A 72089-nucleotide genomic window follows, 5' to 3' on the forward strand; every position below is an offset into this window, starting at 1 on the left:
AAATTCACATCTGAACACGCTAGCGGCAGAGGTCACAGTTCGTTGCCCAACCAAGGCGTACATGCGAGAAAGACGCAACTCCAATCCAGCAGAGGCATAGGAACACTATCAACGTTCTGGGACTGTTTTCTCAGACCCTCCCTTCGGACAGACCCTGAGGCGCGGGGTACTCTCACAAGGAGTGGAAAGTTTCAAAAGATGGTGAGGGAGTACCTTGCCGACCGTACCAGCGTCCTCCGTGATTCCTCTATGCCTTTTAATTATTGGGTATCCAAGCTGGACACTTGGAATGAACTCGCTCTGTACGCCTTGGAGGTCCTGGCCTGCCCTGCCGCTAGCATGTTATCGGAGCGTGTTTTTAGTGCCGCTGGGGGAATTAAAACTGATAAGCGCACTCGCCTGTCAACTGACAATGCTGACAAGCTGACCCTTATCAAAATGAACAAGGGCTGGATTGGGCCAGACTTCTCATCACCACCAAATGACAGCAGAGTAACATAAAGTCAAATCCACTGTGTTATTTCGGGAAGTGTATTCACATGCACCGCTTCACACCCACACATGGGTATACGCTTCTTCATTTCGGCTGTTTTATGTTCTTCTCCTTATCCTCAGCCTCCACCACCACTATACCACCAGGGTGACCGTGGTCCGTGTTGCCATTATTGAAAGTTCCTCCGTCCTTATTTTTGTCAGCTTTTGCTTGGAAGGCATAAGCAAAGACTGTGGGAGACCCACTCCCCAATAATGGGAATAATATCTTTAAGATGCTGTACTGTATGGCTCATGTAAGGGGCATTAATACCGTCTTGTTAAGCTACCGCGACCTCCACCACTTTTCCAAGGGGCATTAAAACCATCTTGTTAAGCTACTGCGACCTCCACCTCTTTTCCAAGGGGCATTAAAACCGTCTTGTTAAGCTACTGGGACCTCCACGTCTCTTCCGAGGGGCATTAAAAGCGTCTTGTTAAACCACTCTGAACTCCATAGCTCTTCCAAGGGGCATTGAAATGTTGTTTTTAATTAACTCTAACCTCCACGACTCTTCGAATGGGCATTGCATTTCCTCCTAATTTTTGGCAGCTTTTGCTTGGAAGGCATAAGCAAAGACTATGGGAGACCCACTCCCCAATAATGGGAATGTTTGTAATATGCTGTACTGCATGGCTCTTGTAAGGGGCATTGCAAGTTCCTCCGTCCTAATTTTTGTCAGCTTTTGCTTGGAAGGCATAAGCAAAGACTGTGGGAGACCCACTCCCCAATAATGGGAATAATATTTTAAAGATGCTGTACTGTATGGCTCTTGTAAGGGGCATTAAAACCGTCTTGTTAAGCTACTGTGACCTCCACGTCTCTTCAAAGGGGCATTAAAAGCATCTTCTTAAACCACTCTGAACTCCACAGCTCCTCCAAGGGGCATTGAAATGTTGTTTTAATTACCTCTAAGCTCCACGACTCTTCCAACGGGCATTGCATTTCCTCCTAATTTTAGTCAGCTTTTGCTTTTCAATGCAAAGGCAAAAACTAAGGGAGACCCACTCCCCAATAATGGGTAGAAGGTTTTTAGTACGCTGTAATCCACATCTGTTTCAAGGGGCATTGCAGTTCCTCATAATTTTTGGAAAGCCTTCCATTCACTGCTTAGGCCAACAGTGTACAGGAGACCCAGTTACTATAAATGGAAAAAATGGTTTAGTTAAGGCCATCTGACCTCCATGTCATTTCCAAGGGGCATTGGAGTGCCTCGAAATTTTTGGTAGGCATTGCACTCACTGTATGCCCTATAACTGTGTAGCCGAACCGCTCCTTTTGTTACAGAAACATATCCTACAAGACATATGTGGTTGACTGGCCTGATATTGATGTGAATTGTCCCTGTTCTTTCTCCTTTGCCACCACCTCATCCATCATTTATCACCTGAAGCTTTGTTTTAATGGGAGTCATAGAACTGGGATAGTAGCAGGAAAACATCCAGCAATCCTCGGAGGAGTTAGGATATGCGCCAAAATGCTGAACACCTTAGGCCTAGCCGCTACTACAATACTACATACATGCGCTTGCATTCCAAGAAAATAAAGCAGATGCTAACTTCTATCATCATCATCATGCTCCTCACCTTGGCACTCTCAACTCCCCTGATGGAGAAGCCAGGGCCCACCGGAGGAGTCTGGTTCTCTGGTGGGCTCGTCCAATGCTGCCCTAAAGCAGGCCAGGCTAAGAAAAGTGTGTGGGAAGGTGACAGGAGAAATAGGGGCAGCTGGGGACCGTGTGTGGACACCCGGCCGCCGGGCGGCTGGGGACTGAGTATGGATACCAGGCCGCCAACGCAGCCATGACGTGGTGGCCAGATTCCGCCTACACATGTCTAAAAGGCCCAATTTAAAGTGCAAGCAAGCAGTATGGTATTGCAGCCTGGGGGTGGGTGGGTGGCAGGCTGCATACTTGCGCTTGCATTGCAAGGAATGGGAGTGGTACAATTGAACACTGCCCTGGGACAAAGACTTGAACGGGGATAGTAGCAAGTCTGCAACGACAGGTGCAGGGTGCGAGGCATCTTCGCATGTACCATGAACAGGGGTTTGGCATGCACACACTACAGCAGATAGGCTGTCCTTCCCACTAAATGCACTGGGGAGAGCACAGGTAATGTTTTGGTATGCGCGCTTAATCTTATGTATAAGGCACACCGGGACAAATAGGGGCGGCTGGGGACTGAGTATGGATACCTTGCTGCCAAAGCAGCCATGAGGTAGTGGCCAGCTTCGGCCTCCTCCAAACTAAAAGGCCCCATTTCAAGTGCAAGCTAGCAGTATGGCATTGCAGCCAGGGGGTCGGTGGATGGCAGGCTGCACACATACGCTTGCATTAAAAGAAAACAAAGCAGATGCTAACTTCTATCATCATCATCATCATGCTCCTCACCTTGGCACTCTGAACTCCCCTGATGGAGAAGCCAGGGCCCACCGGAGAAGTCTGGTTCTCTGGTGGGCTTGTCCAATGCTGCCCTAAAGCAGGCCAGGCTAAGAAAAGTGTGTGGGAAGGTGTTAGGAGAAATAGGGGCGGCTGGGGACCGTGTGTGGACACCCGGCCACGGGGCAGCTGGGGTCAAGTATGGACACCCGGCCGCCCCCTGGCGGCTGGGGACCGAGCGTGGACACCCGGCCACCGGGCGGCTGGGGACTGAGTATGGATACCTCGCTGCCGAAGCAGCCATGAGGTAGTGGCCAGCTTTGACCTCCTCCTAACTAAAAGGCCCCATTTCAAGTGCAAGCTAGCAGTATGGCATTGCAGCCTGGGGGTGGGTGGGTGGCAGGCTGCACACTTACGCTTGCATTAAAAGAAAACAATGAAGATGCTAACTTCTATCATCATCATCATGCTCCTCACCTTGGCACTCTGAACTCCCCTGATGGAGAAGCCAGGGCCCACCGGAGGAGTCTGGTTCTCTGGTGGGCTCGTCCAATGCTGCCCTAAAGCAGGCCAGGCTAAGAAAAGTTTGTGGGAAGGTGACAGGAGAAATAGGGGCGGCTGGGGACCGTTTATGGACACCCGGCCGCCCCCAGGCGGCTGGGGACCGTGTGTGGACACCCGGCCGCGGGGCGGCTGGGGACCGAGTATGGACACCCGGCCGCCTCCTGGCGGCTGGGGACCGAGCGTGGACACCCGGCCGCCGGGCGGCTGGGGACTGAGTATGGATACCTTTCTGCTGAAGCAGCCATGAGGTAGTGGCCAGCTTCGGCCTCCTCCAAACTAAAAGGCCCCATTTCAAGTGCAAGCTAGCAGTATAGTATTGCAGCCTGCTGGTGGGTGGGTGGGTGGTTGGCTGCATATTTGCGCTTGCATTGCTAGGAATGGGGGAGGTACAATTGAACACTGCCCTGGGACAAGGACTTGCACGGGGATAGTTGCAAGTCTGCATCTTCCGATGCGGCAAGGATCACTTCTGATGGGCACACTTTTAGGCAGTGACCTGGGTGTCAGAGATGCTTCCAGGGGTCTTCCCCATGCTGTTCCCATGTCTTTTCAGCACTGTATGCATGTGTCACACAGCACATGGCCAGACGAGGTTGTAAAATGTTAAAATGACATTTCCCAGTGAATGCATTTGTCACGGTTGAAAGCAATACAAAAGTGCAAAAACGCATAAAAAATGCTACTTGTGAACATAGCCCAAGGTGTGGAGGAGTATTTTTGGGGGGTTATTTATTTTACCTTATACACAAGTCTTTACCCTGGAAAGGAACTTCCTTAACATATTTCACAGGAAAGCAGTTTCAGTTTAGTTTTTGAACGCTTTATTGTGAGCCCTTAAAAGTGGCTTAATACCTCTGACCACGTTGCTAACAGCAGTGACCTGGGGGTCAGAAATGCTTCCTGGGGTGATCCCCATGCTGTCCCCATGTCATTTGAGCACTGTCACTATCGTTTTGGGCACTTGTTAGGCTTTTAAAAGACTGCTGGGGGTGTCGCCGCAAAAATGCTTGGGTCTCCCATAGGCTGGCTGCCCACGTTGCAGATTACAAGCGTTTTTGATGCGGATTTTCCGCAGCGTAAACGCTTGTAAAACGCTTGTTAATCCGCACCCCATGGTCCCCAATGAGAATCCGCAAGTTCTATGCCCATGCTGCGGATTTTTCCGCAGCGTTTATGCTGCGTTCAAAAATCTGCAGCATGTTCATTAATTTTGCGTTTCCGCATGCGGAATTGCCTTATTCAATGCATGAAAAAACGCAAGGCAATTCCGCATGTCGAAAACGCGTGAAAAACGCGCGATAAACGCGTGCGGAATTCCGCATGCGTTTTTCCGGGAGAGGACATGCGGAAATGAAGCAGAAATTTTCTGCTTCATTTCCGCAACGTGGGCACATAGCGATAGACTAACATTGGACTCGTTGCTCGGGTCGAGAACCCGAGTATCACGGCGAGCTCGGCCCGAGCTTCGAGCATCCGAGCATTTTAGTGCTCGCTCAACACTAGTAGAAGCAACAAAACATAAAAAATTATATGAATGTGACATTACTGTAATCGTACTGATCCGAAGAATAAAGCTGCCTTATCACTTTTACCACACGGTGATGGGCATAAAAAAATAAATAAAATATCTGAGTTGCTGGTTTTTATTCATTCTGCCTCCCAAAAAATAGGTTTTGTAAATTTTGTTGGAAAAATGAATAATTTCAGATACATTTTTAACCTAACTTCCTATAAAAAAATACATTTAAAAAAAATTGCTAATGTAAAGTAAATATATGGGAAGTTATTATTAACTATTTTGTGTAGTATAACTATCTGATTTAAGGGCATAAAAATTTTAAGTTTGAAAATTGTAACATTTTTCTAATTTTTGTCAATATTTTTATATTTTCATAAATAAATGCAAATCATATCGACCAAAATTTTCCACTAACATGAGTTACAACATGTCATGAAAAAACAGTCTTGGAATCACTAGGATTTTGTTTAAGTGTTCCAGAATTTATAAAGTGACGCATGTCAGATTTTAAAAATGAGGCTCAGTAATTAATGTACAAAGTGGCTCAGTCCTTAAGGGGTTAAGTAAATGTTCCATTAAAGGGGTTGTCCTATATAATGTTGTTTATGTACATTAAGTTGAAGATGATGACGATAACAATCTTAGTTGTACTCACATTCCCACTCTACCGCACTGCCTCTCCACCATTGCTCCAGGCTTCTGTGATGTCATGACTACAGTGTACATGAACATTGCATCCAATCACTGGACTAAGCAGCATGTTTTATTTATTTTGGCAGGGGCACTGAGCCAATTGGTTGGATGCAGGGATCACATGAACTTTAGTTGTCATGTCACCACTTGTTACTCTACTATGTTGGCTCCATGTCCAGGCCCTGGTTCTTTCCTGTTTTGCTGTGTTCAATACCGAGTTTGTCAAGTTGACTGGTGAACTTTATCATCCTGGCTCAGACCTGCCAGTTAACCATACATCTACTGTAAGCATAATAAACTCTTTAACACAACTTTCTGGCCAGTGGCATAAGTTGAAGTTTTTGGGCCCCAATGCAAATGCTCCAACGGGGTCTGAAATTATTACAAGTCTTTATTTGTAATGGTCTTTTCATATGGGCCAAAGGGACCTTTTTGACCCCTCAGGCTTGAGGGCCAGGTGCGATTGCAACCCCCGCACTTATTTTAGTTACACCCCTGTTTCTGGCTCTGTGTCTTCGGGTGAATCTGCTCTGCTTATGTGCCTGCCATCCTGCATATCCAGTTTTCTTGTCCTAGACTAGAGTGAAGGAAGATGTGCATAGCTGAGTTTGTTACTTTCATCACCTACAACCTTATAAGTAAAAATAAAAATTATGCCAGACAATATACCGAATGAATACTAGATACATGGAGTCCCAGTCCACTAAAAATTCAAAAGCTTTATTAAAAAAATACAATACAACAAGGCATATGCATATATATATACACAACTCAGTGCTCGTGTATCAGTACAAAGTCAATTAGACGAAAGACACAAGTACTAAATTATGTGTATCACACATACATACCTAAGGCAGGGGGAGTGTATACTTCATCCATAATTACATAAAGTACAGGTGCATATACACTACCGTTCAAAAGTTTGGGGTCACCCAGACAATTTTGTGTTTTCCATGAAAACTCATACTTTTATTTATCAAATGAGTTGCAAAATGATTAGAAAATATAGTCCAGACATTGACAAGGTTAGAAATAATGATTTTTATTAGAAATAATGATTTTCTCCTTCAAACTTTGCTTTCGTCAAAAAATGCTCCCTTTGCAGCAATTACAGCATTGCATACCTTTGGCATTCTAGCTGTTAATTTGCTGAGGTAATCTTGAGAAATTTCACCCCATGCTTCCTGAAGCCCCTCCCACAAGTTGGATTGGCTTGATGGGCACTTTTTGCGTACCATATGGTCAAGCTGCTCCCACAACAACTCAATGGGGTTGAGATCTGGTGACTGCGCTGGTCACTCCATTACAGATAGAATACCAGCTGCCTGCTTCTTCCCTAAATAGTTCATGCATAATTTGGAGGTGTGCTTTGGGTCATTGTCCTGTTGTAGGATGAAATAGGCTCCATTCAAGCGCTGTCCACAGGGTATGGCATGGCATTGCAAAATGGAGTGATAGCCTTCCTTATTCAAAATCCCATTTACCTTGTACAAATCTCCCACTTTACCAGCACCAAAGCAACCCCAGACCATCACATTACCTCCACCATGCTTGAAAGATGGCGGCAGGCACTCTTCCCGCATCTTTTTCAGTTGTTCTGCGTCTCACAAATGTTCTTCTGTGTGATCCAAACACCTCAAACTTTGATTCGTCTGTCCATAAAACTTTTTTCCAATCTTCCTCTGTTCAATGTCTGTGTTCTTTTGCCCATATTCATCTTTTCCTTTTATTAGCCAGTCTCAGATATGGCTTTTTCTTTGCCACTTTGCCCTGAAGGTCAGCTTCCCGGAGTCGCCTCTTCACTGTCGACGTTGACACTGGCGTTTTGCGTGTACTATTTAATTAAGCTACCAGTTGAGGAGCTGTGAGGCGTCGATTTCTCAAACTAGAGACTCTAATGTACTTGTCTTGTTGCTCAGTTGTACAGCGGGGCCTCCCACTTCTCTTTCTACTCTGGTTAGAGCCTGTTTGTGATCTCCTCTGAAGGGAGTAGTACACACCATTGTAGGAAATCTTAAGTTTCTTGGCAAATTCTCGCATGGAATAGCCTTCATTTCTAAGAACAAGAATAGACTGTCGAGTTTTACATGAAAGTTCTCTTTGTCTGGCTATTTTGAGAGTTTCATAGAACAAACAAATGTAATGCTCCAGATTCTCAACTAGCTCAAAGGAAGGTCAATTTTATAGCTTCTCAAATCAGGCAAACGGTTTTCAGCTGGACTAACATACTTGTGCAAGGGTTTTCTAAACATCCATTAGCCTTCTTACACAGTTAGCAAACACAATGTACCATTAAAACACTGGAGTGGTGTTTGTTGGAAATGATCCTCTATACACGTATGTAGATATTGCAATAAAAACAAGATGTTTGCAGCTAGAATAGTCATTTACCACATTAACAATGTATAGAGTGTATTTCTGATTCATTTAATGTTAGCTTCATTGAAAAAAATGTGCTTTTCTTTAAAAAATAATGACATTTCTAAATTACCCCAAACTTTTGAACGGTAGTGTATAATCCAGAATTACGAGATACTATTGACACTTATAATTTGGTCACAAGTGGAGTAGTGCAAAAATCTAATATATACTCACCTTGTAATGTCTTCACATCCTGTTCCATCCAGATGTGTCCGGATTCCAGAATTCCAAGCGGCGGAAGTTCGCCGACCGCCATATTGGGACACCCAAGTGATGGGTGTCTCAATATGGAAACCGCTGGTGGTACCAGCCTCTAGCGCGGTACCACCAACGGAAGACCTTCGCAAAACACACACACACCCACACACTGTATACGCCGTACGCACCACACACATACACACACACTGTATACGCCATATGAATCACACACACTGTATACGCCGTACAAACCAAACACACACTGTATAAGCAGTACGAACCACACACACACACACACTATACGCCGTACGCACCACACACACACACTGTATACACCGTACGCACGACACACACACTGTATACGCCGTACGCACCACACACTGTATACGCCGTACGCACCACACACACACACACACTGTATACGCCATATGCACCACACACACACACACACACACTGTATACGCCATACGCACCACACACACAGACACACTGTATACGCCATATGCACCACACACACTGCTTACGTCATACGCACCACACACACACTGTATACGCCGTACACACCACACACTGTATACGCATAGGCGGATTATAATGAGGGCAATCTGGGCTACCGCCCGGGGCCCCGAGACTCCAGGGGGCCCGGGGCTCCGGGGAGTCCATAGCCAGATTGCTCTCATTATAATATGTGCGGCTCCGAGGCACATACCGGTTGTCAGAGGCGGGGGGCCCCCGGACCGCTCCCCCAGCAGCTGCGCATGGCCACTGCTTCTTCTTCAGTCGGGCCATCACTGCAGCTGTTAATTTTCCTGTGTGCTTGCCCGGCCGCGTCACAGCTAGGAGACACGGCCCTGTGCGTGGCCACGTCTGCTAGTGTGACGTCACACAGTGCGCGCCCGGCCTGCACTGCTGCATCGGTAAGCAGCTGGACGACGGGAGCCGGGGGATGGTGAGTGTGTGTGTGAATGTGTGTGAGTGTGTGTGAGTGAGTGAGTGTGAGAGTGTGTGTGTGTGTATGTATGTGAGTGTGTGTGTGTGCGCAGATATCATTGTGTGATGTCTGTTTATATGTATTTTTGTGTTTCAAATGTGTTTATTCGTGTATGTATAAGTCTGTATATGTTTGTGTGTGTGTGTGACTGCGTGCAGCCTCCCGTTGCATATAGATGGTGCCGTGCGGCCTCCTGCTGTGTATAGATGGCTACGTGCAGCCTCCTGCTGTGTATAGATGGCGCTGTGCGGCCTCCTGCTGTGTATACAGTAGATGGCGCCGTGCGGCCTCCTGCTGTGTATAGATGGCGCTGTGCGGCCTCCTGCTGTGTATAGATGGCGCCGTGCGGCCTCCTGCTGTGTATAGATGGCGCCGTGCGGCCTCCTGCTGTGTATAGATGGCTACGTGCGACCTCCTGCTGTGTATAGATGGCGCCGTGAGGTCTCCTGCTGTGTATAGATGGCTACGTGCGGCCTCCTGCTGTGTATAGATGGCTACGTGTGGCCTCCTGCTGTGTATAGATGGCGCCGTGCGGCCTCCTGCTGTGTATAGATGGCGCCGTGCGGCCTCATGCTGTGTATAGATGGCGCCGCGCGGCCTCCTGCTGTGTATAGATGGCGCCGTGCGGCCTCCTGCTGTGTATAGATGGCGCCATGCGGCCTCCTGCTGTGTATAGATGGCGCTGTGCGGCCTCCTGCTGTGAATAGATGGCGACGTGCGGCCTCCTGCTGTGTATAGATGTCGCCGTGTGGCCCCCTGCTGTATATAGATGGCGCCATGCGGCCTCCTGCTGTGTATAGATGGCACTGTGCGGCCTCCTGCTGTGTATAGAAAACTTGTACATGCTTTTTTCCTGCCAGGGACAAGCGGTTGTGAAGCGTTCTTCACATGCATTTCCGCATGCGGGTTGTAAAGCGCTTTCCAAGCGATTTTAGCATCACTTGGAAAAGTACTTGACAACTTGGCCACACTATATTAATCCATGCATACAAATACGCCGTACACACCACACACACACACACACTCTGTATACGCCGTACGCACCACACACACACACACTCTGTATACGCCGTACGCACCACACATACACTCTGTATATGCCGTACGCACCACACACACACTGTTAGAACTCTCCTGTTAGGTTTTTTCTATCTTGCTGGTCACATGACCTTGTTTGCCTATTTAATCCTGCTCCGCCCTCCTGGCCTTGCTGGACTTCATTGTAATTTATACTCTTAAGTTAGCCTGGTGCTTAGTTACCTTTCTCAGTCAGTTTAGCTTGGTCTTTGGACCTTTATGTTCTATGTTGTGTGTTTGTCTTTTACTGCTACAATTTCTGCTAGGAGGTGCCCAACTTTATCCCAGTCCCTAGTTCTTGTAGGGATCCCTCCCTTGCATCTATAGGTTTTCATACAGACTAGCCGAGGACTTTAGCGGGTCTGATCGCAGGATCAGGTTCCCCGTTACATCATAGGGATCTAGCTTAGTTCTATTGTAGGGACAGATCTCCTTTTTTTCCTTAGTGCTTGTAGCAGATCATAACAGTAAGTCCAGCCCAAAAATATCTCTAAGGAAAGACTTCCAGTTTCCATCATGGTGTCGGTTCAGGATTTGGCTCAACGCCTGCAGGGACTCTCTCTGGAGGTGGCCGAGCTCCAACAACACGTGAGTAGCTGTTCTGGAGCACATTTTGTGGAGCCTAAGGTACGTTTGCCTGATTTATTCTTTGGTGATCAACAGGAATTTTTTTCCTTTAAAAATGCTTGTTTATTGTATTTTCGTTTGAGACCCAGATCCTCTGGTGATGAATCACAGCGCATAGGGTTCATAATGTCACTTTTGCGCAAAGAACCTCAGGGATGGGCCTTTTCTCTCCAACCTAGTGATCCATGCTTTAGATCAGTGGATAGTTTTTTTTCTGCTTTGGGTTTGTTGTATGATGATCCTGATCGTGTCTCATCAGCTGAGACTGAATTAAGACATTTGAGGCAGGGATCAGGTATTGTGGAAAAATATTGTTCTCACTTCCGTCGGTGGTCTGCCCAGGTGGGGTGGAACGATTCAGCTTTGAAAAGTTTGTTTCTTGCGGGGCTAGGTGAAAGGGTTAAGGATTTGCTGATTGCTTATCCCATACCTGGAAACTCGCAGGAGGCTATGCAATTAGCTATACGGGTGGACAGGAGACTGCGTGCAAGGGTTAATGAAAGTAAATCCTCTGCCATGTCAGCTCCGAGTCTTGAGAGGGTCTGTACTGACTTTGGAGAGCCGATGGAGATTGGGGCGATGGCACCCCGCTCTCAGGAAAAAGACCGCAGATCTTCTGAAGGTTTGTGCTTTTATTGTAGGAAATCTGACCATTTTATTAAGAACTGTGTGCTTCGTATGAACAAAGAAAAGAAAAAGGTCAGTTACGCCCGTATCGCCTGTTTAAATTCTAAGGGGGTATTTCTTTTTGCTACTACTGCTGCTCAGGAAGAATTAATTGAATTTCGGATATTTGTGGATTGTGGTTCTACTCTGAATGTGATTGATGGGGGATTCTTGGAAAAACTTAAATTAAAACCCAAACCTTTGTCATCCCCTATTGCTGTGGTTTCTGTCGATGGCTCCCCCTTGAAGAGTGTTACTCACAAGGTCTGTGAATTTCCCCTCACTATTAATGGTATTCACCAAGAAAATTTGGATTTGGTGGTATTAAATAATTTGCCTTCTCCAGTAATTTTGGGGTTACCCTGGTTAAAATTGCACAATCCTGTACTGGATTGGTCTACCAATGAAATTAAGTCCTGGAGTCCTAAGTGTTATGACAAGTGTTGTAACGGACGTATTGCTGCGGTGAAAAAAGGGGAATTACCTGTACCTATTCAGGATTTTTGGAGAGTTTTTTCTGAGGAGGAGTCACAAATATTGCCTCCCCATAGAGACTATGATTGTACCATTGAATTTGTCCCTGGAGCGACTCTTCCTAAAAGTCGTTTATTTAATCTTACTATTCCTGAAAGAAAGGCTTTGGAGGAATACATACAGACAAGCTTGGCTGCCGGTCACATTAGGCCTTCCAAGTCTCCTGCGGCTGTTGGATTTTTTTTTGTTAAAAAAAAGGACGGCGGTTTACGTCCTTGTCTGGATTTTCGTGAGATTAATAAAATTACTGTACGCAATCCTTACCCACTGCCATTGATTCCTGATTTGTTTAACCAATTAGTGGGGGCTAAGTGGTTCTCTAAAATTGATCTCCGGGGGGCATACAATTTGTTGCGCATGAAGGAGGGTGATGAATGGAAGACTGCTTTTAACACTCCTGTGGGTCATTTTGAGAACCTGGTTATGCCTTTTGGTCTTACCAATGCTCCAGCATTTTTTCAGAATCTTATTAATGACATCCTTAGACCTTTGATCGGCAAAAATGTGGTTGTGTATTTGGATGACATTTTGATTTATTCGCCTGATCTGGAGTCTCATTGGCGGAGCGTACGTGAGGTATTACAGTTATTAATTGACAATTCGCTTTTTGCTAAGCTGGAGAAATGTGAGTTTGCTGTACAGAGAATTAGTTTTTTGGGCTACATTATCTCCAGCGAGGGCTTTGAGATGAACCCTGTGAAGGTTCAGGCGGTTCAGGAATGGCCTAGGCCTATTGGTTTGAAATCAATACAGAGGTTTTTGGGTTTCGCCAATTATTACAGAAAATTCATTAAAAAAATTTCTATTATTGTCAAACCACTGACCGATCTCACCAGGAAAGGTGCTAATGCGGTTCAGTGGACTACTGAGGCCATTGAAGCTTTTGTGTTTCTAAAGGAGAGGTTCAGCTCTGCTCCCATCCTTATGCAGCCTGATGTGACTAAGCCGTTTTTGGTTGAGGTTGATGCTTCTTCGGTGGGGGTCGGTGCGGTGTTGTCTCAGAAAAACAAGGATGGAGTACATCCCTGTGCTTTTTTTTCAAAAAAAATTTCTGAGACTGAACTTAATTACGATATTGGTAATCGGGAATTGCTGGCTATTAAACTTGCATTTGAACACTGGCGTCATTTCTTGGAAGGTGCTGAATTTTCCATTCAGGTTTTCACTGATCATAAAAATCTGATCTATCTTGATGCTGCCAAGCGCTTGAATGCCCGTCAGGCTAGGTGGGCACTTTTTTTCTCGCGGTTTAATTTTTCCGTTACTTACATCCCGGGTACCAAGAATGTTAAAGCTGATGCTTTGTCTCGCAGCTTTTCTCCCATGGTCGGTGCTGAGGAGGAGGGGAGCATTTTACAAGAAGGTGTTGTGATTGCTGCATTGGACTCCATTTTGGAAGATGAGATTCTTAAAGCACAGGAGAATGCCCCATCTAACACTCCCCATGGGAGGTTGTTTGTGCCTAGGACCTTTAGGAGAGATTTGTTTGTTGAGTGTCATGAGTCTCGGTTGGCAGGTCATCCAGGAATTTCTGAGACCAAGAGACTTGTGGGTCGCAGTTTTTGGTGGCCTGGATGGCAGAAGGAAGTCATTAAGTGGGTGCGTCAATGCATGGTGTGTGCTAGATCTAAGTCTTCACATACTCCTGCAGCGGGGTTGCTTTGCCCTCTGGAGGTTCCTAGTGCACCTTGGACACATCTGGCTATGGACATTATTACTGACCTTCCCTCCTCTGAGGGTTTCACAGTCATCTGGGTGGTCGTGGACCGTTTTAGCAAGTTGTGTCACTTGGTTCCTTTCATCAAACTGCCCTGCGCTAAGACACTCGCTAAGGCCTTTGTCAAGGAAATTGTCAGACTACATGGCGTTCCTACTGACATTGTTTCGGATAGGGGACCTCAGTTCGTGGCTCGTTTTTGGCGTGCTTTTTGTGACAGGTTGGGAGTTCATTTGTCGTTTTCATCCGGATATCATCCTGAGTCTAATGGCTAGACAGAAAGGAAGAATCAGGATGTTGAGCAGTTCTTGCGTTGTTTTGTGGCAGAAAATCAGGAGGGGTGGTCTGAGTTTCTGCCACTTGCTGAGTTTGCTCTTAACAACCATACATCCTCTTCTGCTGGTTGTTCGCCTTTTTTTTGTTGTTCTGGGAGACATCCGTCTTTTGGGTCCTTCTCCAAATTGGTATCGGCTGTGCCTGAGGAGGAGAGTTTTTCCGGTGACTTGGAGAGAGTTTGGACGGATGTGCGTGGTAATCTTCAGGAGGCTAACAAAAAATCTAAGAGGTACTTTGATAGGAAACGGCAAGAGGTTTTGTTTGCTATTGGTGACATGGTTTGGTTGTCCTCTAAGAATCTGCGGTTGAGGATTCCTTCTAAAAAATTGGGTCCCAAGTTTGTAGGGCCCTTTAAGGTGCTTCAGGTAGTTAACCAATCTGCTGTTAGGTTGGAGGCTCCTACCTCCTGGAAGATTAATCCGGTGTTTCATGTTTCTCTGTTGAAAAGAGCTTATGTGTCGGATGGAGATGTCTCTGCCACTGTTCCTCCGGTGGTGGAGGACAGGGAATATGAAATTTCCCGCATCCTAAATTCTAGACGGTATAGAGGGAGTTTGCAGTATCTCGTCGCTTGGAAAGGTTTCGGACCTGAGGATAACTCATGGATGAGGGCGGATGATGTTTCTGCTTCCAGACTTGTCAGAGCGTTTCACAAGAGGTTTACTGATAAGCCTGGGCCTAGGGGATCCGGAGGATCCTCATAGATGAGGGGGTACTGTTAGAACTCTCCTGTTAGGTTTTTTCTATCTTGCTGGTCACATGACCTTGTTAGCCTATTTAATCCTGCTCCGCCCTCCTGGCCTTGCTGGACTTCATTGTAATTTCTACTCTTAAATTAGCCTGGTGCTTAGTTACCTTTCTCAGTCAGTTTAGCTTGGTCTTCGGACCTTTATGTTCTATGTTGTGTGTTTGTCTTTTACTGCTACAATTTCTGCTAGGAAGTGCCCAACTTTATCCCAGTCCCTAGTTCTTGTAGGGATCCCTCCCTTGCATCTAACATAGTTTGTAAAGCCGAATAAAGACTTGCGTCCATCAAGTTCGACCTGTAAGTTATGGGGTTGCTAAAGTTGATCCAGAGGAGGGCAAAAACCCCAAATGATTTAGCCAATCTTCACCTGAGGAAAAATTCCCTCTCGACTCTGAAACCAGCAGTCAGAATAAATCCCTGTATCAACCTACTATTTTATTTTATTTTTAAGTATACGCTGAAATCTGCCTGGTATCTAGAAATGCATCCAGTCCCCGCTTGAACTGGTGTAGTGAATCCGACATTACCGTCTCCTCACTCAGTGAATTCCATATTCTCACTGCTCTTACCGTAAAGAACCCCTTCCTATGCTGGTGCTGAAACCTTTTCTCTTCCAGTCTTAGTGAATGCCCTCTTGTTACCGTAATATCCCTCCTTTTGAACAAATCCCGGGCAAGATCTCTATACGGTCCCCTAACATATTTGTACACATTTATTATGTCCCCTCTCAACCTTCTCTTTTCCAGGCTGAATAGTCCTAGTTTTGCCAACCTCTCTGGGTATTGCAGTCCCTCCATTCCCTTTATTAATTTTGTTGCCCTCCTTAGTAGCTTTTCAAACTCATTTATATCCTTTCTATATATTGGGGCCCATAACTGAGCACAGTATTCCAAGTGTGGTCTGACCAGTGCTTTGTACAGTGGAAGAACAATGTTCTCATCCTTTGCAGCTATACCTCTTCTGATACATCCCATTACCCTGTTTGCCCTTACAGCAGCGGCCTGACTTTGGGCACTCCAATTTAGTTTGCTATCAATCAAGATGCCCAAGTCCTTCTCCATCTCTGAATTCCCCAATGATTTCCCATTCAGTGAGTACTGGTGACTTCCATTTTTCCTTCCCATATGTATGACCTTACATTTCTCCTCGTTAAACCTCATTTGCCATTTAATGCTCCACCTACCCAGCTTATCCAAATCCCTCTGTAGGTCTGCACTGTCCTCTTTTGTATTAATTGTTTTACATAACTTTGTGTCATCTGCAAATATTGATATTTTACTATTTATCCCGTTGACTATGTCGTTAATAAAGATATTAAATAACATTGGGCCTAGTACAGACCCCTGTGGTACCCCACTAGTGACGCTTACCCAATCTGAGTATATTCCATTTATAACCACCCTCTGCCTTCTATCCTTTAGCCAGTTAGCTACCCACTTGCAGACATTTTCCCCCAGCCCCATCATTCTCATTTTGTATACCAACCTATTATGTGGCACGCTATCGAACGCTTTTGAGAAGTCGAGATACACGACATCCACTGGTTCCCCCTGATCTACTCGAGAGCTAACCTCCTCGTAGAAGCCAATCAGGTTTGTTTGGCAGGAGCGATTCCTCATGAATCCATTTGGTTCGGGATTAAAAGATTATTAGCATCAAAATGCTCCGTAATTGCCTCTTTAATGAAGCTTTCAAAAATTTTGCCCACAACGGACGTCAGACTCACCGGCCGATAGTTTCCGGCGTCACTTTTCGCTCCCTTTTTGAATATTGGCACTACATTCGCCTGTCGCCAATCAAGTGGTACAGACCCAGTCTCAACAGAGTCCTTAAATATAAGATATAACGGTCTGTCTATCACATTACGTAGTTCCCTTAGTACCCGTTGGTGTATGCCATCAGGTCCTGGTGATTTGTTTATTTTAATGTTACTGAGGCGTTTCTGTACCCCAACTTGGGTTAGATTAGTCATACTTAGTGGAGGATTAAGCTTGTCACTTCTCATTTCTCCTGTTAGTTCTATTTCCTTTGTGAAAGTTGTCGAAAAAAAATTATGTAATAGATTAGCTTTATCCTCATCTTTCTCTATGATTTTGCCTTCCTCACTTTTTATCGGTCCAATATTATCCGATTTAATCCTTTTACTATTTATATACGTAAAGAACAGTTTGGGATTTGATCTACTTTCCCTAGCAATACGTTTCTCTGCTTCCTCCTTCGCTATTTTTATTTGTTTTTTACAGGTTCTCGTTTTTTCCTTGTAACACATTAGTGCCTCCTTACTGTTTTCCAGTTTTAATCTCTTGAATGCCTCTTTTTTGCTATTTAACGCCCCTTTTACGTTCTTGTTCAACCATATTGGTTTCCTCTTATTTCTGGCCCTTTTATTCCCATACGGTATATACCTCTCGCACTGAGTATTCAGAATTCTTTTGAAGGTTTCCCATTTACTATTCGTATTCCATTGATTAAGTACTTTGTCCCAGTCAATAAGTTGAAGGTTTTCTATCAGCTGATCAAACTTCGCCCTCCTAAAGTTTAATGTTTTTGTTGTTCCCTTATTGATAACCCTACTGAAGGGCATTTTGAAGTCGATAATATTATGATCGCTATTACCTAGGTGCCCCCCTATCTGTACCTCTATAGGTCTTCGTACAGACTAGCCGAGGACTTTAGCGGGTCTGATCGCAGGATCAGGTTCCCCGTTACATCGTAGGGATCTAGCTTAGTTCTATTGTAGGGACAGATCTCCTTTCTCTCCTTAGTGCTTGTAGCAGATCATAACACACACTCTGTATACGCCGTACGCACCACACACACACACTGTATACGCCGTACGCACCACACACACACTGTATACGCCGTATGCACCTCCACACACTCCTGTATAGACCGTACGCAGAACACACTGTATACGCCGTACGCACCACACACACTGTGTATGCCAAACGCACCACACACACACTGTGTACGCCGTACGCACCACACACACACTGTATACGCTATACGCACCACACACACACTGTATACGCCGTACGCACCACCACACACACTGTATACGCCGTACGCACCACCACACACACACACTGTATATGCTGTATGCACCACCACACACACACTGTATACACCGTATGCACCACACACACACACTGCAGCTGTTAATTTTCCTGTGTGCTGGCCCGGCCGAGTCACAGCTAGGAGACACGGCCCTGTGCGCGGCCGCGTCTGCTAGTGTGACGTCACGCAGTGCGCGCCCGGCCTGCACTGCTGCACCGGTAAGGAGCTGGACGACGGGAGCCGTGGAATGGTGAGTGTGTGTGTGAATGTGTGTGAGTGAGTGTGAGAGTGTGTGTGTGTGTATGTATGTGAGTGAGTGTGTGTGTGCGCAGATATCATTGTGTGATGTCTGTTTATATGTATTTTTGTGTTTCAAATGTGTTTATGCGTGTATGTATAAGTCTGTATATGTTTGCGTGTGTGCGTGACTGCGTGCGGCCTCCCGTTGTATATAGATGGTGCCGTGCGGCCTCCTGCTGTGTATAGATGGCACCGTGTGGCCTCATGCTGTGTATAGATGGCGCCGTGCGGCCTCATGCTGTGTATAGATGGCGCCGTGGGGCCTCCTGCTGTGTATAGATGGCGCCATGCGGCCTCCTGCTGTGTATAGATGGCGCCGTGCGGCCTCCTGCTGTGTATAGATGGCTACGTGCGGCCTCCTGCTGTGTATAGATGGCTACGTGCGGCCTCCTGCTGTGTATAGATGGCTACGTGCGGCCTCCTGCTGTATATAGATGGCTATGTGCGGCCTCCTGCTGTATATAAATGGCTACGTGCGGCCTCCTGCTGTATATAGATGGCTATGTGCGGCCTCCTGCTGTGTATAGATGGCGCCGTGCGGCCTCCTGCTGTGTATAGATGGCTACATGCGGCCTCCTGCTGTGTATAGATGGCTACGTGCGGCCTCCTGCTGTGTATAGATGGCTACGTGCGGCCTCCTGCTGTGTATAGATGGCTACGTGCGGCCTCCTGCTGTGTATAGATGGCTACGTGCGGCCTCCTGCTGTATATAGATGGCTACGTGCGGCCTCCTGCTGTATATAAATGGCTACGTGCGGCCTCCTGCTGTATATAAATGGCTACGTGCGGCCTCCTGCTGTATATAGATGGCTACGTGCGGCCTCCTGCTGTGTATAGATGGCGCCGTGCGGCCTCCTGCTGTGTATAGATGGCTACGTGCGGCCTCCTGTTGTGTATAGATGGCTACGTGCGGCCTCCTGCTGTGTATAGATGGCTACATGCGGCCTCCTGCTGTGTATAGATGGCTACGTGCGGCCTCCTGCTGTGTATAGATGGCTACGTGCGGCCTCCTGCTGTGTATAGATGGCTACATGCGGCCTCCTGCTGTGTATAGATGGCTAAGTGCGGCCTCCTGCTGTATATAGATGGCTACGTGCGGCCTCCTGCTGTATATAGATGGCTACGTGCGGCCTCCTGCTGTGTATAGATGGCGCCGTGCGGCCTCCTGCTGTGTATAGATGGCTACATGCGGCCTCCTGCTGTGTATAGATGGCTACGTGCGGCCTCCTGCTGTATATAGATGGCTACGTGCGGCCTCCTGCTGTATATAGATGGCTACGTGCGGCCTCCTGCTGTGTATAGATGGCGCCGTGCGGCCTCCTGCTGTGTATAGATGGCACTGTGCAGCCTCCTGCTGTGTATAGATGGCTACGTGCGGCCTCCTGCTGTGTATAGATGGCACTGTGTGGCCTCCTGCTGTATATAGAAGACTACGTGCGGCCTCCCGCTGTGTATAGATGGCTACGTGCGGCCTCCCGCTGTGTATAGATGGCTACGTGTGCTCAATATTAAGCCATACAATTAATGTAAGGCTATGTGCCCACGATGCAGAAATGCTCCAGATTTTTTTTTAACGTTTCTGCATCTCCCTGGCAGAAAAAACGCATGCGGATTGTACATGCGTTTTTCCTGCCAGGGACAAGCGGATGTGAAGCGTTCTTCACATGCATTTCCGCATGCGGGTTGTAAAGCGCTTTCTAAGCGATTTTAGCATCACTTGGAAAAGTACTTGACAACTTGGCCACACTATATTAATCCATGCAACCGGCATGGATTTATATAGTGTGACCGTAAGAGAATGGTAAAAATTAAAAAATGAATATATACTTACCTTCTGATGGCCTGCCGACGTCAGTGGTCGCGTGACCCGTTACATGACTAAATGACGTCACCACAGGTCCTTTAGTCTACCGCGAGCTGCCGGCAAGCCAGGACGCATTGGATAAAGACACCGGGGGCCACCAGAAGGTAAGTATAATGTATATTTTTTATTTTATTCTATTTTTTACAGGTTCTATGGTACCCGGGTCCGGAGGAGAGTCTCCTCTTCTCCACACCCGGGTACCATCCGCACATTGAAACGCATGGAATCCGCATGTACAGATGCAGTGAGGCGGATTCCATGCGTTCCAATGCAAGTCAATGGCGACAAAATCGCAGCGCTTCCGCAGAATAATTGGTTGTGCTGTGGATTTTTCCACAATGATAATCTGGAGCGGAAATTTCTGCAGCATGTGCACAGCACATGCGGATTATCATTGAAGAACATGGCAGACCTTCTACCAAGCGTTTAAGCGTTTCTGCAGCAGAATTGCCGCTGCGGAAACGCTTAAAAAACACATCGTGGGCACACAGCCTAAAAAAATTTATTATAATTAATATATTAATATTGTGCCAAATTTATTTCACGTGAACTATCACATGATCTATCACAGGGGATCATGTGACATGTGATACATCAGGTGTGTGTGTGGGGTCGGGGCCCTTGCTACTCTTAATCCACCCCTGTGTATACGCCATATGCACCACACACACTGTATACGCCGTACGCACCACACATACACACTGTATACGCCGAACGCACCAACACACACACACTGTATACGCTGTACGCACCACACACACACACTGTATATGCCGTAAAAACCACGTACACACACACACTGTATAAGCCGAACGAACCACACACACACTGTATACGCCGTACGCACCACCACACATTGTATACGCTATACGCACCACACACACACCGTATACGCCGTACGCACCACCACCCACACACACTCTGTATACGCCGTACGCACCACACACACTGCATACGCCATATGCACCACACACACAGTGTATACGCCATACGCACCACACACACACTGTATACGCACCACACACACACACACACTGTATACGCCGTACACACCACACACATTGTATACGCCGCGCACACACACACACACACACACACTGTATACGCCATATGCACCACACACACACATACACACACACACTGTATACGCCGAAAGCACAACACACACACACTGTATACGCCGTACGCACCACCACACACACACTCTGTATACGCTGCACGCACCACCACACACACAGTATACGTCGTACACACACACACTGTATACGCCGTATGCACCTGTGGCACCCCTGCGGGTTCAGTCGCCACAGAGGTACTGCATCTCACCCAGAGGTGTGGTACCCCTGTAATGACCGGTGGTCCGAGAGAGATCCAGTGAGTCACAAACTGAGACAGAGACAGAAATAAACAACACTTTCTTTACTAAAACAGAGATTAGACTAAAATTCAGTATTGGATGAATCAGTCTCAGGTTCTGCCTGGGACACTACCTCTACTAGATACACACAATCAGCAAGAGCTGAAATCAATGTGCCAATCTCAAGGTTTCCAGCTCATGTAAATTATTCTAAAGATCTGGAACAATTTTACCTAAAAACAGTGTCAGACTAGTGAGGGCGGTATATGGGGACCCCCTGAGATGGCACACTGCATACAATCCTACCACTATAAACAATAATAATGCATGAAACTATATCAATTGCTCTTATTATTAGGATATCCGGATATCTTAAAGTTATGGTACCGTTAACCTCGGATGCAGTCTATCACAGGCCTGTGAATCGCGGTGGCTGCAGCTAGTCCCAGAAAACTTTGGCGCCATAACAAAAACAGAGTTCACAAAACAGCAAAAATTCCTTGTCTTGTCGGCCGATGCCGAGCCCACATGCCGGGGACTTAAGTCCTGTAGCCTCAGATTAAGGTCTGGGAAGATCTCTTCACAAAGTCTTGCCAATATCCTCTCAGTGGAAATAGCACCAGAAATCGTCTTTCCTCCCGAAGTCTCTCACTGTTATCCAGTACACCATACACGTGTTCAGTCACAGAGATGGATTGCTCAGCCTCTTCATCACCCGACAGTGACTCCCCAAGCACAAAGTCTATAATCCACTCAGCATGGACTTTCACAAAACTCCACAGAGCCACACAGCTTCCCCAGCTCAGCACTTGTCCTTAAACAGGGATAGGGGTCAACAAACTCCACACAGAAGAGAGTAAAGACAGCGTCTTCTTGCAGCTCCTTCTCTCAGACTTCCTGTCTAGACTTACACATCAGACCTCTCAAAATACACACAGTTTCTAGCCCTGCCCTTCCTCTGAGCCCAGCCATGCAAAAGTCACAGGGTCCTAGAGCTCTCCAGCTGTTATCACATTTCACACTCTCACATGCCACCCCACTAGAGGTTGGCGTCCTCGACACACCTCCGCACTCAAAGTCGTCTTGTGCATAGCGTCGTGGTGGTATACCCGCCGTAGCTCGAGTAGTTCTCCTGAGACCCACCCCAACAGGCTCGGCTCCCGAGGGAGCAGATGTCTCTTCAACGGGAGCCAATGAGGCTGCTCCCTCCAGAGGTGTGGCGCCCTGTGCCACACCAGATGGATCAGGTAACTGACCTGAGTCCCCGTTCTCTGTAGGACATACCACATTCTCAATACTCTCTCCACACGGGGACAGATCGGTTGCAGGGGGCGAGTAAGCAGGGGCGGAGACAGACTTACCATCAAATTCAAGAGTATTAGGGATGCCCACCCCTCGGGACACAGCCGGTGGTTCCGGGGAAACGGGGACAGCATCTTTAAACCAGCACCGTTGTAGCATGTTACGATGAAGATTACAAGATGGTCCCCCTGTCCCCACTGGTTCAACCTCGTAGACTGGAGTCTCAGGGCTCAGTCGTTTTTTTACCAGGTATGGAGTCGCCTCCCACCGTTCACTCAGCTTTCCGAACCGTCGTTTGATTCTCACCAACACTCTATCCCCCGGGGAGAAAGGCTCGGCTTGAACAGGGCGCGTGTCCTTATGGGTCACCTGACTGAGTCGATCACCCACCACCTGATACACCACCCTCAATCGGCGCCGGTGTTCCCGAACCCATTCTGACGCGGTCCGAGGGGGATTGGAGGAGGGATCTGGCATGCTCAAATCCTCAATGTCCTGCCCTGGCCTCCCGAACATCAACATGTGTGGTGAGTAGCCAGTAGTGCTGTGCACTCTATTACTGTAGGCCCACATCAATTCGGGAAGATACTCAGGCCAGCGTACCTGTTGTTTACCCTCCAACGTCCTCAACATCTGCAACAGAGTCCGATTAAAGCGCTCACAAGCTCCGTTACCTTGGGGGTGGTAAGGTGTCGTTCTCGACTGTGCGACACCATACAGCTGGTACAGCTCCTTCATCAATGCCTCCTGAAAACATGCCCCTTGATCTGAGTGTATTCTTTGCGGACACCCAAACACCTGAATGAAATATCGACACACGGCTTCAGCCGCCGACTCCGCCGTCTGATCTCTTGTCGGCACTGCTACAGCATACTTGGTGAAGTGGTCTGTCATTACCAAGCAATAGGAATACCCAGACGTTGAGTATCCTATCAGGACATAGTCAATCATGAGCAGCTCTAAAGGAGCGGAAGTCTTAATAGATTGCGTGGGCGCCCGCTGCTCAGGGCTCTTACTGAGACCACAGACCCGACACTGCCGACACGCCTCTGTCACCATCTCCCCCAATTCAGGACAATAGAGGACTCGCTGCAGCCACTGGAGTGTCTTTTCACTCCCAAAGTGGGCCCCCTTCTCATGCGCCTCGCGAGAGACTACCGGACCCATCACCATAGGAATTACTAGCTGGTACCGGTGCTGCAGCTCAGATGGCAGGTACACCTTACGGTACAAGAGGCCCTGTTCCACGCACAACTTATCCCACTGTCGCAGTAGTTTCACTCCTTCCACGGACAGCTGGGCCTTTTCCTCTGCACGCGGCCAGACTCCTTTTTGTACCCAACTGCGCACTAGTGCAATGTCAGAGCAATCGTTCTGGTCCTTTCCCCAATCCGAGGGTGTTTTCCCCAGAACACACGGCATCCCTGACGCCACCCCACTTGAATGTACCACACTTCGGAAGATAGGTACCTGCCCCAAGTCAGGGGTTTCAGTGTCCTCCAGCTGATCATCAACATTTTCCCCCGAGGACCCAAGGGGCACCCTTGAGAGTGCATCCGCATTTCCGTTTTCCCGCCCAGATCGAAACTTAATTTGATAGTTAAACTTAGCAAGGCGAGCAACCCACCGCTGCTCCAACGCTCCCACCTTTGCGTTTTCTAGGTGAGCCAGAGGGTTATTATCAGTCATGACCAGCACCTCAGCTCCCGTTAAATACTCGGCAAAGCGTTCCGTCATCGCCCACACCATGGCCAGTAGCTCTAGGCGAAACGAACTGTAGTTAGCTGGGTTGCGTTCAGTGTCTCTCAAAGACCTGCTGCCATAGGCGATTGCTCGCTCCTGACCATCCTGCACTTGTGCTAGTACCGCCCCCAGCCCATGCAGACTGCCATCGGTATATAGCAGGAAAGGGGAATCGAACCGGGCATACGCTAACAACGGAGCACTTGTTAGGGCGGCCTTCACCTCCTCAAATGCCTTTCGCTGCTGGGGTCCCCATGGGATGGGGCGATTTTGGGGGCCTTGTGCAGTCCCTCTTAAGAGCTCATTCAGGGGACTCACTACTTGTGAAAACTTAGGTACAAATCGCCGATAGTACCCCGCTAAACCTAAGAAGGCCCGAACCTCTTGCAGGGTACGGGGGGGTGGCCACTCCTGCACAACCATGACCTTACTGGTCGCGGGCAGAACCCCGTCCGGAGTCACCACGTGACCTAGATACTCAATCTGACTCTGTAACAGTTGGCACTTCTTTGGTTTTATTTTTAGGCCATAACAACTGAGCCGTCGGAGAACTTGACGTAACTTCTCAAGATGGTCTTCAAATGAGGCCCCGAACACCACAATGTCATCTAGGTATATCAGGACTGATTCAAAATTCAGGTCACCTAAGCAATGTTCCATCAGGCGCTGAAAAGTTCCCGGGGCGTTAGTGAGCCCGAAGGGCATCCGGTTGAATTCAAAGAGCTCCATTGGTAGGACAAACGCCGTCTTGGCTCGGTCTTTTTCGGCCATTGGTACCTGCCAATAGCCACTTGCTAAATCCAACGTCGAGAAATATTTGGCCCGACCCAATGCCGACAGAGACTCTTCTATGCGAGGTAATGGATATGCGTCCCTCACCGTGTGAGCATTCAATTTGCGATAGTCCACACAAAACCGAAGGGTCCCATCCTTCTTCCGCACCAAGACCACAGGGGCCGCCCAGGGGCTCTGGCTTTCTTGGATCACTTGGTTGTCAAGCATACTGGCCACCATGCGCTTCACCTCTTGATAGAGTGTTGGGGCGATTTGACGATAACGTTCCCTAATAGGAGGAGTATCCCGTGTGGGAATCTCATGCTCAATCGTCCGGGAACAAGCGAAATCCTCCGCATGTCGCGAAAAGGTCTCTTGATGTTCCCACAAGACCCTCTCCAGCTGCTCCAATTGCACGGGGGTCAGTTTCTCCCGATCCACTCCCATCTGGTCCATGATCACACGACCATTCCATTCTTCGGTAGGAGATTCGGTCTGGCCTACTTCAACCGCAAATGTCCAGGAAGACTGTTCATCTGAGCGAAGTTCAAACACTGTCTTATCAGGCACCTTCCCTGCTGGCACGAACAATTCAGCCAGAATGGTCCCAGCAGGAATTGTAACAGCCTCATCTAAAACGTTGATACATCTGACTTGCACCCGTCCATTCTTCACAATCGCCAGAGACCGGGCCACATGCGCCTTCGCGAACGAGGACTTCTCTGGGGCTGGCTCGATGAGTACTTCAAGCCCATTTAGTCTCTGCGCAGCCCCCACCGGTAACATTAAGAGTTCTTCATGCCGGGGCGCTAGCGAGATCGTGGTCCACGATGGCTTTCGGACCAGGCCCACCCGACCCCCAGGGACCGCACTCTTCAGGAGATCGCAACTCAGCACTAGACGGTGTAACATTCTCTGGGTTGATCGATGGTGGGTAGCACTTGCCCAGTATCTGGGTCCCTCTCTGGCATACATCTGATGATTTAAATCTCGCAAAACGTTCATTCCGAGCGTCACCTCCATCGCTCTTCTGGGAGGGTGGTCCACCAGCACTATCCCTTTCTGACCCAGCTCTTGACCAAACATTTTCAGTTGCATCCACACGATCCCCTTCACCGACAGTTGGCCATTATTAGCGGCTGTAAGCCTTATCACTCGGCCGTCCTCGGAAACCACGAGTTGACTGAAATGCCTTTCGTACACCTCTAAGGGCATTATGGTACATTTGGATCCTGTGTCGACCAAGCATCTCATCTTCCGCCCTTCAAACTCTGCTTCCAGCACTAGACTGCATGCGAACAAATCTTGTTCTTCCCGTCGAGGGCTTTGTGTGGGGTGGGCCGCTGCTGCTCGCCCTCTCATGGCAGCGGCTGGGAGTTTAACGCTGGTGAAGGAGGCTCCGGGGCTGCAGACATCCGGCAGTACCGGGAGATGTGTCCCCGACGTCCACACCTCCAGCAGGTGACTGCTCCTCGTGGACGAGAACTTGGATCATTCGAAGGGGGCGAACTGGCAGACTGTGGAACCACCATTCCAGAGGACGGGGCGGGTGGCCCTTCCGTAGGAGTAGGGACCGGCCCAGCTATGAGTTTAGACACCTCCAGCTTTAACTCCTTCAGTTCGGCACGCAGAGCCTGTACAAAGTTTACCAGTCCACCCCCTCCTGAAACTGGCGCCAAACCTCCCTCCAGCTGTGCACTGTCCACTGCCCCCACGGCCACCAGAGTAGACTCCTCCCTTTCCACCGCGGCCCGATAAATCTGCCAGAAGGATAATTTCGGGGTAGCTCGGGACATCTCCATCAGTTTGTCTCAAAGGAGTCTATTGGCTAACCCCATTATGAATTGATCCCGGAGTAAGCGGTCTACCTCTCGGAATGCCCCCATGGCCCCTGGGTCTAGTCGCTGCACCTCATTCAACGTTTCCTGTAAAGTGTTCGAGTACTGCATCAAAGTCTCACATTCCCTTTGGGGACGATTGAAAAGCAAGGAACGAAGCTGGGCCACACGTGCCCAGCCTCCTGAACTCCCCTCTAACAGCTCCAAGATTTTCTCTAAAGTGCTCCTCTCTGACTCTGGACGTACCATCACCATCCGCCTAGTGTCGCCCTCTAGTGCATTTAATGCCAACTCTGCCCGTAATGCGGGGGCCAGATTACACATCCGCAGCACACTCCGAACCCTCTCAGCCCAATCCTGCAACGGCATGTTACGCCTGTCGTATTTTGGCATGTGCTGGAGTAAAGCTCCTACCGGCACATATCCTCCCACAGTCGTCGCGGCTGCCAGGGGTTCCGCTACCAGCGGGGTGGCTGCTGGTGCGGGAGAGTCATTTCTTCCCTCGTCTCCGTCCATGACAAGCACTGGATCCTGCGGACTACGCCAAAAATGTAATGACCGGTGGTCCGAGAGAGATCCAGTGAGTCACAAACTGAGACAGAGACAGAAATAAACAACACTTTCTTTACTAAAACAGAGATTAGACTAAAATTCAGTATTGGATGAATCAGTCTCAGGTTCTGCCTGGGACACTACCTCTACTAGATACACACAATCAGCAAGAGCTGAAATCAATGTGCCAATCTCAAGGTTTCCAGCTCATGTAAATTATTCTAAAGATCTGGAACAATTTTACCTAAAAACAGTGTCAGACTAGTGAGGGCGGTATATGGGGACCCCCTGAGATGGCACACTGCATACAATCCTACCACTATAAACAATAATAATGCATGAAACTATATCAATTGCTCTTATTATTAGGATATCCGGATATCTTAAAGTTGTGGTACCGTTAACCTCGGATGCAGTCTATCACAGGCCTGTGAATCGCGGTGGCTGCAGCTAGTCCCGGAAAACTTTGGCGCCAAAACAAAAACAGAGTTCACAAAACAGCAAAAATTCCTTGTCTTGTCGGCCGATGCCGAGCCCACATGCCGGGGACTTAAGTCCTGTAGCCTCAGATTAAGGTCTGGGATGATCTCTTCACAAAGTCTTGTCAATATCCTCTCAGTGGAAATAGCACCAGAAATCGTCTTTCCTCCCGAAGTCTCTCACTGTTATCCAGTACACCATACACGTGTTCAGTCACAGAGATGGATTGCTCAGCCTCTTCATCACCCGACAGTGACTCCCCAAGCACAAAGTCTATAATCCACTCAGCATGGACTTTCACAAAACTCCACAGAGCCACACAGCTTCCCCAGCTCAGCACTTGTCCTTAAACAGGGATAGGGGTCAACAAACTCCACACAGAAGAGAGTAAAGACAGCGTCTTCTTGCAGCTCCTTCTCTCAGACTTCCTGTCTAGACTTACACATCAGACGCTCTCAAAATACACACAGTTTCTAGCCCTGCCCCTCCTCTGAGCCCAGCCATGCAAAAGTCACAGGGTCCTAGAGCTCTCCAGCTGTTATCACATTTCACACTCTCACACCCCACTCTCAGGTAAGCAAGGAGCACTACCCGGGACCCACACACCCACATCCAATACACTCCACTTCAGTAGGGCAGGGCGAGATTGCTCCTAAGGGAGAACACAGTCCCTGGTCCCTAGCTGGAGGGTGGAACTAGGTAGAGGAGGTGGGTGGAGGAAGAGATTCAGTGGAGCACAGAGAGTAGGAGTATAAGAAGAAGGGGGAACCATCTAGAAGCGGTCAGTTGTGAGAAGTCAGTCAGAGGGAGAGTCCAGAGCAGGAGCTCAGGAGGAACTCTGCTCAGGAGGAGAGAGAGAGGAGTCGGGCCTAGCCTGAGAGGCCCAGGAGAGAGAGTGAGAGAGGACGGGAGCAGAGGAAAGGGTCCAGAGATCGAGGGGATTCCAGGGGCACGGTGAGTGCAGGAAGCCACCCGTGCACCCGAATCTACACGAACGTGAAGGGATCAGGCCGCAGAGGGGTCTGGCCCCTAAACTAGTGGAGAACAACCAGGCTCAGCTAGATAATCAGAGGCTGTTGTATTTGCAAGGTGCAGCAGCCAACCACCACAATTATATCGCTGAAAAAGTGGCCGCATAGGGTCCAGGGGATTGCAAGTCGCCCGACAAGACCCGAGGCTACCGGCTTGGGACACTGATTGTGAGGCGCAGGGCAGGAGGGCGAGATCCAGCGCAGGGAAGACGACTGGGAAAGGAACATAGAACGGGATCCCGTTTAAGCACTCCTGAGAGACTTGAGAGTTGCTGAACCCCTTCCCTGGTGAACACAGGACGACGTGGGAGGTTACACACTGGCCCTGGTAACCTGGAGTCTTGAACAACTGTGAGTAAAACCTGAAGACTGCACCCCACTGTGTCCTGGAATTATTGCTGCGCCATCACGAGCCCTGCATTACACAGCACCAGCAACAAATTACCTCATAGCATCACTATATCCTGCCCTGGAGCTAAGCTCTGCCTGTGGAGAGCTGAACCAACTCTGCTGTGTCACCATCAGCTCCAGAGGATCTGCACCGCAGCGGCGGCCCCATATAGCCGCATACCACAGGTGGCGTCACGAACATTATCTCTAAAAACTTTATTCCCCTTTTACTTTCCCTTTAATTGACTGCCCTGGGTCACGGAACGGGTCACTGTAAACGCCATACGCACCACACACACTGTATACGCTGTACGCACCACCACACACACACACTCTGTATAGAAAATATTTACCACACACCCACACACTGTATACGCCGTACACACACACACACACACTCTGTACTCGCCGTATGCACCCCACACACACACACTGTATTCGCCGTACACACCACACACACACTGTATACGCCATACGCACCACACACACACGCACTGTATACGCCGTACACACCACACACACACTGTATACACCGTACGCACCACACACTGTATATGCTGTACGCACCACACACACACAGTATACGCCGTACGCAACACACACACACTGTATACGCTGCATGCACCACACACACACACACACTGTATACGCTGCATGCACCACACACACACACACACTGTATACGCCGCATGCACCACACACATACTGTATACGCCGTACGCACCATCACACACACACACTGTAAACGCCGTACACACTGTATACACCGTACACACCACCACACACACTCTGTATATGCCGTACGCACCTCCACACACTCCTGTATACACCGTACGCAGCACACACACTGTATACGCCGTACGCACCACACACACACACACTGTATACGCCGTACGCACCACACACACACACTATATACGCCGTACGCACCACCCCACACACACTGTATATGCCGTACACACCAACACACACATATTGTATACGCTGCATGCACTACACACACACTGTATACGCTGCATGCACCACACACACACTGTATACGCTGTACGCACCATCACACACACACTGTAAACGCCGTACACACTGTATACACCGTACACACCACGACACACACACTCTGTATGCGCCGAATGCACCACACACACATTGTATACGCCGTACGCACCACACACACACACTGTATACGCCGTATGCACCACAAACACACACTCTCTATACGCCGTACGCACCACACACACTGTATACACCGTACACCCCACCCCACACACACACTCTGTATACGCCGTATGCACCACACACACACTGTATACACCGTACGCACCACACACTGTATATGCTGTACGCACCACACACAGTATACGCCGTACGCACCACACACACACTGTATACGCTGCATGCACCACACACACACTGTATACGTTGCATGCACCACACACACACTGTATACGCTGCATGCACCACACACACACTGTATACGCTGCATGCACAACACACACACACAGTATACGCTGTACTCACCACACACACACACTGTATACGCTGTAAACATCACCCACACACACACTGTATACGCCGTATGCACCACACACACACACCGTATACGCCATACGCACCACACACACACACTGTATACGCCATACGCAACACACACACACACACACACTGTATACGCCATACGCACACACACACACACACTGTATACGCCGTACACACCACACACACATTGTATACGCCACACACCCACACACACTGTAAAATCCGTACATGCTGCATGCACCACACACACACTCTGTATACGCCGTACGCACCACCACACACACTGTATACGCCGTACGCACCACACAATGTATACGCCGTACGCACCACACACACATTGTATACGCCGTACACACCACCACACACACTGTATACGCCGTACACACCGTACGCACCACACACACACTGTATACGCCGTATGCACCACACATACACACTGTATACGCTGTATGCACCACACACACACTGTATACGCCGTACTCACCATCACACACACACTGTATATGCAGTACGCACTACCACACATACACTGTATACGCTGTATGCACCACACACTGTATATGCCGTGCGCACCACACACATTGTGTACGCCGAACGCACCACACACACACTGTATACACTATACGCATCACACACACACTGTATACGCCGTACGCACCACCACACACTCTATACGCCGTACACACCACACACACTGTATACACCGTACACACCACCACACACACTCTGTATAAGCCGTACGCACCACACACACACTGTATACGCCATACACACCACCACACACACTGTATACGTCGTATGCACCACCACACACACACTGTATACGCCACACACACTGTATTCAATGTACGCACCACACACACTGTATACGCCGTACGTACCACACACACACACTGTATACGCCATACGCACCACACACACACACACACACACTGTATACGCTGCATGCACCACACACACACTTTATACGCCGTACGTACCATCACACACACACTGTAAACGCCGTACACACCACCACACACACTCTGCATACGCCGTACGCACCACACACACACACACACTATATACGCCGCACGCACCACACACACACTGTATACGCCGTACGCACCACAGACACTATATAAACCGTATGCACCACACACACACTGTATACGCCGTACGCACCACACACACTGTATACACCGTACACACCATGACACACTCACTCTGTATACGCCGTACGCACCACCACACACACACTGTATACACCGTACACACCACCACACTGTATACGCTGTATGCACCACACACACACTATGTACACCGTACGCACCACACATACACTATGCTCTGTACGCACCACACACTGTATACGCCATATGCACCACACACTGTATACGCCATACGCACCACACACACTGTATACGCTGCATGTACCACACACACACTGTATACGCTGTACGCACCACACACTGTATACACCGTACACACCACGACACACTCACTCTGTATACGCCGTACGCACCACCACACACACACTGTATACACCGTACACACCACCACACACACTGTATACGCTGTACGCACCACACACACACTATGTACACCGTACGCACCACACACACACTATACTCTGTACGCACCACACATTGTATACGCCATATGCACCACACACTGTATACGCAGTACGCAACACACACACACTGTATACGCTGCATGCACCACACACATACTGTATACGCCGTATGCACCATCACACACACACTGTAAAATCCGTACACTGTATACACTACATACCACCACACACACGCTGTACACACTGTATGCACCACACACACACACTGTATACGCCGTACACACCACCACACACACACTGTATACGCCGTACGCACCACACACCCACATACTCTGCATACGCTGTAAGCATCACACACACTGTATACGCCGTACGCACCACACACACTCTGTATATGCCGTATGCACGAAACACACACACTGTGTATGCAGTACGGACCACACACACACACTGTATACGCACCACACACACACACACTGAATAGGCTGTATGCACCACACACACTATATACGCCGTGCGCACCATCACACACACACTGTAAATGCCATACACACTGTACACGCCGTACGCACCACACACACACTGTATACGCCGTACGCACCACACACACACTTTATACACTGTACGCACCACACACACTGTATACGCCGTACGCACCACCACACTGTATACGCTGTACGCACCACCACACACACACTCTGTATACGCCGTATGCACCACCACACACACACACTCTGTATACGCCGTACGCACCACCACATACACACACTCTCTGTATACGCCGTACGCACCACACACCCATTGTATACGCCGTACGCACCACCACACACACTGTATACGTCGTACGCACCACACACACACTGTATACGCCGTACGCACCACACACACACACTGTATACGCCATACGCACCATCACATACACACTGTATACGCCGTACACGCTGTATACGCCGTACACACCATCACACACACACTGTATATGCTGTATGCACCACCACACTGTATACGGTGTATGCACCACACACACTGTATACGCCGTACTCACCATCACACACACACTGTATACGCCGTACGCACCACCACACACACTGTATACGCAGTATGCACCACACACACTGTATACGCCGTACGCACCACACACACTGTATACGCCGTACGCACCTCCACACACTCCTGTATACACCGTACTCAGCACACACTGTATACGCCGTACGCACCACACACACTGTGTACGCCGAACGCACCACACACACACTGTGTACGCTATACGCACCACACACACACACTGTATACGCCGTATGCACCACACACACACTGTATTCGCCGTACGCACCTCCACACACTCCTGTATACACCGTACGCAGCACACACTGTATACGCCGTACGCACCACACTGTATACGCCGTACGCACCACACTGTATACGCCGTACGCAACACCACACACACTGTATACGCTGTACGCACCACCACACACACACTGTACATGCACCACACACACACTGTATACGCTGTATGCACCACACACACACTAGCAAAAAAGAAGCAAGACAAAAATATATCTCATACCCTACCATAATTATATATAAATGTAAAGCAAAATTGCATAATAAATATAGGGTACTTAGTGAACTATTTTTGATCAAAAAAAGTATACAAGCCGTCCCACCAGCGGCAAGGTGACCCTAAATTGGGACGGTACCTATACTGCCTATATTAAAAACCTTACTGTATATCAAAGTTGAAGTAATGCATATAAAAGGGTAGACAAATAGGACCGGGTCCCAACTCCAGACTCACCATCACACACACACTGTATACGCCGTACGCACCACCACACACACTGTATACGCAGTATGCACCACACACACTGTATACGCCGTACGCACCACACACACTGTATACGCCGTACGCACCTCCACACACTCCTGTATACACCGTACTCAGCACACACTGTATACGCCGTACGCACCACACACACTGTGTACGCCGAACGCACCACACACACACTGTGTACGCTATACGCACCACACACACACACTGTATACGCCGTATGCACCACACACACACTGTATTCGCCGTACGCACCTCCACACACTCCTGTATACACCGTACGCAGCACACACTGTATACGCCGTACGCAACACCACACACACTGTATACGCTGTACGCACCACCACACACACACTGTACATGCACCACACACACACTGTATACGCTGTATGCACCACACACACACTGTATACGCTGTATGCACCACACACACACTGTATACGCCGTACGCACCACACACACACACTGAATACGCTGTATGCACCACACACACACACTGTATACGCAGTACGAACCACACACACTGTATACGCCGTATGCACCACCACACACACACTGTATACGCCGTACGCACCACCACACAAACACTGTATACGTCGTACGCACCACACTGTATGCGCAACACACACACACTGTAAACGCCGTACGCACCACACACACTGTATACGCCGTACACACCACACACACACACTGTATACGCCGTACGTACCACACACACTGTATACGCCGTACGCACCACACACACACACTGTATACACCGTATGCACCACACACACACTGTTTACGCCATACGCACCACCACATACACACTATACGCCGTACGCACCACCCACACACACTGTATATGCCGTACGCACCACCACACACACACACTGTATACACTGTACGCACCACCACACACACACTTTGTATACGCCGTATGCACCACACACACACTGTATACGGCGTACGCACCACACACACACACTGTATACGCCGTATGCACCACACACTATACGCACCACTCACACACTGTATACGCCGTGCGCACCTCCACACACTCCTGTATACACCGAACGCACCACACACACACTGTATACGCCGTATGCACCACCACACACACTATATACGCCGTACGCACCACCACAAACACACTGTACATGCCGTACGCACCACCACACATACACAGTATACGCTGTACGCACCACCACACATACACAGTATACGCTGTATGCAACACACACACTGCATACGCTGTATGCACCACACACAACACTATATATGCCGTACGCACCACCACACACACACTGTATACGCTGTACGCACCACCACACATACACAGTATACGCTGTACGCACCACCACACATACACAGTATACGCTGTATGCAACACACACTGCATACGCTGTATGCACCACACACACTGTATACACTGTACGCACCACCACACACACTGTATACGCCGTACGCACCACCACACACACTGTATGTGCAGTACGCACCACCACACTGTATATGCCGTACGCACCATCACACACACACACTGTATACGCAGTATGCACCATACACACACACACTGTATACGCTGTACGCACCACCACACACACACTGTAATCGTCGTACGCACCACCACACACACACTGTATGCGCCGTACACACCACACACACACACAAACACACACTGTATATGCCGTACGCACCAAACACACACACTGTATATGCTGTACGCACCACACACACACACTGTATACGCGGTACAAACCACACACACACACTCTGTATAAGCCGTACGCAGCCTCTTGCGCAATACCACCAGCGGAACACCGTCGCGAAAACGCCATACACGCTGCCGCCGGGATCAGCCGAATGATTCACTGACCGCCGCCATCTTTGTACAGAAGGAGCGCATGCCCAGTTTTAATGTGACTGCTGCTATCTGCCTGCACAAAGATGGCGGCGGTCTGATTTACTGTGCGGGGAGACCGCTCAAACGAGAGAACACATGAGGGAAGAAGACAGCACAGGGGTTGAGAGAGAGAGCAGACAAGGGGGAGAGCACATGGGGTACACAGGTCAAAGAAGAGATCACATGAGAGGAGAAGACAGCAGATGGGGGAGAGAGAAAGTGCTCACCGGGGAGAGACACAGAGCACAGGGGGGAGACAGCTCAAACGGGACAGCACATGAGGGGAGAACACAGAAAGGAGAGAGACAACAAACAAGGGGGATAGCTGGAGGGATAGAAAGGTCAAAGAAGAGAGAACAGATGGGAGAAGTCAGCACATGGGGGAAAGAGAGAGTGGATAGGTGGGTGAGCACATGGAGGGTAGAGATTCTCAACGCTGCAAAGCCTGCCCCCATCATGACATTACCGCCCTCCAGATGCGATAGCATCGGGCCTCCATCTAGTGTCTAATAAAGATGTGTCTCTCAAGTAGACTAGTATCACATCAAAAACCACAAAGAGACAGGTGCAAAAAATGGACCTACACCAGGTACATGTATTCAAAACAAGATATAGTCCAGCTGATGACCAGTCTCATTAATATATATCATATCCATTGGACAAATGCATGAGTGAACAAGACACTCAAGTAACACAGCTATACTGCTTTGATTCTTGTGCAGTGCGTATGTCTATACTCAGTTAATGTTCACTCATGCAGAGAGTACGGTAAATGCAAAACCTCCAAGAAAATTAAGTACATTTACCAACCACCCCAATGGTGGATCAGAATATTCAAATAATAGAAAAAAAACAGAAAGTCCTCACCCATAGAAGGATTCATGACGGTCAGACAGGGGTACTTCACAGGTATGATCCTAGAGCCACATCGGGAAATGCAAGTAAAACTGCCCCTAGCAATCCCTAACAGGTCTGCAATATCCTGTTTCCCCTTTGCTCCTGCACTGACAAGGGCAGTCCACAGCTGAAGCTACGATAGTTAGCCCTGCACTTTCCCTTTTGTGCTCAGCAGAAGTGCCAACGCGTTTCCTCCACATGATTCATCAGGGGACCTGTGTGCATGGTGCTACAGGGATCTAAGCTAAAATGCTATACCCAAGAGCCACTTCAGTCTTCGCTAGCTCTAAGCTGCTTAGATATACAGTACAGACCAAAAGTTTGGACACGCCTTCTCATTTTAAGATTTCTCTGTATTTTCATGACTATGACAATTGTACATTCACACTGAAGGCATCAAAACTATGAATTAACACATGTGGAATTATATACTTAACAAAAAAGTGTGAAACAACTGAAAATATGTCTTATATTCTAGGTTCTTCAAAGTAGCCACCTTTTGCTTTGATGACTGCTGTGCACACTCTTGACATTCTCTTGATGAGCTTCAAGAGGTAGTCACCGGAAATGGTTTTCACTTCACAGGTGTGCCCTGTCAGGTTTAATAAGTGGGATTTCTTGCCTTATAAATGGGGTTGGGACCATCAGTTGTGTTGTGCAGAAGTCTGGTGGATACACAGCTGATAGTCCTACTGAATAGACTATTAGAATTTGTATTATGGCAAGAAAAAAGCAGCTAAGTAAAGGAAAACGAGTGGCCATCATTACTTTAAGAAATGAAGGTCAGTCAGTCCGAAAAATTGGTAAAACTTTGAAAGTGTCCCAAAGTACAGTTGCAAAAACCATCAAGCGCAACAAAGAAACTGGCTCACATGAGGACTGCCCAAGGAAAGGAAGACCAAGAGTCACCTCTGCTTCTGAGGATAAGTTTATCCGAGTCACCAGCCTCAGAAATCGCAGGTTAACAGCAGCTCAGATTAGAGACCAGGTCAATGCCACATAGAGTTCTAGCAGTAGACACATCTCTACAACAACTGTTAAGAGGAGACTTTGTGCAGCAGGCCTTCATGGTAAAATAGCTGCTAGGAAACCACTGCTAAGGACAGGCATCAAGCAGAAGAGACTTGTTTGGGCTAAAGAACACAAGGAATGGACATTAGACCAGTGGAAATCTGTGCTTTGGTCTGATGAGTCCAAATTTGAGATCTTTGGTTCCAACCACCGTGTCTTTGCGCGACGCAGAAAAGGTGAACGGATGGACTCTACATGCCTGGTTCACACCATGAAGCATGGAGGAGGAGGTGGGATGAGCATCTTTCAGCGGCATGCTATTCCATCCGGTTTGCGTTTAGTTGGACCATCATTTATTTTTCAACAAGATAATGACCCCAAACACACCTCCAGGCTGTGTAAGGGCTATTTGACCAAGAAGAAGAGTGATGGGGTGCTATGCCAGATGACCTGGCCTCCACAGTCACCAGACCTGAACCCAATCGAGATGTTTTGGGGTGAGCTGGACCGCAGAGTGAAGGCAAAAGGGCCAACAAGTGCTAAGTGTAGCACCCTGAGGATTCGGCTGCTACAGGAGTATTGCACCTCAACCCAGAGGTGTGATATTCCACTCCCGGGTAAGGATGGAGTGTGGAACTGAGCTCGGTAGGCTGCATGCACTACACACATCCCATTTCCTTGGAACAGGCCGACGGTACTCCCACTTAGAAATGTGCAGGTACGACCGAGTCTGTTCCTGGCTGGAGTGGGAGGGGGGTGGTACATCCCAAGTAGTGTAGGGGCAGATAGGGGGAGCAGCCTGGGTAAAGATAGGAGCTCATTGGGTGCTGGTCACCTGAGCTCACACATAGAGGGTGTATATAAGGTGGGCACCAACTAAGATCAGGGTCAGATGCAGAGGATCAGATGCAGAGAGTCAGTCAGCTGCAGAGAACAAGTCAGGAGCAGAGGAGAGAAGAAAGACAAAGACCCAGAGTGAGAGAGGAGAAAAGAGAGAGACCCAGAGCACAGAAGAGAAGGACTCTGAGATCCCAACTAAAAGCACCGGGTGAAGAGTCGGCATCAGGGTACCGGAACCCAAGCTGGTGGGGGTAAAAACATTCCCCAGCCAGAGACCGGAGACCGTGGGCAGCGTCTGCCACGGTCACCCATCACATCCACCCCGAAGGCACACCACATGAAGGGTCAGGGAACCCAGGGCCAAGGGTGTCCCAACAGAAGGCCCGAGGGAGCTGGACCTAGGTGGATTACTGGTGGGGACGGCCAGAGAACGGGACAGAAAGAGAGCTCAGGGCCACGCTCCGGACTTGTTTGGGGGTTGGCTGGATCCAGGACCTGGTGGACGCAGCACGGCTCGGGTGGTCACTAGCAGCTGGAGTGACCAGTACAACATCTGCAGTAAGTAAACACCCTTAACTGCACAACCCGACTCTGTCTTCACTGCCGTCTGCACTACACCACCACAACCCCCATCCTCTGCGCCTGTCCCCTCTGAGGCTATACCCCTCCCGTTGGGGGTTATCCCACCAAGCTGCGCACCCACCATCAGCCTCAGCGGACCCTGCTGCAGCGGCGGCCACAGTGACCGCATCACAACGGGTGGCGTAGTCGACACAAAAGAACTCTTAATAACATCTGTAGGACTGCCACATAACACTGAGCTTGACGCCCTGGGCACGGGGCCGGGTCACAGCCGCTCGGAGACTACAACCCCCCATCTGATCCGGTGCCGGGTATTCCCCTCAAAAAGGAATATGTCCCAGGGGGCGCGTCAACTTTGGCGTAGTCGGCAGGATTACGTGCCCGCAACACCCGGGTACTGCGTGCCTGAAGAAAAGTGCAAGTTTACCTCAGAAAGAAGTCTCCCGCCGGTTCCGGAGGGTCCACGCCATCGGACTCCATCACCAGTCGTTTCCCGCCGATTGTCCGCCATTTCCAACTTGTTCCCGCCATCTGCAGAGTTTCCCGCCACTGGGCGACGCTTCCCGCCAAAACCGCAGATTTCCCGCCTTGGAAGAGCAGCGGACGCCATTATGGGCGTGCCAAAGGAGGGCAAGAGGCCACCTCCCATCGTGGGCCAGGACCGAAAATGGCGCCAAAAGTGGAAACCGCCCCCACCAACAGAGACTGTGATGCTAGAGGTGTCTGTCAGCGTGAAAGAACTACCCCTGGAGCTGACAGTCACCGAGTTGCCCCGGGACCGCCCTCGAAGTGGGAGGAGACGAAAGAAAAGAGCAAAGATGGGTGCCGCCTGGAGCAGTCTGGAGCGAGCGCACCCGGAGGCAGGAAGCCTGGAGAGGAGCAGCAGAAAAGCTCACCCGGAGATGTCCAGAGAGCAGAGCAGCACCGGCCCGCTGGCCAGGAGCCTGCTGGAAGAAGAGCAGAGCAGCACCGACCCGTTGGTCAGGAGCCTGCTGGACACCACGACCCCACTAGGCCTAGTGGAGGTCCTTGCACAGCTCCCCCGAGACCGGGAGTGTGCGCAGACTGCCCTGGAGGGCCTCGCACGGAGGATGGCCCGGGTACAGCGCGAGATATTGGCGGAATGGAGCCGGGAGATGGCCCAGCAAGCTGAAACCAAGACGCAAGCTGAAACCAAGACCCGGAGCACGCCAGCCGAGATGAGGAAGGAGACCGCCTCTGAGGATGGCGCGGGAGGACCCAAGGCCGGAGACGGCGCCGAGAAGGGAGCCGAACGCATGGAGGCAGGTAAAGGGGACGCCTATACCCCAAGCCGTGACACCGCTTACCTGCCCCAGCTCCCCGTCGCAGAGCCCGAAAGTCCCCCTGCTGTGCCCGAAAACGCCATGTCACCGACGCAGACTAGGCCCCAACCGGAAGCCGCCGCCGCGACCCCTGTGACGTCACGCGCCTCGACCCGGGGCGTGACAAAGCAGGAAATACCACCAGCCTGGTCGCAAGGCCTAGTACCCCCGGGCGCCGAATCACCAACAGCGCCCCCTACCTCCGCGGAGCCTCCGGCCTGGCCGCAAGGCCAGGTAGCCCAGGGCGCCGCCGTCCTAACGGTGCCCTTCACCTTCCAGGTGCCCCAGGCCTGGCCGCAAGGCCTGGGCAACCCGGGCGCCACCACCACCGCGCCCGCACCCGTAAAACCAAGGGTGCCGCGTCTGGGAGAGGACTTGTTTGCCCAGCACACGTGGCCGGACGGGCAGCCTTTCATCTGGCCCCAGAAGTATTACGAACTGGAGCACCAGAGGAGGGTTGGGGCCATGTGTGCACCCCTGATTCCGGCTCCGAAGCCCGTAATAAGGATCTCGCCCCCGCTAGCGGAAGCACAGTTTGAGTGGGACCCCACCGGAGAAGATCTAATGGGGTTCACTCAGGAAACTAGGGCAGCTGCAGCAGAGCGTGCGGAGTGCTGCCGCCAACAGCTCGAGGAGTTTGCGAGGGAGCGGAGAGAGAGGCGGGTCCGGGAACAACAGGCCCAAATAAGGAGCGCCGAGCAAAAGAGCCGGACCAGGAGGGACCCCCGTGCAGCGCACAGTCCCCGTACCACCGGGACTGTAATCAAGTTCAACCAGCAGCATGGGTGGGGCTTCATTAGAGACAACAACACCCCCGGCGACGTCTTTGTCACGCGCAGAGACGTGGAGTCCCATCTGCCGGAGGGGCACAGAGGTCGTGACCTCTACATCGGAGACGAGGTCACCTTCACCCGGCACAAGTGTGCCAAAGGACCTTACGCCCTCCACGTACACCGCCTGACGGAGGAGGAGTTGCGGTGCGAGGAGGAGGAGCAAGAGGACCCGGACGGGTCTGAAGTAACAACCAGCTGTAAGCAAAGAGCAGGAGGAAGACGCCGTTGAGTGCGGCAGAGCAAGTGATGTAAATAGTTACCCGACCGGGTACCAAAGAAACTGTTGATACATATATATATAGTCCCCGTTGGGACCAGCTGAGTGAACTGTTTACCCGTTAACCCCTTAATCCCACAGGCTGAGGACTGTGAGCAGCCATTCCCTTCCCTCTACCTGGCCGAGGACTGAGAGCGGCCAACTTCCCCTGTATATAGTTGCGCTTCCTAAAGCGCCCCCTACCGGTTTTATAGGAAAACCAGTTTTTCTAAGAGACTGTCGCACTTTTCCCGGACACACGTTGCACAGTGTCCGGAGGAGGAACCTGAAACAAGAGACGACGAGAAAGTTTTATCTGCTAAGATATGTTATTTATATATGTTTTATATGAAAAAAAAAAATTTTGTATGTTTTGGTGTTATTTATGTCTTACAGCCCGAGGACGTGCTGTGATTTACCAGGGGGGAATGTAGCACCCTGAGGATTCGGCTGCTACAGGAGTATTGCACCTCAACCCAGAGGTGTGATATTCCACTCCCGGGTAAGGATGGAGTGTGGAACTGAGCTCGGTAGGCTGCATGCACTACACACATCCCATTTCCGAGGAACAGGCCGACGGTACTCCCACTTAGAAATGTGCAGGTACGACCGAGTCTGTTCCTGGCTGGAGTGGGAGGGGGGTGGTACATCCCAAGTAGTGTAGGGGCAGATAGGGGGAGCAGCCTGGGTAAAGATAGGAGCTCATTGGGTGCTGGTCACCTGAGCTCACACATAGAGGGTGTATATAAGGTGGGCACCAACTAAGATCAGGGTCAGATGCAGAGGATCAGATGCAGAGAGTCAGTCAGCTGCAGAGAACAAGTCAGGAGCAGAGGAGAGAAGAAAGACAAAGACCCAGAGTGAGAGAGGAGAAAAGAGAGAGACCCAGAGCACAGAAGAGAAGGACTCTGAGATCCCAACTAAAAGCACCGGGTGAAGAGTCGGCATCAGGGTACCGGAACCCAAGCTGGTGGGGGTAAAAACATTCCCCAGCCAGAGACCGGAGACCGTGGGCAGCGTCTGCCACGGTCACCCATCACATCCACCCCGAAGGCACACCACATGAAGGGTCAGGGAACCCAGGGCCAAGGGTGTCCCAACAGAAGGCCCGAGGGAGCTGGACCTAGGTGCATTACTGGTGGGGACGGCCAGAGAACGGGACAGAAAGAGAGCTCAGGGCCACGCTCCGGACTTGTTTGGGGGTTGGCTGGATCCAGGACCTGGTGGACGCAGCACGGCTCGGGTGGTCACTAGCAGCTGGAGTGACCAGTACAACATCTGCAGTAAGTAAACACCCTTAACTGCACAACCCGACTCTGTCTTCACTGCCGTCTGCACTACACCACCACAACCCCCATCCTCTGCGCCTGTCCCCTCTGAGGCTATACCCCTCCCGTTGGGGGTTATCCCACCAAGCTGCGCACCCACCATCAGCCTCAGCGGACCCTGCTGCAGCGGCGGCCACAGTGACCGCATCACAACGGGTGGCGTAGTCGACACAAAAGAACTCTTAATAACATCTGTAGGACTGCCACATAACACTGAGCTTGACGCCCTGGGCACGGGGCCGGGTCACAGCCGCTCGGAGACTACAACCCCCCATCTGATCCGGTGCCGGGTATTCCCCTCAAAAAGGAATATGTCCCAGGGGGCGCGTCACTAAGCATCTCTGGGAACTCCTTCAAGATTGTTGGAAGACCATTTCCGGTGACTACCTCTTGAAGCTCATCAAGAGAATGCCAAGAGTGTGCAAAGCAGTCATCAAAGCTAAAGGTGGCTACTTTGAAGAACCTAGAATATAAGACATATTTTCAGTTGTTTCACACTTTTTTGTTAAGTATATAATTCCACATGTGTTAATTCATAGTTTTCAAGCCTTCAGTGTGAATGTACAATTTTCATAGTCATGAAAATACAGAAAAATCTTTAAATGAGAAGGTGTGTCCAAACTTTTGGTCTGGACTGTACTTCTCCATATATTTATGTGAATTTTTTAATGGAATTGTATATCTTTTATGGATGGATTTTTCCCTAACTAAAAATACATGTTTTACTTGAAGTGCTGGATCAGCTGCCTTTGTTACATGGACTGTTCCTTTGGAACTTGGATCCGTGCTCACCTGCATCTATACAGTAGATAGGTGAGCTGATCGTCTATATTTTTTCTTTGCCATTGCTATAGTCAATGTACTATATGTTTAATATACTATATGATTAATTTTTCACTGATAATGTGGAGCTATATACCATGACTATAAAACCTGACAAAAAATCTGAATTTATTTGTGCATTATGACATATTAAATGATGTAAATATATATTTAAAATACAAGTGACATAGCTTCCTTATAGGGAACCTGCCATGTAAAAATATAGCATTAACCTGCAGATATAGGGTTAAACTGCAAGTTAATAGCATTGCAGCCGCCACACCAAGAGCCCCACTGCCAGGAGGAAATTAACTTTATTCCCCCCAGCTGCCTTGCACTTTCAGTCATAGTGGGTGGTGGAACCACTGTGCCAAGACCCAAGGAGAGCCTGAAGGGGCGTGACTAAGTGCCACACCAAGACAGACCCCAGATGCACGACAACTGACAGTGCCGCAATCTGAAGAGAGCCCGGGGAGGCGAGACCAGGTACTATACCAGGACTGACCTCAGGTGCATAACAGCTGACCCCAAAGAGACAGGTAGCTGGAATGGCCCGCTAGAAGAGCACAGGTGATACAGGCAGGCACAGCAGGAACACAGGAGCCACAGATGCAGATGGGTCCGGCTGATACACAGACTAGCAAGACTGGTGCAGGCGAATCTGGCTGACGTACAGAGGGGAACGGCAAGTGCCGATGGGTCCGGCTGATATGCAGATTGGCACGAAAGGTGCAGGTGGGTCCGGCAGATATACTGATGGGCACTGGAGCTGCTGATGAGGCTGCCAGATATACAGGCAGGCAGGCGGGCACGGCTGATACACAGGCAGGAGGTTGCTGGTGGGCACGACTGATAGACAGGCAGGCAGGTGAGCTAGAAGATATAACTGTAACACAGGCAGGCACGGCAGGCGTGGATGTACGGGACAGGTATACTGAGATACGAGCACTGGGAACCTGAGAACTAGCAAGTGTGTTTGGGAAAAGACTGACAATGTTGCACAGGCACCTCCCATCAGGTGGAAGTGCCTTAAATAATAAGTGGCTCTCATCCATTGGCTGGGGAAACTTTAGGACGGTGTGCTGTATCTTTAAGGGGACGGGACTGCGCACGTGCCCTAAGCACAGTGCCCGGGGATTTGTGAGCCGTGAGATACCCCGGGCAGCAGCAGGAAAATGGAGTGTGGGGCCTCAGTGGTGAGTGAGTCGGAGTCTCTGATGGGGGAGGGAAGCAGAGTGCAGAGACGCTGGTGCTACACATAGGGGTATTACCGCCATGGTTTCAGTCACCGCTCTGTGTATAGAGATCAGCAGCTGTAACCGCACCCATGGTACTGACTGACAGTCAGCTCTAATGATGAGAAACTAGATTTGCTGGTGTCTGTCAAATTAACAGAGCCCCTGAGGTGTCAGAACATCAAAACCTAAAATTAAATTTTTTACTACTAAAATGTTGTTTTTGTCCCAGATTTTAAATTCTCACAAGCGGAAATGTGAAAATGGCTTCATAATTTATTATAATTTCTCCTGAATGTGGCAGTACCTTATATGTGGCTGTACAGTACAGTTTGGCCACACGGCTGGGCTTGCCAGGGTAGGAGTGCTATTTGACTTTTGGAGCACACATTTCCTTAGAATAAGTTACAGACTACATTAACAAAGCCTCTATGGCGCCAGAACAGCAGAAATCTCCTTCCAGCGACAACATTTTGGAAATTACACCCCTATAGCAATTCATAGGTAGATGTAGTGCCAATTTTGACCCCTTGGGTAATTTTCCAGAAATCAGTTGGTGTTGATTAATGAAAATTGCAAATATGCTAGCTTAGTGCCCAATGCATTGTGCCATTTTTGCTGCTGTAAAAACACAGACACTAGCTGTGGTTTAGACTTTATTCACACATCAGTATTTTTGATCAGAATTTCATCAGTATTTGTATGCCAAACCCAGGAGTGTCTCCAAAACACAGAACAGGTGTCAGTCAATCTTTCAATATCAGTTTTTCTCTGTAAGTTCCACTCTTGATTTTGGCATACAAACACTGTTGCAATTTACTGACCAAATATTGGTGTGTGAATAAACCCTTAGGCACACTGAGGGGCTCAGAAGGGAAGGCACCATATGGTATTTGGGTGTGCAGATGTTGCTGCACTTCATTTGGGGGGGAGCTATGTCTCTTTTCCAGAGCCCATATCATGGAAAAAGTCTATGTTTCCATTGACAGATGACGGACTTGTTTTTGGTGGGTTGAGTTTAAGTTTTTATTGGTACCATTTTGGGGTACACAACATTTTTAATCACTTTAACCCCTTTACCCCCGAGGGTGGTTTGCACGTTAATGACCAGGCCAATTTTTACACTTCTGACCACTGTCACTTTATGAGGTAATTACTCTGAAACGCTTCAACGGACCCCACTGATTCTGAGATGTTTTTTTCGTGACATATTGTACTTCATGATAGTGGTAACATTTCTTCGATATCACTTGCGTTTATTTGTGAAAAAAATTGAAATTTGGCGAAAATTTCACAATTTTCAAAATTTTAATTTTTATTCCGTTAAATAAGAGAGATATGTTACACAAAATAGTTAATAAATAACATTTCCCACATGTTTACTTTACATCAGCACAATTTTGGAACCCAAAATTTTTTTTATTAGTGCGCTATAAGGGTTAAAAGTTGATCAGCGATTTCTCATTTTTCCAACAAAATTTACAAAACCATTTTTTTAGGGACCACATCACATTTGAAGTGACTTTGAGGGGCCTTTATGACAGAAAATACCCAAAAGTGACACCATTCTAAAAACTGCACCCCTCAAGGTGCTCAAAACCACATTTAAGAAGTTTATTAACCCTTCATGTGCTTCACAGGAATTTTTGTAATGGGGAAGAAAAAAAAATGAACATTTAACTTTTTTCACAAAAATGTTATTTTAGACCCCAATTTTTTTATTTTTGCAGGGGTAACAGGAAAAAATGGACCCCAAAATTTGTTGTGCAATTTCCCCTGAGTACGTAGATACCCCATATGTGGGGAAAAAACACTGTTTGGGCAAACGGGAGGGCTCAGAAGGGAAGGAGCGCCATTTGACTTTTTGAATGTAAAATTTGCTTGAATAATTAGCGGACGCCATGTTGCGTTTGGAGAGCCCCTGATGTGCCTAAACAGTGGAAACCCCCCACAAGTGACACCATTTTGGAAACTAGACCCCTCAGGAAACTTATCTAGATGTGTGGTGAGCATCTTGAACCCCCGGGTGCTTCACAGAAGTTTATATCATGGAGCCGTGAAAAAAATTTTTCACATTTTTCCCACAAAAATGTTTTTCAGCCCCCAGTTTTGCATTTTCATAATGGTAACAGGAGAAATTGCAAAATTCAACTTGTTGTGCAATCTCACCTGAGTAAGCCGATACCCCATATGTGGGGGAAAACCACTGTTTGGGCGCACGGCAGGGTTTTGAACGCAAAATTGCCTGGAATCAAGAGCGGACACCATGTGGCATTTTGGGAGCCCCTGATGTGCCCAAGTAGTGGAAACCCCCCACAAGTGACCCCATTTTGGAAACTAGACCCCTCAAGAATTTTATCAAGGGGTATAGTGTACATTTTGAACCAAAAGGTACGACAGAATTTGATAACATTAGATCAACATATTGAATAAGTTGTCATTAGTCTTGAGCGCAAGTGCTCGCTACTTGAGTTTCCATCGGGTACTCGGGTATGCACCAAGTATCGCGGGTGCTCGAATGACATGCTCGAGTCCCCGCCCTGCATGTTTCATGGTTGTTAGACACCCAAAAAAAAAACATGCGGGGATCGCTCGTGCATGGCAGGCGATCCCAGCAACGTTTTTTTGGGCAGCAAAGCATATGGGGCAGAGACTCAAGCATGTTCCTCGAGCACCCGCGATACTCAGTGCATACCTGAGTACCCGATGCAAACTCAAGTAGCGAGTACTTGCACTCAACACTGGTCGCCATATTGTCATCATTTTTTTTTCTTTACTTTTGAAAAAACCCCAACCCTAGCCCCAACTCTAATACAACCCCAACCCTAACCCTAGCCAACCCAAATCCTAGCACAACCGTAACCCTAGAGTTTATTTTTTTACACCATTCCTCGCGTGGTGTAAGTGATTAGACTACTTTATTCTTCGAGTCAGTGTGATTACAGCAATACCAGATTCATATTGGGTTTTTATGACTGACAGCTGTCACACACTAAAAGATGCTTTTTTTTTGCAAAGACTAGTGTTTGCATCACCATATTTTGAGAGCTATAATTTTTCCATATTTTGGCCGACAGAGTCATGTGACGGCTTGTTTTTTTGCGGGACAAGTTGACGTTTTTATTGGTACCATTTTCGGGCATGTGACATTTTTTGATCGCTTTCTATTCTGATTTTTGGGAGGCAGAATAAACAAAAACCAACAATTCAGGAATTGTTTTTTTGCGTTTTTTTTTATGCCGTTCCGCGTGTGGTAAAATTGATAATGCAGCGTTATTCTTCGGCTCAGTACGTTTACAGTGGTACCGCATTTATAGCTTTTTTTATGTTTTGGCGCTTTTACACAAACGATTTTCTAGAAAAAATAATTTTTGTGTATCGCTTTATTCTGAGAGCTATAACTTTTTTTTTTTCGGACAATGGAGCTGTGTGGTGGCTTGTTTTTGCGGGACAATATGATGTTTTCAGCAGTACCATTTTCATTTACATTCGTCTTTTTGATCGCGTGTTATTCCATTTTTTGTTTGGCAGTATGATGATAAAGCATTGTTTTTGCTTCGTTTTTTATTTATTTTTTTTACCGTGTTCACTAAAGGGGTTAACTAGTGGGACAGTTTTATAGGTAAGGTCGTTCCGGATGCCGCGATACCAAATATGTGTAGTTTTATTGGTTTATTTTTTTTTCTTAATAAATACATATTATGGGCTCAATATATTTTTATTTTTTGGGGATTATTTTTTTCTTTTTTTATATATTTTTACATTTTTTTTTCACTTTTCTACTTTTTTTTTTTGCTTTTACACATTGTCCCACTATGGGACTTTCACTTTTTGCAGCCTGACCGGCTGTATGGCATAGAGAGCAGCAGCTCCCTTTGTCATGCAGCCTGTCAGCGCTGCACACAGGAGAGACATTACTTTGGTCGCGCACTGCGCATGACCAAGGAAACGTCCTGCCTCCTGGTGACCCGGATGTTGCCATGACGACATCGGGTCATCATGGCAACATCAGAAAGCCGCCGCAGACATCGCTGGACGCCGACAGGAGAGGTGAGTATACCGATCACCTCCCCCCTTGCCACCGCAATGCTGCGATCGACTTCGATCGCAGCATTGCGGGGGTTAATGTGCTGGGAGCGGTGCGGGACCGCTCCCAGCACATAGCACTGGGTGTCAGCTGTGACAATCAGCTGACACCCAGCGGCGATCGACCTGCACCGCTTGTGTGCGGGCATGATCGCAGCACATGTAATAATACGTAGCTGGTCCATAAGGCCCAGGGCGCAGCTACGTACTATTACTGACATGGTCGGAAAGGGGTTAAAGGCTGGGTTCAATGACACCTGTGACCTATGCTGAGTACTTACATCTGAGTTTCCGTCTAAGGGTAGAGACACACTGTCATATAACTCGTGATAGGATCGCATCGCACTGAACGGACTGGATGACAGCTCTCCTGACCTGAACATGACAGCATGATGTACTTCCTTGCACCTGTCAAACTCAGGTCAGGAGAGGTTCCGGCCAGTACAAGGTTTACGATGCGATCCTCGTGCGAGTAATACAGCCATCTGTCTCTGCCCTAAGGCTACGGTCACACTATCAGTATTTGGTCAGTTTTCACATCTGTATTTGTAAGCCAAAACCAGGAGTGGGTGAAAATGCAGAATCGGTGCAAGTGTTTCTATTAAGCCATGGCCCCACTATCAGTATTTGGTCAGTATTCGGTCAGTATTTTTTCTCAGAAGTGAGAGCCAAAACCAGGTGAGGAACAATCAGATAAAAGGTATAATAGAAACAAGTTCTCCAATGTTGCATTTATCACCCACTCCTGATTTTGGCTCCCACTCCTGATTTTGGGTCCTGCTCCTGAGAAAAAATACTGACCAAATACTGATAGTGGGTCCGTGGCCTTATACTTTTTCTCTGATTGTTCCTCACATGGTTTGGGATTACCAATACTGATGTTAAATACTGACCAAATACTGAGAGTGTGACTGTAGCCTAAATTTCTTAAATACATGATTCAGAACCTCTAACAGAATAATTGACTATAAAGAGGCAGATAGAGTAACTCTGGGGTTCATCTGGCCTTTGTCCAGAGGGGAACAAAACACACGTTTGTGCATGGCTAAAAAAAATGGGACACCGCCATGTAATAAGACAGTTCTGAGTCAATACTATTACTGCGATAATCAGATTTTTTTTTTAAATGTTTTTCTCCTTTTACACAGTAAAAAAAACTTTTCTATTTACAAAAAGAAATTTCTTTACATCAACATGTTTTGAGAGCTTTAATTTCTCTATATTTGAAAGTTTTTATTGGTACTATTTTTGGGTACATAGCAATTTTTGATCACTTTCTATTCTGATTTTTGGGAGGCAGATTCAGCAAAAAATAGCAATTCGGGAATTGTTTTGATTTGTTTTTACATCATTCACTAGGCAGTAAAAGTGATAAGACAGCTTTATTATGCTGATCAGTATGATTACATCAATACTATACAAGTTTTTTTGTGCTGTGCTACTTTTGCACTCTAAGAACAATTTTATATATTTAAAAAAATGTTCATACAATGCCATATTCTGAGAGCTAAAAAGATAACATTATTCCTCTAAGGCCACGGCCCCACTATCAGTATTTGGTCAGTATTCGGTCACTATTTTTTCTTAGGAGTGGGAGCCAACACCAGGTGAGGAACAATCAGAGAAAAGGTATAATAGAAACAAGTCACCAATTCTGCATTTATCACCCACTCCTGGTTTTGTCTCCCACTCCTGAGAAAAAATACTGACCGAATAATGATCAAATACTGATAGTGGGGCCGTGACCTTATAGAGCTGAGTGGGTTCTTTTCTTTTGTAGAACGAGATGACATTTTCAGACGTAGACTTACATATGACTTTTTAATCGCGGTTTATTCCTCTTTGTATTTGGTGGTATGATGAAAAAAACTGTGTTTTTAATTTTTTTACAGTGTTCTGTGTAGTGTAACAGTTTTAGGCCGGTTTCACACGTCCGGATATTTGCGTTACCGGAGATATCCGTGCTCCGTGTGCCTGTGTGTGTTTTATGTGTGGCATCCGTGTGCGGCACGTGTGCCACACAAGGATCACACGGATGGGCGCCTGGGACTCAGCGCTACAGGTAGCGCTGTTGCCAGACGCCGGTGCTGAACGCTGCCCTCATCATGGCTCCTTGCCGACGTTGCGATCAGCACCAGCAGGAACCATGATAAGGGTAGTAGTAGTATACGCTCAGTGTCCCCACCTGTAAAATTAAGAATAAAATAATAATGCTGCAGAGAAGCAGGGGAGAATGAGCCGCTCTGGAGCTGCGCTCAGTGAGTGACAGGACACCGCTCCTGGGCTCATTCTCCCCAGCTTCTCTGCAGCAGCGGTCGTATGGATGACAGCAGGTGAGGAACAATCAGATATAGTGGGGCCATGGCCTAACAGGAGGACTTGTTAGACGATGCTTATTTTTTATGTGCTTTTGCCAAAGAAAAAACACAGCAAAAAAATTCTGCAAAAATGGCATGTGTAAACATGCCCTAAGGCTATGTTCACATATTGCGTTTTTTGCAGTGTTTTTTACAGTGCCAGCAAAAGCTATGAGATTTTAGAAATCTCATGTACATGCTTGTTTTTATTCTGTTTGAATATGAAAGCTGCTGCATTTTTTAAATCTGAAGCATGTCAATTCTTTCAGAATTTTTGCAGCATTTTTTCATTCTTAGAAAGCAACGATAAAATGGAAAAAATGCTGCTAAAAGGCGTTTTTGCTGGGGATTTTAAGCGTTTTTGATAAATAAAACTAACTTTATTAAACATGTACTGTAGAAAAAGCTTACTCATAATCTGTTCCCAAAAATGCTGCGCAAATCGTCATGAAAACGTCGCAAAATCCCTGAAAAACAGGAGTTTTGAACTCAGCGTCTTCCAGCCTAGAGAGCAGACTTTAGCTGCAGAAAAAAATGCAGCAAAAACGCTGCATATGATCATAGCCAAAACTGCTTTAACATGGAAGCAATTTGGTCAATATTTTGCACCCGTATTTGTAAGTTAAAACCAAGAATGGTTTCAGAGAGAAAAACTACATTGGCAAGATTTGCTGATCAATCAAAATCAATTACTTGTATTTGGGGCTATTTTGGCTGGAAGCACATGGATTTCAGGCGTCTCTTCATGAGTCAGGAGTGTGAGATGAGTGGTGTACACCTCTGTGTGCGCTTGGCAACAAATCCTACTGCAGTTGATAAGTGGAGGTCACCATGCTCCGGTCTCACCCCAAGTCCACCCATCTTGTCAGAGATTGGAGAAACTGATGTGAGAACGCCAAAAGTCGCAAAATTTGGGGGCAAGTTGTGCCAAAATTTTGCGACTTTTCAAAGCTTTTACTCTAGAATTCTGGCGTGAAAAATTTGATGAATCGGTCCCTTCATTTATATTTATTTCATATAAATTACATTTAAAACACACCTATTACATAAAAATGGTGCTAAAGTGTGTTAAAAGGAGGGCATATGCTATAAAAATTTCCCTGAGAATCTGCCTCCAGAGCTTTTTTTAAATGAAAGGCGGCATATCCAGTGTGAGACATGTAGATCAGGGGAGCAAACAATCAGTCATTACATGTCTCACACTGGTAACTCCCCTTTTCATTTAAAATAAATTCTGGAGGTAGATTCTCACGCTGATCAGTTTCCGGCCCAAAGATCTTAACAGCTCATTTACATATAAGAAAAATCTGGATGTGTCTGGAGTGAATAAGACATCAGATAGAAGATATCAAGGTATCAGGTATCATTTAATTAAACTTCCTATGACCAGCATACTCATATAGATGGCTTATGAGGGGTGATCCTACTGGCAAATTCCCTTTAAGAAATTATTAGAAAAGTTACCTCATTCAGAGCTTCACATTTGTCTTGACTACATGCCAAAAGATAAAGTACTGCTCTAACTACATATGAAGGAACCAGATCACCATGGCTTTGCACAGAATGAAGAAAACTTTGAACTGTCCACCATAAGTCAGTCTCTGATATAAATCTATAAATAAAGATAAATAAGGTTATACTAATGCATAGTACTACTACTGGATAAAAGTAGAGAACCAAGATATGGGTGCTCCCACTCTATGTTACCAAGGTTCCAAAAAAAAAAAATCGATATTTGATAAAAAATCTTTTATTAATAAAATATTTGGATGTTAGATAAATATTGTAGTAAAACCACAACGTGTTTCAGCTATCTAGCCTTCATTAGGTGCAACATCGATTTTTTTTGGAACCTTAGTAAAATAGAGTGGAAGCGCCCATAACTTGGTTCTCTACTTTTATCCATTACTTCACACTGCAAGCTTTTCAAGGAATTGTCCACGGCAACCACGTTGGCAGCAAACCACCACCAAGGATCATTATTGGATATTTGCCCTTTTCAGAGTTGTGCCTGTTTGCACAACTTCATAAGGTGAGCAAAATCACTTCTTGCCTTACTCACTAAAACTACGCTTAGATAGCACTCCCTTATTTCCTCTATTTTTGTAGATGACGCCTTTTAACCTAGTACTACTACTACTATGGTATGTTTATGACGCGCCCCCTGGGCCGTGGGGTACTCGGTAGCTGGGCCGGTCGATGCTGGGGGATGTCACGGTGGCAGTGACCCGGTCCATGACCCAGGGCAGTCAATTAAAGGGGAAAATAAAAGGGGAATAAAGTTTTTAGAGATAATGTTAGTTACACCACCTGTGGTATGCGGCTATATGGGGCCGCCGCTGCGGTGCAGATCCTCTGGAGCTGATGGTGATGCAGCAGAGTTGGTTCAGCTCTCCACAGGCAGAGCTTAGCTCCAGGGCAGTAGATGGTGATTTTATGAGGTAGATGTTGTTGGTGCGGTGTAATGCAGGTGATGGCTCAGATAATGAGTCAAGGACACAGTGGGGTGTAATCTTCAGGCTTTACTCACAGTTCAAAGCAGTTCCAAGTCACCGCTGCAAATTGTGGGTTTCGGCTGCAACACCTTGCAAATGCTGCTGCCTCCGATTGGCTAGCTGAGCCTGGTTGTTCTCCACTAGTTTTGGGGCTGATCTCTCCACGTCCCTGTGGATTCGGGCGCACGGGTGGCTCCTGCACTCACCGTGCCCGTGGGATCCCCTCTGTCTCTGGAGCCTTTCCCTCTGCTCCCCTCCTCTCTCACTCTCCTCCTTGGCCTCTCTGATTAGACCCAGCTCTCCTCTCTCCTGAGCGGAGCTCCTCCTGAGTTCCCACTCCCAACTGTCTCCTCTCTGTTCTCAGCTCTTTCTAGATGGTTCCCCTTCTTCTTATACTCCCACTGACGGTGCTCACCTTCCTCCACCCACACCCACTACATGGTTCCCCCCCTTCCAGCCAGGGACGGGGCTCAGCAGTGGATAAGTGCATCTTGCCCCTCCTTCTGGTTTGGAGTGGTGTAGTGTTGGATGTGGGTGTGTGGGTCCCGGGTAGTACTCTGTCCTTACCTGAGAGTGGGGTACCACACCTCTGGGTGAGATGCAGTACCTCTGTGGTAACTGGACCCGCAGGGCGTGTTGTATCAGTCACTTTCACGGATACAACACGTACTCATTATTTTCTATGGAGTTATTCACATGTCCGTGTTTTTTCACAGATTGTACGTCCGTGCAAAACTCATGGAGACATGTTCATTTTTCTCCAGTATCACGGATAAAAAGGGCCAGTGCAAGTCTATGGGTCCATGAAAAACACATACGGCACAAGGATGGCATCAGTGTCACATCCATTTGCTTTCCGTATTTAACATAGCATAGTATAGGAGAAGCTTTGTGATTATTTATTCTTTTACCCATCTGTGAAAAACACTGATGGTAAAAACAGACACACGGACAGTACACTAATGACACACTGAACTAAAACACTGATGACATTGGTATAATTTTTTCAAGTCCGTGTTTAAACACGGATGTGTGAATGAGGCCTTAGGCCTCATTAAGACTTCTGTGTTGCATGTACGTGTTGTATCTGTTTTTTTCATGGAGAAAACAAGTATCCATTATAATCTATGGCGCTATTCATATGTCCACGTTTTTTCACTAACCGTGTGTCCGTGCAAAACACACAGACAAATGTCCGTTTTTTTCTGTCAGCCAGATGATAAGGGTCAATAAAAGTCTATGGGTCCATGAAAGCCACATACATAACACGGATGGCTGGACCAGCACCATTTATTTCACATACGTATTTAAATATAGATGTGTGAATGAGGCCTGATATTTGCTAGCAGTCAATAGGTAGATAAGAATTGCCATACATGTGTGTTTTTATTGGAAATTTCTTTACTGGTTTTGTAGGGTTTTGTTAATTTTTTTAATCAAAATACATCTGCTTCTAGTTATGCCATTCTTCAACACGTATGAAGTACAAAGCATTTTGTACAATCTCCAATTTGTGCGAAGACTGTTAGTTAAATTCGCAATATGAATTTTTTGAGGCTGTGTATTGTTACTGCACAAAAAAAGCAGCGTCTTACAATTCCAGGAAAGTGGATGGGATTTATATAAATCTCATACCCACTGTGTTTATTTTTTACTCAACACAAAATGACCTGTGGTGTTTCAAATCTGCAACATGTCAATTTCTCTTGTGAGTATGCACAGTTTTATGTGTAGTTTTTTCCGATAGGCTTGCATTAGATGCAGAAAATCTGTAGGTGAAAAATGCACATGCGCTTTTAATGCATTTCCGCTATGGAAACAGTAAAAACACATGTAATCCGCACATGACTATATCAGTAAAGTTTTGTCAAAGTCAAATACTAGGAAGTATAAAAAATAAAGCAACTTTATTTAAAAAAAAAATGACATAGCAACAAGAGACAAAAACCGCAGTGTCAAAAATGCATGTAAAAAAAAAAACAATCGAACCGCACTTCCTGGTATTTGGCTTTGACAAAACCTTATTGATATAGTAATGTGCAGATTTCATGTGTTTTTAGTGTGTTTCTGCAGTGGAAATGCATGAAAAATATGTGTAATTTTTACCTGCGGATTTTCAGCATCTTATGCATAAGCCACTAATATTGTTGGTGGTGGTTTGTAAGCCAATCCATTAGTACTCCTGGTACATTATAATACTTAGGCCATGGCCCCACTATCAGTATTTGGTCAGTATTTTTTCTCTGGAGTGGGAGCCAAAACCAGGAGTGGGTGATAAATGCAGAATTGGTGACTTGCTTCTATTATACCTTTTCTCTGATTGTTCCTCGCCTGGTTTTGGCTCCCACTCCTGAGAAAAAATAATGACCAAATACTGATAGTGGGGCTGGGGCCTTATCCTAACATACTGTTTAGTACAGATCAGATTTTCAGTTTAATGTAAATAAAGCTCAATCATTGTGTAATGAAAAATTCTGCAAATTTCTAACATAACACAATCACTAAGGGTATAGCCACACAACAAATTCTCTTCCCACCCATAACAGGCCAATGACCATGCAACTTTGAAACAAAATAGTGCGCCAATTGGGCAACATGGTGGGCAAATTGTGAGGTGGCAGACACACCAACCAAGTACTTTGAATGATGTTATATTCTCCCTTTAGCTGCTCACTTCCAGTTATTGGGGCCTTGCAGGGGGCTGTAACCATTACAACTCTGTAAACAGTGAGTACTATGTTATCACTCCCCCTGTATTGTGACTGACAGCCTGTTCTACATATGTACGCCACAGAGCAGGCTATCATTCAAGGTGCATGGGAAGTGATAACAGATGCCTTCACTGTGTTCTTAGCAGTGACTGCTCCAGCCTACTGCACTGCCACGATGACTGGAAGCGAGCTGCTACAGCTAGATTACAACTTTATATTCTCCCAGTCGCTGCGCTTCACTATGACACATGGTAAGGTTTTAATATTAGAGGTTAGGACCACCCCGAACTTGGGTACACTTTGACGCTGGTGGGATGACTTTTATGCTTTTTTTTTTTATTAAAAAAGGTGTTTACTAAGTACCCAATATTATTTATATACACTGTTCCTTTAACCTATTTATTTACAGCAGGGTATTTATTTATTTTGTTTCTATCTTAGGTTTTGTCTGTTTGATGGCCAGTGTGAACATGCTCCTATTTTGCATGCATACCAACTTGTACTCCAGTTCATTTCTTTCGGTTTAGCTTTAGGTTTCTGCAGTTAGTGCAGGTCTTCCTTCCTTTGAGCTAGATATCACATTGAAAAAGCTCCTCACTAACTGTGTGTCTATGTTTGGGACCCAGTCCTGCTCAGCCCTTATTTACACAGGATGTCACTATGACGCAGGGTAAGGTTTTAATATTAGAGATTAGGACTATCCCGAACTTGGGTACACTTTGATGTTGGTGGGATGGCTTTTATGCTTTTTTTTTTTTTTTTTTAATCAAAAACAGTGGTTACTTAGTACTTTATGTTATTTATATGCACTAATGCTTTTACTTATTTATTTACAGTAAGATATTCATTTATGTTGTTTCTGTCTTGGGTTTTGCTTCCAGTAAACCAGCCTAACATGATTTAAATGTTATTTACCCGTAGAATACTACTAAATCTGCAGGTAAATAGCATTTTTGTAGGTGACAGGTTTTCTTTAAATAACAAGATGTACTATGCATGAAAGGTGACATCTGAGGCACCTTACAAGCTCATGATTAGAATAAATGTATTTTTGAAATCGGGAGACACTAATTGACTCCACTACAAATGGTTCACTAGCCCCTTTAGTTGTAATGTTTTCTTCCACATTGCTTATCTTTTGAACATATGCATCAACTTGCATCTGTTATTCTTTCTATTCTGCCATACGATTAGAGCAGGAGTTGTGATAAGTCAGATCAGATTACTTTGTCTTTTATGTGTCATGCCTGGGAGAAAGTGAGTAATGTAGTTTGGCATTCTGTCTCTTTTTTGTGACATCTGTATCTGTGCCTGTATAAGGGAGTGGAGAGTGGAGGATGTGGTCCATCAATGTTCCACAGCACTCACTGCTGAATGCCGCCATCTGCTAAGCAAACCGAGTAGACAGGAACTAAAAGATGGGGGAAGTATGTCCGGAGCGAAGAACTTGAAGGGGACGCCAGATCAGGTGATCGCTTTGGCGCAGTTGTCAAATATAAAAGGCCGGAGTGATGAAACCAGAAGGCAATCAGCGTCCGGCCTGTGAGACAGACAGGACACGTGAGCAGTGTAGTGTCCTAGCATCCAACTCAGAAGCAGAGCAACCGAAGAGTGGCTTGATACCGGGGCAGGAGAGACATCGTTGGTCAAGCACCAAAGCCCAGACTTCGCAGGTCAAGACTCGAGGCCAAGACTTCATTGGTGAAACCCGAAGCCCAGACTTTATCACCCAAGACCCGACATCCAGATTCCTCAAGCACCGAAGGTAGGACACTGGTCTCTGGACAGGACAGGACGTCTGCTGTGCTGATGTGGAGACCTGAGTGAACCGGGCCGTTACTCCCAGCGTAAAAGTATGATACAGGGTATAGGCCGGGGCCACACTTCAGGGAACTAAGGCGGTCAGTACGACCAACACACGGAGTATAAAGTGACTCACATATGAGAGACTTGCGGCCTAGCGGGAAGTACCCGGGATCCCCGTTAGTACTAGAATAACAATTTAACCCCTTAATTACCAGCTATTTAAGCTCCTGAAACCCTGCAGTCCACAGACAATTATAATTTGACTAGCTTCAGTGAACTTCTGGTTAGCCTGCACGCAGACATTCCTGATTTTGACTTCTGTTTGCTTTTTGATAAATCTCCTGCTTTATGATTTTGTCCCTGGTTCTAATCTGCCTGCCAGAACATTCTCTTACCTCTGGTTTACTCCTCTGGACCGCAGCCCTTCCATGGAATCTAGTTTACTCTTTCTCCCTCTCAAATAAGGCAATAAGGATTCAGATAAAACCTTGATGGAATGTTCACTGTAATGAAGCAGGTGGCCTCTGATCTGGTGGTGTCCTATAATTTTATGCATGTACAAAAACGCAGTCGACCACATTTTTGTGCGCCTCTGAAAAGATCTACAAAGCTAAACAGAGACCAGATGTAATCCAGAGTTACTGTGCCTGCCTCACTGTATTGAATGGATCCATCTGGATTCCATCTGAATCACATATTTAGATGGAAATCTTGATGTAAATGCTCAGCATATCGCACAGGATAAATGTGAACTGAGCCTTAAAAGTGATCCAAAAAGTTATTTACTCCAAAATTCTGCCAATAAAAGCTTCAACCAAACACACAAAAACAAGTCCCCACTCAGGTCCATCTTCTGCCAACAGAAATATATTGGGTTTCCACGTTATTGGTAGCACAAAGGCTCTGGAAAAGCAACATGAGTCTCCCTCAAAACAAATCTAGTGAAATATGAGCTCCTAAATCAAAATGCCTATCTTCCTTCTGAGCCCCACAGTGTGCCTAAACTGCAGTTAACATTCACATTTTGCATTGCTGTACGCCGGAGAAATCACTTAATTTATAGGATGTGTGTCTCCAGAAGCACAAGCTGGGCACTATATTGTATTGGCGCTAAATTGGAATATCTGCAATTTTCACTCTACAACATTTACAGCGTGCTTATTTCTGGAAAACATTCATGGAGTCAAAATCATCACTATACTAGAGATGAAGTTTGAGTTGAATTTCTTAAAATTCGTTGTTTCACACAAATTCGAACATTTTGAAATTTGGTTTGCAGTTCGCAAAAAAAGTGCCCTGCAGCATTTCCCACACTGCTAAAGCATCAGAGAGTGAGCTAACGTCATTTTGCGTTACCACATGGGCTTGACCATAATGACTTGCAACTATTACATCTTGCAGATTATCGTAGCTTGTACTGTGGAGGTCAATACCTGGGCCATCTATGATCAGTAGTTCCCAGTGGAGCACAGTTTGTATGGTCGGTATAGAGATTTGTGCAAGTTAATTCACCCCAAATCAAATTTTTAGGGAAAATTCAGCAAATTTGAATTTGAAAACATTTGTAGCCATTGTTCGAGACCTGTAGAACTTTTATTTTTCAATTGAATGAGTTGTGTAGGGCTTAATTTTTGCATGGCGAGTTGACAGTTTTATTTACACAATATTGTGGTACATATGATGTATTTTAGGGAGAAGTGTTTACCAAAAACATACATTCTGGTGTTTAATTTTGTTCCTTATTACAGCGTTTACTGATTGAGTTAATTCATTTTATATTAATTTATATTTATATTTTGATAGGTCCGAAGGTCCGACCATACTAGATATGTTATTTTTTTGGTTCTCTTTCATTTGTTTATTTATAATGGGAGAAGGGAGTCATTTGAACTTTAATATTTTTGAATTTTTTTTAAATGTTTTCAAACTTTTTTTATTTTATTTTTAGTCTCCACATTGGCCATGAAACTGTCATCATCTGATCTCTTATAATATATTATGTAATATCATAGTATTACAGTATAAACACTGCTCAAAAAAATAAAGGGAACACTCAAATAACACATCCTAGACCTGAATGAAATATTCTCATTGAATACTTTGTTCTGTACAAAGTTGAATGTGCTGACAACAAAATCACACAAAAAGCATCAATGGAAATCAAATTTATTAACCAATGGAGGCCTGGATTTGGAGTCACTCCCAAAATTAAAGTGGAAAAACACACTACAGGCTGATCCAACTTTGATGTAATGTCCTTAAAACAAGTCAAAATGAGGCTCAGTATTGTGTGTGGCCTCCACGTGCCTGTATGACCTCCCTACAATGCCTGGGCGTGCTCCTGATGAGGTTGCGGATGGTCTCCTGTGGGATCTCCTCCCAGACCTGGAATAAAGCATCTGACAACTCCTGGACAGTCTGTGGTGCAACGTGACGTTGGTGGATGGAGCGAGACATGATGTCCCAAATGTGCTCAATTGGATTCAGGTCTGGGGAACGGGCGGGCCAGTCCATAGCTTCAATGCCTTCATATTGCAGGAACTGTTGACACACTCCAGCCACATGAGGTCTGGCATCGTCCCGCATTAGGAGGAACCCAGGGCCAACCGCACCAGAATATGGTCTCACAAGGGGTCTGAGGATCTCATCTCGGTACCTAATGGCAGTCAGGCTACCCCTGGCGAGCACATGGAGGGCTGTGCGCCCCTCCAAAGAAATGCCACACCACACCATTACTGACCCACTGCCAAACCGGTCATGCTGAAGGATGTTGCAGGCAGCAGATCGCTCTCCAAGGTGTCTCCAAACTCTGTCACGTCTGTCACATGTGCTCAGTGTGAAACTGCTTTCATCTTTGAAGAGCACAGGGCGCCAGTGGCGACTTTGTCAATCCTGGTGTTCTGTGGAAAATGCCAAGAGTCCTGCACGGTGTTGGGCTGTGAGCACAACCCCCATCTGTGGACGTCGGGCCCTCATACCACCCTCATGGAGTCAGTTTCTAACCGTTTGTGCAGACACATGCACATTTGTGGCCTGCTGGAGGTCATGTTGCAGGGCTCTGGCTGTGCTCCTCCTGTTCCTCCTTGCACAGAGGCGGAGGTAGCAGCCCTGCTGCTGGGTTGTTGCCCTCCTACGGCCCCCTCCTTGTCTCCTGGTAGTGCCTCCAGCCTCTGGACACTACGCTGACAGACACAGCAAACCGTCTTGCCACAACTTGCATTGATGTGCCATCCTGGATGAGCTGCATTACCTGAGTAACTTCTGTGGGTTCTAGAGTCTGTCTCATGCTACCACAAGTGTGAAAGCACAACCAACATTCAAAAGTGACCAAAATATCAGCCAGAAAGCATTGGTACTGAGATGTGGTCTGTGGTCCCCACCTGCAGAACCACTCCTTTAATGAGTGTGTCTTGATAATTGCCAATAATTTCCATCTATTGTCTATTCCATTTGCACAACAGCATGTGAAATTGATTGTCAATCAGTGTTGCTTCCTAAGTGGACAGTTTGATTTCACAGAAGTTTGATTTACTTGGAGTTATATTCTGTTTTTTAAGTTTTCCCTTTATTCTTTTGAGACGGGGCAGGAGAGACATCGTTGGTCAAGCACCGAAGCCCCGACTTCGCCGGTCAAGACTCGAGGCCAAGACTTCATTGGTGAAACCTGAAGCCCAGACTTTATCACCCAAGACCCGACATCCAGACTCCTCAAGCACCGAAGGTAGGACACTGGTCTCTGGACAGGACGTCTGCCGTGCTGATGTGAAGACCTGAGTGAACCGGGCCGTTACTCCCAGCGTAGAAGTATGATACAGGGTATAGGCCAGGGCCACACTTCAGGGAACTAAGGCGGTCAGTACGACCAACACACTTAGTATAAAGTGACTTACATATGAGAGACTTGCGGCCTAGCGGGAAGTACCCGGGATCCCCGTTAGTGCTAGAATAACAATTGCAGTCTCCTTTGCAGCTACAATTGCAGTTTCCTTTGAAGTTCAGCACATAGCTGAGCTTCAGAGGAGGACCAAGATGGCAGTGACGGGGGGGCCTTCAGTAGGATCTTGCCTGTACGCTGACAAACAAAAGGGTGACAATGTTTTGAATTTTTGAATTTTAGCCTTCATATCTCACCATCCACTACGGTTTCGAACATGAGACTACCATCATTTTATAGACAATCATCTTGGCTGTCTCATACATAAATTTGACTTGCAACTAGTTAGCATATGATTAGTTATGCAGATTCTTGTCATGTCACTACATTGTTAATGTTTTGCTTGTGGTTGTGGAAAAATCTTTTTCTTCCTGTATACTACAAATTACAACCTATTCTCACATTCCCTAATAGCTCAGTGTGTTATGAGGTTGATTCCCAAGCAAAAGGTCACTGGTTTGAATCGAGGAGCAGCCATGAAGAAGATTTCTCAAGAAAGGAGAAACTGCATCATCCAGCTCATCGATAGCAGCCAAGAAAATTGCCAAATGGCATCATTTGAGTGTCATGACAGTTGGAAGAATACGAAATTAAGCCCATCCATCCATTCAAAAGCTAAGAGGTGAAAGTCCAAGCAAAATATCAGAGTCAACGAGACACAAGGTCTATTAGTACTGGCGCGACCAACACGGCAGTGGAGGTGGCTTGTATACTTCATAATAGTGAGATTACAGATGTCCATGCAAGCACCGTGCTACGCACATTACACAAGTCTGGAATGATGGCCATAAAAATGGTGAAGAAGCCTTGACTTTAATATCATCATAAGCATCAGCTCAAGTTTACAAAAAAGTATGAGAAGTGGACAGTAGAAGATTGGAAATGGATGATTTGGAGCGATGACATGAAAGTCAATAGACTAGGCTCTAATGGGCGCAAATGGGTCTGGAAGAAACAAGGGAAAAACGGGCTAATGGATCGAGAAATTGAAGGATCTGTCAAATTCGGTGGAGGAAGCCTGATGATACGAGGTTGTTTCACAGTCAAAGGGGTTCAATACTTGACCAGGATCGATGTTGGTCTCAATGCTGAGCTGCAGTGGCTAGCGAAAGTATTCACCCCTTTGGATTTTTACCTATTTTGTTACACTATAACCTGTGATAAATATTATTGTAATCCGATGTGTGTGATGCACAGCACTAAATAGTTTAAGTTGGTGAAGTGAGAAAAATATAGGCATAAATTAAATTTATGGGAAATTTATGGGATCAAATTACTAAAAATTGGCATGTGCATATGTATTCACCCCTTTTGCTATAAAGCCCCTAAAAAATTCTGGTGCAAGCAATTACCTTCATAAGTCACATGCTTTGTGAAAGTAAGTTCACCTGTGTGCAATCTAAGTGTCATGTGGTCTGTCAGTATATACACACACCTTTTCTAAAAGGCCACAGAGGCTGCAACACCATTCAGCAAGAGGAACCATTAACCAAACAACACCATGAAGACCAAGGAGATATCCAAACAAGTGAGGGACAATGTTGTTGAGAAGTACAAGTCAGGGTTGGGTTATGAAAAAATATCCCAATCCCATCAAATCCATTATCATCAAATGGAAAGAACATGGTCCCACAACAAACTTGCCAACAGAGGGCCGCCCACAAAGACTCTCAGCCCAGGCAAGGAGGGCATTAATCAGAGAGACAGAACACAGAGACCAAGGCAACCCTGAAGGAGCTGCAGAGTTCCCAAGCAGAGACTGGAGTATCTGTGCATACGACCACAATAAGCCATATACTCCATGGAGGTGGCCTTTATGGAAGAGTGGGCAGAAAAAAGCCTTTACTTACACACAAAAACTGTAAGGCTCGTTTTGAGTTTGCCAAAAGACATGTGGGAGACTCCCCAAATGTATGGAGGATGGTGCTGTGATCAGATGAGAACAAAATTGAACTTTTTGGCCACCAAGGTTGGTGCCAAACCAACACAGCTCATCACCCCAAGAGCACCATCTCCACAGTGAAATATGGTCAAGGTGGTGGCAGCATCATGCTGTGGGGATGTTTTTCAGCAGCAGGGACAGTGAAAATGTTCCGAGTCAAAGGGAAGATGGATGGTGCAAAATAGAGGGATGTTCTTGAGCTAAACCTGTTTGTCACAAATAATTTGGGGATTCGTGGCAGCTCTAGGTATGCTGTAATTTAAATGTAGTATTTTCCTTTTGGTCCAGAAAGGGTTAATCTTAGTCTCTTGCTGGCAGCCTTTCTGTGGGTGGTCAGCTGATGTTGCTTGTTGCCCCTCCCACCTCCCTTTAAATAGCCATATGATCCATCAGCTGACCGCCGGTTATAGTTCTTTCTATGCTGGCCTCTTTGAAGGACCCAGTCTCTGGAAAAGCTGTGATGTTCGTTGCTGTTGCAGCCGTGAAGTTTCCTGTTGGAAAGTGTACTTTATGTTGTTATTGTCCCATTGTTTCTCTTGCCTTCCTTATGTTGTCCTATTGTAGTGGTGAGACTAGTGTCTCGTGGGCCTGCGCACTAGCCAGGTTAAGTCCAGTGCCAGCGAGGGCTTAGACACGTGATCGCATACGGGGGGGGGAGGACCCGTCTAGGGACGATAGAGGAGTTTAGGGACAGACACAAGTTGGTGTCAGGAGGTGTCCCTTCTCTCATTCATTACCACTAGGACCCTCCTTCCCTCTATATCATCAAGTTTCATACGTGTGTCGTGCCGTCCGCCGGACATCCCCTTGTCATTCCGTGACACTGTTTCAGTCTGTCAGTGATTTGAGAATGGGACGGAGATTCACCTTCCAACAAGACAAATGACCCAAAGCATACTCCTAAAGCAACACTTGAGTGATTTAAGGGGAAACGTGTAAATGTTTTGAAGTGGCCTAGTCAAAGCCCAAAACTTAATCCAATTGAGAATCTGTGGTCAGGCTTGAAGATTGCTGTTCACCAGAGGAAACCATCTAACTTGAAGGAGCTAGAGCAATTTTGCCTTGAGCAATGGGCAAAATTCCCAGTGGAAAGAAATGGAAAGTTTATTGAGACTTATCCAAAGTGATTTGGAGCTGTAATTGCTGCAAAATTAGGCTCTACAAAGTACTAACTTTAGGGGTCGAACACTGCACACTGAAGTTTTCAGTTATTTTGTCCTATTTGTTTGTGTCACAAGAAAGAAAATCAAATGTTTACAGTTGTAGGCATGGTCTTTACATTACTGATGCAAACACTCAAAGAAAATCGTGAAATTCCAGGTCGTGACGTAGCAAAACACAAAAAATACCATGGAAGGTGAGTAGTTTCGCAAGCCACTGTAAATAGAGCTGTTGGAGCCAAAATACAGTATATACAGTTGTGCTCAAAAGTTTACATACCCAGGCTGAATTTTTGCTTTCATGACCTTGTTTCAGAGAATATGTATTATAACAAAAAAACTTTTTCTCCACTCATGGTTATTGGTTGGATGAAGCCATTTATTATCAAACTACTGTGTTTTCTATTTTTAAATCTTAATGACAACCAAAAACATCCAAATGACCCTGATCAAAAGTTCACATACGCTGGTGATTTTGGCCTGATAACATGTACAGAATTTGACACAAATGGGTTTTAATGGCTACTAAAGGTAACATCCTCACCTGTGACCTGTTTGCTTGTAATCAGTGTGTGTAAATAAAAGCTGAGTGAGTTTCTGGGATCCAGACAGACTCTTGCATCTTTCATCCAGCCACTGACATTTCTGGATTGTGAGTCATGGGAAAAGCAAAAGAATTGTCAACAGATCTACGGGAAAAGGTAGTTGAACTGTATATACAGGAAAGGGATACAAAAAATATCCAAGGAATTGATAATGTCAGCCAGCAGCGTTCAAACTGTGATTAACAAATGGAAAATCAGGGGCTCTGTAAAAATCAAACCATGGTCAGGTAGACCAACAAAAATTTCGGCCACAACTGCCAGGAAAATTGTTCGGGATGCAAAGAAAAACCCACAAATAACATCAGCTGAAATTCAGGATTCTCTGAAAACTAGCAGTGTGTCTGTTTCAAGATGCACAATAAGGAGGCACTTGAAGTAAAATGGGCTGCATGGTCAAGTCACCAGAAGAAAGCAAAGGAAAGATGAATGCAGCATGTTATCAGCAAATACTGGAGGCAAATTTGCACTCATCATCCCGGAAGCTGCACATGGGACGTACTTGGACGTTACAACATGACAATGATCCAAAACACAAGGCCAAGTTGACCTGTCATTGGCTACAGCAGAACAAAGTGAGGGTTCTGGAGTGGCCAACTCAGTCTCCTGATCTCAATATCATTGAGCCACTCTGGGGAGATCTCAAGCGTGCAGTCCATGCTAGATAGCTCAGGAATTTACAGGAACTGGAGGTTTTTTGCCAAGAAGAATGGGCGGCTTTACCATCGGAGAAATTAAAAAACCTCATCCACAGCTACCACAAAAGACTTCAAGCTGTCATTGATGTTAGAGGGGGTAATATACGGTATTAAGAACTGGGGTATATGAACTTTTGATCCGGGTCATTTGGATGTTTTTGGTTGTCATTAAGATTTAAAAAGAGAAAACAGTCGTTTGACAATAAATGGCTTCACCCAACCAATACCCATGAATGGAGAAAAAAAAATTTTTGTTATCATTCATATTCTCTCAACCAGTGGCCCCCCGCTTCTGGCGGGCCCCACAGAGAGAAGGTAGTGGCAAGCTTAGGAAGCTAGCAGTCCATTGAGGTACAAGACCAGGAGACCCGAGGATCCAAGTCTGGCCTCTCCGATAGTTTACATGGGGCAAGGTGACCAGTGGGTCTCTCCTGGCAACTCCAAATTTATCCATGGGTTCTAGGCGACCAGTGGGTCCCTCCTAGCAACCCCAAAACAACATATCCATGGGGCCAGGTGACTTCTTTGTCCTCTCCTGGAATCCCCAAAAGTATCCATGATCTCTCTGATGGCTAATGGAGCAGATCTGAATATTTCCAGTCAGGGTCGGTACCCTTAGACTAGACTCATGTAGAATACAAATCTGTGTCTCTTTGGATGCCACACAATCCATCTACTTTCCTGAAGGATGTCTCTCATTCTCCTTCTAAGGTCTTTCTCAATCTCTGTCCCAAGACTCTCTGCTACAGAAACACATGTCCCTTTTGCTTCTCTGGGCTCAGCCCCCTGAATGGCAGAACTACTCTCCCCCTCCTCCCCCAAAGCTTAGTGTGCATATCACATGTCAGAGGTAAAGGTGCAGGGCCCATCTATCATTGTTTTAGCTAATCTATTTACATACTTGGTATCACAGGGGCCATTGCAAACAAGCTTTCAGCTTGTAATCAGCATAGTAACAAACAACATTGTTTCCATATGAACAGAATTCAGCATTCAGGGTTATACAAATATACCAATAGTGGTCTTTCTGCAGCCACAGAGAAACACATATATCTACAAGTCAATTTAAACACAATAGTTTACTTCTCTTGGATTAACAAATCCAATCGTCTAGCTAATTAATATTTTACTCTTTATCGTCACAGAGTATATCAGGCATTATTACTTGCTAGGTAGCTGTCACGCAAGATGTGGGAAAGACTTAGTGCAACACAAAGGGAAGAGGGAAAGGGAGCCCAGACACTAGGGAGAGGGAGGAGTGGAGACTTCTTGTCTAGTGTCACCATATCTCAACTACCGTCCCTTTATTGGCTCTTTACCAATCGCCGCACGCGTGCCTCGCCCTGACTTTCCCTGGCGTATGACTAAGGCTAGGGAAGGGAGGAGATGAGCACTAGTCGATCTCCACTAGACAACAAGCGTAGACAAACAGGGGGGAATTGCTTAGCTTTAGACGACTCCAGACAAATGCGCACACGGCCTCAAGCTCCAGAGACGATGAAGTAATGCTCCTGCTAAAGCCTCACAAGTAGTAATGAATATCGCTGGCACCTCCCTCTCAGACACACCAGGTATTTATACACCCAGGCCAGGGAGGGAGCTAATTAGCCAGAGGGAGGTAGCTGCTGGGTCCTAGAGACAGACAGCCTCTAAGAAGATGCCTGTGATGCCAAACGTAGCGATCTCCTGCAACCAACTGCAGGGCGATTGTCTGTCACCTCTGACACACCCGTGACAGTACACCCCCTCTATGAGTGGTCTCTGGACACTCAGAACCAGGTTTCTCAGGAAAAAAGGTGTAAAATGAGAAAACAATCTGGGTGAGTTCACCTCTGACGCTGAAACCCACATCCTCTCCTCTAGACCATAGCTTTTCCAGTGCACCAAGTACGGTAGAGAATGATGTTGGAGACGAGAAGCTACAATCCTCGAAATCTGGAACTCCAGATTACATCAACCATTACTTGGGGCGGTGGGAGAGGCGAGGGCTCAAGAGGTTCTACATACTTTTTGAGTAAGGACCTGTGAAACACGTTGTGGACTTTAAGGGCCTGAGAAAGTTCAAGACGAAACGCTGCTGGGTTAATGACGGCGGTTATTTTATAGGGACCAATAAACCTAGGTCCCAGCTTCCAAGAAGGAACTTTCAATCTTATATTTCTGGTAGACAACCATACAAAGTCATCCACATTCAGGTCCGGACCTGGCAAGCGTTTTCTGTCAGTCATACATTTATACCTGTCTCCCATGATATTTAAATTACTCAGCATACCCTGCCATACCGAGGAGAGTGATGAAGCAAACGGTTCCTCCTCAGGAACTCCTGAAGCTCCTCCCCCATTAAAGGTACCAAACTGTGGGTGATAACCGTATGCACAGAAGAACGGTGACCTGCCAGTTGATTCTTGACGATGATTATTAATGGCAAATTCTGCCAGCGGTAGGTAGGATGCCCAATCCTCCTGATTTTCTGGAACAAAACACCTAAGGTAAGTCTCCAAATTCTGATTGACACGCTCGGTCTGTCCATTCGACTGAGGGTGGAAGGCAGAGGAAATAGACAGGTGCACCCCCAGTCGAGAACAGAATGCCTTCCAGAACTTGGAAACAAACTGGATCCCCCAATCTGACACCACATCGGAGGGAACCCCGTGAAGCTTCACAATCTCATTTATGGACACATGAGCAAGTGTCTTGGCATTTGGAAGAGCAGGCAATGCGACAAAATGAACCATTTTACTGAACCTATCTACTACTACTAAAACCACCGTTTTGCCTCCAGAAACCGGTAGGTCAGTTAAAAAAATTCATGGTCAAGTGTGCCCATGGCCTGCTAGGGATAGGTAAGCGGAAGAAGAGTACCAGACGGATGGGTATGCGAAATCTTAGAATGCGCGCAAATACTACAAGCAGCTATGTGTTCAGTTACATCCCAATGCAACCCCGGCCACCAAAAACTACGAGAGAGGAGGTCCGTGGTTGCATTACCACCTGGATGCCCAGCAAGCACAGAGTTATGATGTTCCTTGATTACTTTGCAGGGCAGATTAGATGGTATAAATAACTTTCCTGAAAGGCAGGAGGCAAGGCCGTCACCCTGTGCCTCCAACAGCTCACCCTCCAGTTCAGGATAAAGTGCCGAAATTACTACCCCTTTCTGTAATATCGGGGCAAGGTTCTCATGGTCTCCACCACCAGCGAAGCTCTGGGACAAAACATCAGCATTGACATTTTTGACTCCTGGACGAAAAGTGACAACAAAATTGAACCTAGTAAAAAACAGGGACCATCTGGCTTGCCTAGGTTTGAGACATTTAGCTGACTGGAGATATAACAGGTTCTTATGGTCAGTAATAACAGTAATAGGATGGACAGCCCCCTCCAACCAATGTCGCCATTCCTCGAACACCAATTTAATTGCCAAAAATTCCCTATTACCCACTTCATAATTTCTCTGAGCCAAAGAAATTTATTTAGAAAAAGAAGGCGCATGCACGCCATTTACCAGGGGACGAACCCGGAGACAACACAGCGCCAACCCCGACATCCGACGCATCAACCTCCACAATAAAGGGTTGAGAAACATCGGGTTGACTGAGTATAGGTGCAGTGGCAAAATGATTCTTTAAGGAACAGAAAGCCTGGAGGGAAGCATCCGACCATTTGGAAAAATCAGACCTCTACTTAGTCATGTCAGTAAGGGGTTTCACTATAACTATTTTGGATGAATTTCAAGTAAAAATTAGTAAAACCCAGAAAACGTTTTAGAGCCTTCAGGACATTCCCAGTCAAGGACTGCACGGATCTTCTCCGGATCCATCCAAAAACCCGAAGATAACAAGTACCCCAAAAACTACACCTCCTAAACAGCGAAAACACATTTTTCTAGCTTGGCATAAAGTTTCTTATCCCTTAATATCTGGAGCACTTGCTTAACATGCCCCCGATGAGTCTCAAAATCAGGTGAGTAAACCAAAATATCGTCCAGATAGACCACTACAAACCTCCCTACCAAATGATGAAAAATGTCATTTATGAAATTCTGGAATACCGCAGGTGCATTAGTCAAACCAAAAGGCATAACCAGACTCTCAAAATGTCCACCGGGGTATTGAACGCTGTTTTCCATTCGTCCCCTTCTCTGATTCTAACCAGATTCTAGGCTCCCCTTAAATCCAACTTGGAAAATACCTTAGCTCTGACAACCTTGCTGAACAAATCAGGAATCAGAGGAAGAGGGTTTGGAATCACGGATTGTAATTTGATTTAATTCCCGGAAATCTAAACAGGGACGTAGACCGCCATCTTTTTTTCTTCACAAAGAAGAACCCTGACGCCACGGGCGAAGATGAGGGTCTGATATGTCCCGTCTCCAGACTTTCTGCAATGAAATCCTTCATGGCTTGTCTCTCAGGGCCAGAAAGATTATACAGTCTGGACTTCGGTAGTTTAGCTCCAGGGGTCAGATTAATAGGACAGTCATAAGCACGATGAGGGGGCAAATCCTGACACCCCCTCAGAAAAAACGTCCTCAAAACCAGACAGAAAAGCAGGTAATATTTCTGTAGAGACAGTAGCAAGGGAAATATCGAAACAGTTCTCATGGCAGTAATCTCCCCGGTTTGCCAATCCACCAACGGATTATGTTTAACA

The sequence above is a fragment of the Phyllobates terribilis genome, unplaced genomic scaffold (genome assembly GCF_046119375.1).
Source record: "Phyllobates terribilis strain yellow unplaced genomic scaffold, ASM4611937v1 Scaffold_8__6_contigs__length_399053987, whole genome shotgun sequence".
Taxonomy (NCBI): Eukaryota; Metazoa; Chordata; class Amphibia; order Anura; family Dendrobatidae; genus Phyllobates; species Phyllobates terribilis.